This window comes from Rhinatrema bivittatum, chromosome 1, assembly GCF_901001135.1.
Source record: "Rhinatrema bivittatum chromosome 1, aRhiBiv1.1, whole genome shotgun sequence".
Classification (NCBI taxonomy): Eukaryota; Metazoa; Chordata; class Amphibia; order Gymnophiona; family Rhinatrematidae; genus Rhinatrema; species Rhinatrema bivittatum.
This window is the reverse complement of record NC_042615.1, coordinates 482525766-482597854: the sequence shown is the minus strand read 5'-3', so window position 1 is coordinate 482597854 and position 72089 is coordinate 482525766. Positions and strand designations below refer to the sequence as shown.

At 42.5% G+C, this 72089-nt stretch overlaps 2 protein-coding genes and 1 long non-coding RNA gene across 6 annotated transcripts in view; 2 read left to right on the top strand and 1 right to left on the bottom strand.

The window, feature by feature from the left end:
• The window catches only part of LOC115094322 (perilipin-2-like), a 9659-nt gene extending 6330 nt beyond the window's left edge, over positions 1-3329 (top strand). Inside the window, exons 6-7 of the mRNA XM_029607267.1 lie at positions 7-191; positions 2190-3329. Coding sequence (XP_029463127.1) covers positions 7-191; positions 2190-2555 — 551 coding nt within the window. The 3' untranslated portion in view covers positions 2556-3329. The remainder of the gene's footprint in view (positions 1-6; positions 192-2189) is intronic.
• Positions 3330-33217: 29888 nt separating this feature from the next.
• LOC115094318 lies at positions 33218-38204 on the bottom strand. Its single transcript, XR_003857525.1, has 2 exons — positions 37841-38204; positions 33218-34354 (listed from the first exon to the last, which is right to left on the bottom strand). It is a non-coding gene; the product is annotated as an uncharacterized LOC115094318 (long non-coding RNA).
• Positions 36808-64219, top strand: LOC115094299 (perilipin-2-like). 4 transcript variants are annotated; one of them, XM_029607227.1, is made up of 9 exons: positions 36808-36868; positions 44242-44283; positions 44376-44571; positions 49460-49542; positions 50176-50461; positions 52807-52991; positions 53586-53720; positions 55209-55499; positions 63737-64219. In XM_029607227.1, exons 2-9 carry the CDS (start codon positions 44254-44256, stop codon positions 63869-63871), a joined length of 1341 nt encoding a protein of 446 aa, XP_029463087.1. In that variant the 5' UTR covers positions 36808-36868; positions 44242-44253; the 3' UTR covers positions 63872-64219. The 4 variants fall into 4 exon arrangements, with proteins under 4 accessions (XP_029463087.1, XP_029463078.1, XP_029463106.1 ...); XM_029607218.1 differs by lacking the exon at positions 36808-36868 and adding an exon at positions 38332-38463; XM_029607246.1 differs by lacking the exon at positions 36808-36868 and adding an exon at positions 38332-38463 and having other exon boundaries at positions 63720-64219.
• The last annotated feature ends 7870 nt before the right edge of the window (positions 64220-72089 follow it).

The following is a 72089-nucleotide window of genomic DNA, read 5'->3' as shown; positions in this document are numbered from 1 at the left end:
GCTTAGCTAAAGAAGCTATTGGAGGTGAAGGACTTGCAGCTGGAACCCAGAAGCCAAATTATTATGTTAGACTGGGGTCTCTGTCTTCCAAGATTCGCAGGCAAGCTTATGAGCAGGCCTTGAGCAGGATGAAAGATGCTAAACATAGTAGCCAAGAAGCAATTTCTCATCTCTACCACACCATTGATCTGGTAAGAAATATTGCAATAAATAGCTCTCCAGAGCTGTCTGTACTGTTCTTGGACCATGCTAACTGGATGGCAGGAAGCCTGCATGGAACTCCAGCTGTACTGTCCATAGTCAGGGGGTAGTTTTGGCCTCTTTTTCCAAAGCAATGCTTGTTTGAATGCTCTTGACTTTGCATCAGATCATGGACTTAAAGTTCAGTGAGTAGGACTCATCAGTGGTTATACCTGCAGGCTTAACTAGTAAGGGGGTTAGACTCCAGCCCTTTCCTCCTACCAGCTGGAGGAGTCTGTTAAATATAGATACCAGGCAAGCATAAAGAATGTAATGCATATATCTATGCATGGCTTTCAACTACCAATACTAGCTTCTAATAGAACAGTAGCACCATTTCCTGCTTTCAGGTGCCTTATCTTCATAAAATGGCAGGATGCCCAGGGGAGGCTATATCAATCCTGGGTAGCATGGATGAGAAACACACAGGACAGCAGGATGAAAGGGACTAGTGGAGGTAACTTAGCTTCTGAATGGCTAGTGTTGCATCCAGAGTTGCCAGACTGAATGCCTGTTTCTTCTGACTTGCCTTGCTAACAGATTCTCAACCAGTTTGTTTCCTTTCTGTAGAGTGCTATACTTGTCAGTATCCAGTATAAAAGCCAGACAGTTGTAAGCTGTGAGGCTTTGACACTTCTGTAAAAGGCCAGGCTCCTGAATACAAGCATCTCTTGAATTTCCAACTTTTTGGCTTGGCTGGCTTTTGGCCCTGTAGCTTCATTCTGAACTACTTGGCTGTCATTGCCACAACTCCTTCAGAACCTGGCAAATGTGCTCCCCAGGTCTAACCACTAGGTATCTCTGGTGCTTAGTTGAGATCCTCACTGGCTGGCCCAAAGCATACGATCTGAGTCAGAAATGAAGCTGCAGAGCCACTTAGTCAGCCCCTCATCTAGCTTTCTGATCAGTTCAATATGGTGCCTAAATGTGTAGGCTTAGTATAACTTACCAATGAGCCTCAAAGATCAGGATTTTGATGGCTATTTAGCAAAGCAGAACTTCTTTGGGACAGTTTCTAGCAGCATTTCTCATTCCCCTTTTAGTATGCTAAGGCTTTCTCCAGTAAACTGACTTGCCCAGCAATCTAACATACTCCAGGGATCTTAGGGGGAAGGTGCATAAAGGCCCTTAGCTGAGGATAAACTACCTCCAAATTAGGACAACCTTAAACCTATGCTGGTTGTATTAAGTTTTACTGTGCTACTTGGCATTTGAAGGTATCAAATCACAATTTGATAAAACATCCACAAAACAAATCTAAAGTAGCCCAGAAAAGCAGTTGAGCAATCAGATACTTCTGACTCCCAAACACTATCGGGATAATGTTAGGAAAACCTCAACTCATGGAACTTAACCTGACTTTTCCCTACAATTTGACAGGCCAGTATCTCTGCACCAGAATGCATTTCACTTCAGTATCGGACCTGACTACTTGGCTGCTGCAACTCAAGCACAGCACTTCCACTGTTAAATTCCTGGAGCTTAGGCTACTTCAGAATACATCTTTCACTTTCCTACAAATCTGGCTGACCTTCCAAAAGAGCAAGAAAGCTGGGATGGAATGACTCAGCCTTTGTACTAGACTGTTTCAGTAGAACCCCCCCCACCAAATCTTTTTAGCTATATTAACTGGCCAAAGTGGGACAACTAGTAGGGAGTATCTGGGGGAAACCCATCCACTCAAGACATAGGCATGTAAGTAGGAAGACACCAAACTAGTAAGGGTGGTTTTGGGTTTTATTTTTTGGCACCCTTAAACTTACACTATTCCATGTGCATTTGGATAAGCAAGCTTTACTCAACCTGATCTTGGTGAGAACAAATAGAACATTTATGCCCACTCAAATGCATGCCTGTCTGCTAATCTTGGCTTTAATAGGTCATTACATAGTTTCTATTCACAGGATAAAAGCCATTTGGCAGGATTCTACATTTTTTTTCTTTTTTAGCATGCTGAATCACGTGCTCTAGCTATTGCTCAGGACCTGGCTCGCCAGCTTCAGACCAACTGCCTCACACTGGTATCAAGCATCCAAGACTTACCCCAGAACATCCAGAACAAAGTCCACCATATTAGCTGCCTGGCTGGAGACCTCTACCAGAACTTGCAATCTGTTGCCTCCTTCAGCGACCTGTCTGATCAGCTCCTTGTCACCAGCAAAGGACAGCTGAAGAAAATGAAGGAAACCTTGGATGAGGTGATGGATTACCTTGTTAACAACACACCTCTCAACAGGCTGCTGGGTCCTGTGTGCCCACAGCCAAAGCAGGAAGAGCAAGCCAGCCAGCAAGAGTCTGAACACAAAAGCAGCTAAATGTCACCTATCTAGCACTGACCTGCTACCTATGTCCTTGTCTAATAGCAATAATGTTAAGCTACAGAAGTGACCAATTGTCTTGCAATATTGCTAGATGTTTTTCAGCTTAAAGGGTTGCCCTTTTGGTGGGACACATTGTATGCTACTTTCTAACTCCTCCATTAGTGAGATGAGTTAGAACATTCCAGGTTTCTTTGTTTCAAAAAAACCTGCAGCCTACCATAGGTTCTACTTTAGGCTCAGACTTGAAATAAGTAGAGTGCCTTTTTTCCTTAAACTTAGTCCTGAGATTTATATAGCACTCTGGCAACCTGCTCCTAAGCTGGGGGAAATGAAACTTCTAGCTTGTAAAACTGACTAGATCTTAAGCTATTTGTAGACTGCTTTCCTAGCACAGCCCACTGAAGAAATTAAATTCTGTAAGCCAGTATGCCCTGTTTCATGAACACCACCCTATCAACTCTTTAAAGTGTTGATAGAGGGCTGTTCAGGGATGTGGCAGGTGGGTCTTGTAAAACAGAACTTGAGGACATAATGTAAGTGACTTTTTTGCTAAATTATTGTAAATGACAAATACACTTTTGTAATAGTTGGTTGTATAGTACTAGCAATAAATGTTTGGCAACTAAAGTTTGTGTTCACTAACTTGGGACAGTCACTTCAAGTGTTGGTAGAAATAGTTCTATTGAAACTCTAGTAGATGCCTAGAATGGGCAACTAGCAGAGGTGCTGGGAACTAAATTTTAAGCCTGCAGGGGGAGATTTGTATTACTCTATGGTTAATGGGAAAGTTAAAACTTGATGCATGTCATAGTATCTGATCTAGTAAACTACATACAGAACATCCCTCACCTATTACAAGGTCACATATTCTGATTCTAATAGAATAGGTATGTCCTAGCTTAAAACCTGCAGCTATCCATGCTGGAAGTCTTTTTTTTTTTTTTCTCCCTCCCCCCTTAAGTACAGTAACAGAACACTTCTGGAGCATTTCACAGCCTACTACTGCTAGGATAGTAAGTCTCTAGCCAGTCATAGCAAGTTGCAGTGAACTCTTGAGGGGGAGAATATAAAGGACCTGACTCCAACAGGAGGAATAACATTCCTGTACCACTGCTGGGGCTTTCCCTGCCTGGGGGGAGACATGGAGAGAAGCATGGGCTGTCCTTCAACTCTTAACCTTCAATCTTGCTAGGCTAAGTTATCCAGGACTTTGTCCTCATTTACTCAGGCCTCAAAACAAGTTTTAAAGTCTAATTAGGAAGAAATTCCTTTCACCAAGAAGGGTGGACTCTTGCTGCAGCTTTCTTTTATTACCCTGAAATTGCTACATTTTGAGTAGATTCCTGCTTTAATACAGTTTTTTAGTCTAGATATCCTCACGAATTTAAAAGATGGTGATTATACTACATTTAGTGGATAAGGTAGTATTTCCATTTTTCTTAAATGGCCTCTTGTTCAAGTTTAAATAGTAACTGATTTTTGTCCAGAAACTGGTTTCCTGAGTAGGATTTAACATGCTTCATCTGACCTGTACCCTTGTTAGTTCTGCAGGCAAAACAGCCATAGATGAGCTTGCAATCATGCAAAAATCAAATGGATCTCTTAACTAGTTGGGCAGTCTAAACATTTTAAAAGTAGCAGCTATATCTTTACCTGCATATCCTGCCTCAATCCTTAACTTTTTTTCCTTAAACTGCAATATGAAACTTCTGAATATCTTCCAATATTACTGTATCCAAGCTTCTCATATAGGCTTATTTGGTATTTGCCATCTCTGAATGGCAGTCTGAAACAGTTTAAAGGAAGTGCTTCATCTATCTAAAGCAGTGGTTCTCAACCCTGTCCTGGGGACCCCTCCCAGCCAGTTGGGTTTTCAGGATATGCATGAGAGAATTTGCATGTTATGAAGCAGTGCATGCAAACTCTCATGTATATTCATTGTGGGTATCCTGAACCTGGCTGGGGGGGGTCCCCAGGACAGGGTTAAGAACCACTGATCTAAAGGGTAGATGGCTGGAGGTTTTTTAGAATAGCCATACATTTTTTTTTTAATCCAGTTCATTAATCAGTTTTTGCCAGATGTACTAATCAGATAAGCAACCTTTTTTTTTTTTTAATATGAAGATGAGCCCATTAATATCTTGTGTCATTACCACTTAGTGGTCTGGTCCCTGTTCTGATTGATCTAATATCAAGCTCCCTTGTGTGTAAGGGTATAATTTAAATATCCACAAACCCTAACTTTGCCTCCTTATACCCCTATATTGAAGGAATACCATTCAAAATACTGTTTCTGCAGCCAGGTGTTCAGAAATACAGATTTGACTGTTTTGCAGCTACAATACATCTAAAAGCATGCCTAGTGCTTTTTCCATGTAAATCTCACAACAAATGTCATGTCACAATGCATAAGCTTTACTATCATAGATTGATTGTTAATAGAATACCACAGGGTGTATACAACTTTTTTCCCTCCAGAGGGAAACCACCATAGAAATATAGGTGCCTATGTTTGCAGCCCTGCAAGGAGTGGATGGCATGGTCATGCTAATACTACAGCTGACTGCTTACATAAGTGAACAAAGATGGAGACAACTAAAAGAGTAAAACAAGCAAATGCCCTGTCTTGGCACCTGTTAAGTAGAGCATAGCTAATAGGCATCATCATAAAATGTAGCCAAATCTCACTTTGATAAAGTAGTAAAAATATTTTAATGTAGTAATACAACTCTTTAACAAGTCAATATATAGGAGGATAGCACATGCTTAAATTTACCCACAAAAAATCCTAATGTACCATAACTTCATATCTAATGCTCTAGCTGCAGGATGAGTCTTAGAAGATAAGGCACTTTGACAAAGTGTGCCTCAGGATGCTATGGGGGGCTTGTTGCAATTTTGATCCCTCACTATGAAGACATCCAAAGTGAGGGCTGTAGAATATATACTTCTCCCTGGCAGGAACTCCAGTTCTCCTACACTTCACAATGAGGAACTAAGTTTTATCACTACCACTCACAGAACACTCCAAATAGGACCAGTCCTAACAGGCGACCCACCCTGACTTAAAGCACCTGTCCTCTGAAAGGCTGTAGGCACTGATCAACTTGTTTTCACTAGGGGATTTCTTAGTCAAAGGAATTCAGATAAGTACAATATAATTAAGACTAAAAATCAACCCAGGATTCAGATCTTTGTATTGAGGGGAGACATGGAAGTAGTGCTGCTCATGACATGATAAATGGTGTGCCTCTACTACTCCCTCCCTCCCCAAAACTCCTGCTGCCAACTCCAAGAAAGCAGTCTGCCCTGCTTTCCTGGTTCTTGGCCTCCCTCAGCCTTGATCATTCTCCCCAGAGGGCTGCAACTTTAACCTGGGAACAGTCTTCTACCTTCACTGGCTGGGATACCTGCTGACATGTCTCTATGCTGCATCCCATTGGCTGAAGTTGTCACATAGCTTCCTTAGCCAATCCCAGCTTGAGTCAGGGAAGGCTATGCTTCCTAATTCTGTAGTTTTTCTTTTGTTTTAAAAGTTCTCATAGTTGTGCAAGCCTGATCTAGGGATTTAAGCTATAATAGCCTTGCTTAGGTATTCTCCCACTGAAAGCAGAATGCTCTCTCCCTAGTATAGATTTCATAGCAGAGGCTCTAAGCTGCCACTGCTACAGGGAATCTCTTGGTAACTGTCCTGGGCTACAATGGACAACCCCATCACAAGGTAAGCTCCAGGGAACTGAGACCCTGCCACGCTTGTGAAATAGGTTCCTTGATGGCCTGAACACTAATTTTTATTCAGTGTAACCATTCTCTAGTTCCATTCTCTTGCCAGGTAGAAAAGTTGGATCCCCTTTGAAAAAGTAGATCAGGGCAAATCATTAAATAGGGTAGCCTTGTAGAACAGGCAGAATTCTTGTACAATTTTACAGATGGCTATCAGTCTTCTTAGGCTTGATGAATCTTAATTCTTATCTATGCAATGTACATTAAATAAAAATTCAAATAAATTTTAATGGACACTTGAGGTAAACTGCAAAATAGCAGAATATAGCATAATTTTTTACCATTCCCACACAATTCTAAAAGAAAACAACCAACAGAGAGTGGTATCAGATTAATGTATGGTGTTTCCAATCTCATGGGCTCTTGCCCTATACAGGGCTACAACCCCTCTCTTGATTCCAACACCGGTTGTAATCACCTCATTTACCAACTCTCTGACGGTAGATTTTGATTTTATTTTATTTATAAGTGCACCCGAATAAATCGGGCGATTTATTCGGGTGAAGTAGTACAAAGATAAGTACAAACACAGTACAGCTCAAGGAGCTAAGTATAATTATATAAAATATATTTTAAGGGTTTAAGGGTAAGATAAGGTGTATGGTTTTTAATAAAAAGAACACTGGTGATTGAAGGGAGGCTTTTTTGCACTTATAAATAAAATAAAATCAAAATCTACCGTCAGAGAGTTGGTAAATGAGGTGATTACAACCGGTGTTGGAATCAAGAGAGGGGTTGTAGCCCTGTATAGGGCAAGAGCCCATGAGATTGGAAACACCATACATTAATCTGATACCACTCTCTGTTGGTTGTTTTCTTTTAGAATTGTGTGGGAATGGTAAAAAATTATGCTATATTCTGCTATTTTGCAGTTTACCTCAAGTGTCCATTAAAATTTATTTGAGTTATAAATACCGGTATTGAGGTGGGGAGCCAGTATATAATATAATTGCATTAAATAAAAATACCATACATTAAAGCTAAAGGTGAGCAATTATAGATTTTATCTGAACTAGATAAAATAACTTAAAATGAAAATAAAATACTTTCTATACTTTACTATAGTTTAGTTACAATCTGTGTAAATATTTAAAACAGATTCCTGTAAAATTAGCAGTTCATCTTGGAAGGTCTTTGTGAAAAGTTTTAAGGGGCTTCCTATATTTAGCATAGTACTTTCCAAGGTGTTAACAGCAAAGGGAAGAGTTCCAAAGACTGGCCACAAGCTAAGAAAAGACTTCATGAGTGTATTCCAGCCTTTAGGTGAGGGGAGCACAAGAAGCTCTAGTTGTGAAAAACACAAAGAATGTGTTGGTAAATATGCAAGAAGATTGGACAAGGATGGAGGAGTACCTCAGCAAATGGCCTTGAAAGCTATACAGCCAATCTTGAATTAAATTCTATAAGACCCCAGAAGCCAATGGTGTGACATGATATAATTTCCTCTTACCAAAGATTATTTTAGCTGCTGTGTTCTGTATTCTTTGAAGTCTGAACTTGGTTGGAAGAGTCCATGTAGCATGGCATTGCAATAATCTAGTCTACTGAGTATGAGAATGCATGAGCATATTCAAAGCCTTAATTTCTAAAAATGGCTTCATTTCTAATGAACTGTAAGTAAAAATAGGATTGCTGACCTAGGGTAGAAACATGAAGAGAATTCGAGTGAAGAATCTAGGTGTACCTCTACAGTGACTGTATTTAGAGGTATTGGAGATCCAGCCATAATAGGAGGGGGTAAGTAGACCGTATCACTACTTTGTGTGAACAAAAAATCCTGAAAAAGGAGAGGCTACACTTAGGTACTTGGCTTCGGTCCTGCAATACAAAAGTTTACCAAGGACACAGAGGATAACATAGATAGTGTATTTCTTATGAATAATAGCCTTTATTTCTCATTTCTTATTTATTTCTTATGCATAAGGAAGTCAGCTCTCGTAGGCCTAAGAGCCTGACTTAATTTTGATTGAAACAGCCATTCTTAAATACTATTCTCCCCAATAATTAAAACACTCCTTTGATTTAGGGTCACGAGGTTACAGAGAAACATTTGTTTAAACATTTGCTACTTCTAACATTTCCCAGAGCCCTGAGAAACTAACTAACCTTGAAGAGATCTACATTTTATAACTCCCTTCATGGGAGCCTGTAACTTCAAAAGATACATCCTTTCTTCTACTTATCTAGAGAGAGACAGCAAAGCAGAATGCCTTAATTTACAAGCCAGCAGTGCCCCCTGGACTCCTTTTGGTGCATTTCTACTGAACAGATGGCTCCAATATATTTTATTATCACAGTCCTCTAAACTTATTTCAGAGGCAAATATTGAATTTTAGTGTTTTTTGTTTTTTTTTTTTTAATGGTAGCAAGAACCTGAACAGCATCTGTATAGATGTAGCTGTTGAAACCAAGACTTTGTATCAAAGGTGCAAGTGGAGAGAGAAATTGAAAAGAGTAGGAGAAAGAGCTGAGTTGTGGGGAAACCCACAAGTGAGTGAGTGAGTGAATAGATGGCATTGATGAATTCCAATGTATTTGGAATGTTCTTCACTCTAGGAAAGATTTGAACCAGAGAAAGGAAGAGTCCTGCATACTAGTGTTGAAGAAACTGATGGTCTAGTGTATTGAAGGCAGTGCTTATGTTGAGGAAAAAATGCAGACAGCAAGACCCTTGTCCATATTTAAGCTGATTTCCAAAATCAGTGCAGTAAGGGTTGTCATGTATTGTCTTGAAAAAGGCAATACATGTGAGTTTTGATTCATTCACCTATAGTCTCTTCTGCTACAAAAGTGGCCAATTAAATAAAGCTCTTTGAAAGGCCCCTTGGATGGATACCCATGGTCTAGAAACCAAACTCCCATAGCCTGTACTTGTTCTCGATTCACATTAATATACTGTTTCTACCTAAGAATATGCTTTTTAAAGGGGTAGCACTCTAGAAAATGGCTCTCAAAAAAAGCAATGTAAAAGTTCACAAATATTGGGGGGGCTGTGGAGGTCCCTATTACCATTCCTTCAATTTGTAAATATTGATTATAAATCAGGAAAAAATCCTTAGTCAAATATATGCAAGTTAATTTACATACAGGCCGCTACACTAAAGTGCACTCCGATGGAGCACACTGTTAGCCCGCATTTGGCTACTTGTTTTCGACGCACTATTTTTACCCCTTATACAGTAAGGGGCAATAGCACGTCGAAAATGCGCGGCCAACTCCCCTGAAACTAATAGCGCCTATAACATGCAAATGCATGTTGATGGGCTTATTAGTTATTCCCGCGTGATTCAGAAAGTAAAATATGCAGCCAAGTTGCACATTTTACTTTCAGAAATTAATGCCTGCCCCGGGAAAGTGTACAGAAAAGCGATATTAAGTTGGAGGCCCCAAAAATAAAAAAAAAATTAAAAAAAAAATTTTTTTTTAAATCAGCCTGCGGGTTGGAAGACAGCCGCTCAATTATGCCAGTGTCCGTTTTCCGAACCTGTGGCTGTCAGCCAGTTTGAAAACCGACGCCGGTAAAATTGAGTGTCGGCTGTCAAACAGGAGGCGCTAGGGATCTGCTAGTATACCTAGTGCCTCCTTTTACTGTGGGCCCTCATTTGCATAATTTTCTTTATCACTCGCCCGCTCTCACGTGAAGTTTTCTGTATTGGCCCGATAGAAACTTGGTACAGACGCATTGGTCTTGATGCTGCTATAGAGTTTCTCAAATCAACAGGGTTTTCTGCTGAGGACTATTTGTGTAGAGCAAAGTGACATCTGCAGTTACCAAAATAAGATCATCCAGAAGTGAATGCAAATGCTGTAGAAATTGCATAATATGTGATGAATCTATAACAAGACTTAAGTGGGACAAATGATCTCAGTCTACGAATAGTGATAGAGGTCTTAATGCAGAGCCTTTTTATGATACAAAGGGATGTCCCATAGGCTCTACCAAATTCTTACATATTTTTTGGTAACATGTAGATTACGGGAGTCACAGGATTCTGCACCAGCAGAAAATCCTCTCTTCAGATTGGTATGTGCTTCAGATGCTCTTTCAACTCTTTAATCTCACACATTATTTCAAAGGTGGGATCAGGATCTAATTGAGCATAAAAAGATGTCACCTATTTGTCTTTCCACTTCTTTGCTAAATTTCTCACTCTGATGATCACCCTCACCTTTATTGGCCAGCTTGATACTGAACTTTGGTTTGCGGAAGGCAGTCCATTCCTCTGATGAAAAAGTAGGAAAAAACTGACATGGCATGAATAATTGTGAAATACGTGTTGTAACCATCTTTTCAAATGCAGCAATTGATAACGATAGGGCTTTGTGGCTTCCAGTGGGACTTACTGTGAACCACCACTCTATCACTGAAAGAATTAGCAGCATCAGCATAAAAATAACTTCAGCTATAGCATTCTGTAGAACTTTGACAGCTCTGTTTGAGTTGAAACAAATCAGCCCCTTTCGATAGTACAAATAACAGACCGTTTTGTAAAATAGATCTGTTGTGAATCAAGCTCAGAAATATTTATAACTGACATGGGGGAAGTGATGTCATGCTGACAGATGGCAGCTTTAACCTGTCTGCTCCGAGCCCTGATTCAGATAATCCTTCCCATCTTACAGCCACCCCCGCCGTGTAACTTAAGTACCCCTCTACCTGCCTGCAACATCAGGATATCTGTTCGTAAAAAAAAAAATTGCCCGATTTCAAGCAATTTTCCTTTGAACCGACAGTGGTGACTCTAACAGAGGAGGCCAGCGTGGGAAACCTAGAAGAAAATGGCACCACCATGGTATGTCGAGTGAGAGGGGAAGAGGAAAGCAGCGGCCAACCACAGTGAACAGGGAGAGCGAGACCCCTCTCCAGGGAAGATCTTCGGCACTGGTTTGGAGAACTACGTGTAGATATGGGGCTTCTGAAAAGAATTGCACTAGATTGTTTCAGAGTTAAGTGACTGCATGGAGCTGGGGAATTGTTTGGAAGCAGTAGAGCAGAGGCAAGAAGATCAAGAAACAGCCTCGGAGAAGGTACAGCAAACCTTGCAAGCACTCCGGGAAGAAAATTCTAAATTACAGCACTGGGTCGAGGACTTGGAGAACCAATCTAGGAGAAATAACTTGAGATTCAGAGGCATACCAGAAGAGCAAGCTTATGTGGACTGCCAGAAGGTGATAAGACATTTGCAGATCTATACCAAATCCTGGAGAAGGTGAAGCAGAGCCAGTGTACTTTAATGCTGGCAAGAGCACATAGAGCCCTGGCCAAGACTCAAAATAATCTTCCACGGGACATTGTGGTATGCTCCCATGAGTTTGCAATTAAAGAAAAAGTGATGGTACTAGCAAGGCAGATGAGATATTCAATGGCATGAACACAAAATAGAAATTTTCCAAGATCTATCCCCTCTGACTATAAAGAAAAGGAGAGAATTTAAAGAAGTGGTCTAAATGAATACTGAGAGCTGGAGGGTAGGGATCTGCAGAAGGAAAAAATTTGTTTCGATTTGGTTTTCATTTCGCCGGGACCTGCATTCATTTCATAGGGGAGAAAACCAATTCGTTGATTAGTTTTATTCGTTTTCCGATTTCCCATTAAAGTCAATGGGGGAAGTATTTGCAGCCTATTTTTGGCTGCAGAATTGGCATTTTCTTATCAATTCTGATGAAACGTCTGGGGAGCAATCATCAGAATGAGAAAAGAGCTCCAAGGTACTTAGGCTGTGGCAAAATGGCACCAAAGTGTCATGAATTGCCTAAGGCACTTGAAAGGGGCAAATGAGTACCGGAGTGGCAAGAGTTTTAACAGAGGTGCAAAGCAGCAGCGAGAGTGTCAAAAGCACACCGCAGCTTCAACAGAGAGCACCAATAACAGATGCATGAACCTTCGAAGGCAGCACGACAGGCAAAGTGGCAAGACAAGTCGCATCAACATCCTACAGCACAATGAAGGGGGAACATAGCAAGCAGAAAGACTAGCACCAACACACTGAGGAACCATGATAGTGGCAAGAACACCACAAGGAGTTGAGTGAGTCATCTGATGTAGGGCAGCAAGGCAGAGTGGCAGAAAGCTGATAGGGATAAGACAGGCTGGCAGAGCTGAGATAGTCAGGTCCCTGTGGTTTTGATAGGGGCAAGACAGGCTGGCCCCAGGGAGAGGAAAGGGCTCTCTAGAATGGGTTCACCCCTAGAGTGGGGTGTTTCCATTGTCATCTAGTGAGCTCTCGCTGGTCTTTTAAAATCTGGTGGAGTTAGCAGATATACAACCGAGAATTTTCAAGACAGAGGAGATAGGCTGGCCGGCTACCCTGGGGTGAGTTCCCTTTCCTTTGAGCAGGAAAGGGCTCCACAGAATGGGTTGGCCCCTAGAGTGGAGCATGAGCCTTCAAAGCGTGTTTGTTTTAATTAAGGATCCATGCTGTGAAAGATTAGTATTTTGAATTGCCAGAGACTGAGGGTTCCCTTTGCAACAAGGGTTCAGCCGTTAGGACCAAAAGAAGCGCTGATGTCATCTCCTGCCCAAATCTACAATATCAACCTATGTTGACTTTGTAGTTTACACAGTACCTCTGTAAACTATGGGAAGACAGAGGATGAACTAGAGTGGAACTACCGCCAGTTTTCTATAGTACTAGAAACATTGGGGTAGATTTTCAAACAAGGCGCGTTGGCGTACTTTTGTTGGTGCTCCAGGCGCAAACAAAAGTACGCGGGATTTTAGTAGATATGCGCGGAGCCGCGTGTATCTGCTAAAATCCTGGATCGGCGCGCGCAAGGCTATCGATTATGTATAGCCGGCGCGCGCCGAGCCGCGCAGCCTACCCCCGTTCCCTCCAAGGACGCTCCGAAATCGGAGCGGCCTCGGAGGGAATCCTTTAACGCCCTCCCCTCCCCTCACCTTCCCCTCCCTTCCTCTACTTAACCCACCCCCCCGGCCCTGTCTAAACCCCCCCCTTACCTTTGTCGGGGGATTTACGCCTCCCGGAGGGAGACGTAAATCCCCGCGCGCCAGTGGGCCGCGGCCACGCCCCTGGACCGCCCCGGGCCGTAACCACGCCCCCGGACCCACCCCCAAAACGCTGCCGACACGCCCCCTAAACGCCGCGACGACCAGGCCTGCCCCCGACACGCCCCCCTCGGAGAACCCCGGGACTTATGCGAGTCCCGGGGTCTGCGCGCGCCGGTGAGCCTATGTAAAATAGGCTCACCGGCGCGCAGGGCCCTGCTCGCCTAAATCCGCCCGGATTTGGGCGGATTTAGGCGAGCAGGGCTCTTAAAATCCACCCCATTACTGTTGGCACCTAAAAAAGATTTAGGGAACATGGCCCATATTATGAAGGTCATGAAAACTATTGAGCATATGAATTATGCAAGCTCCAAACATCTTAAGACAGCTTTTTCTGTTCTTACATTCCAAATGTGGATGGACAGGCACAGCGTTAAAGGTCAAGCCCTTGTAGGGACATAAGGCCTGGATGGACAGGCACAGCATTAGAGGTCAAGCCCTCATAGGGACATAAGGCCTGAATGGACAGGCACAGTATAATAGGTCAAGCCCTCGAAGGGACATAAGGCCTGGACGGACAGGCACAGCATTAGAGGTCAAGCCCTTGTAAATACCCAGAAGCTATTAACTGTACTTATACACTTCTGCTGATGACAAAGGAACATGGAGAGCTCTCAGAAATAAGAAAACTGTTACTCAAGTCCAAATCTACAATATCAACCTATGTTGTCTTTGTAGTTTACACAGTGCCTCTGTAAACTATGGGAACATAGAGAATGAACTAGAGTGCAATTACAACCAGTTTTCTATAGTACTAGAAACGATAATGTTGGCACCTAAGAAAGATTTAGGGAAAATGGCCCATATTATAAAGGTCATGAAAACTATTGAGCATATGAACTATGCAAGCTCCAAACATCTGAAGTCAGCTTTTTATGTTCTTACATTCCAAATATTGCAAAACAGGAAAAGAATATTCTGGAAAGAAGTGATGCATAAATACATGAAACTGAAATTAGAAATACTAGAACTAAACTCAAACAGGCACAGCGTTTGAGGTCAGGCCCTTGTAGGGATGTACAGCCTGGACAGTGGACGGACAGGCACAGCGTTTCAGGTCAGGTACATGTGCTGATATTATCTGGAGCATATGAGGCAGTTGGAGCTGCTGCAAGGCTTTCAATTGCTTTTATTCATCTTGCCATTCACAGGGAAACTTTGTAAACCCAAGCAAAGGCAGGTTTATTTTCAAAAACACCAGCATTTCCATCAACTCTGGTGCCAGCCTTGAGTGGTGAGGGCTCATGATATCCCGTCATTGAAAATACAAGTTCACTGGGCACACTGGTTGGTGGACATGACAGATATCGCTGAGCCACTTTGGCTAGGTGTGGCCAGACAGTGGACTTGTGTGCCCAATATGCCAGAGGATCTGTCTGCATGTCCTCTGTGGGCTCTGAGAGATACCGTGTCACTGATGGTTGTGCTGGTGTCTCCTTTGCTTGGGTGGGCTGAGAGCCATTCATACCAGCTGCTTTCTCTCTAGCCCATAGCAGAACAGATGATTCTTTATGGGCAACATGCCTTTGGCGTACTGAAGTGGAGGAGGAGGAGGTAGTAGCTGTTGCTGACAGAGTGCTGCTCCTGTTTGGGCTAGCACAACTCTCTGAAATGCCCGTTGCTGTTTCCTCCTCTGTTTCATGTCTAATCTGTCTCTGCCTATGGTGCTCCTGATCACGGACTTTTGCTAACAGCAGTTCCTTCACAAATGAGAGACAATTGGACTGTAGGAGGAGTTTCCCTTTCACACGGGGATCACAGACTGTGGCTAGCATGTATGTGTGGTCTTCTGTTAAAGGCCTTAATCTCTCTTGTACCTGCTTCTGCAAAATGTCCAGACAATGCAGCACCTCAGCTGTCATTCTCTCTTCCTGTTTAAAGCCCTCCAAATTTTCCTACAGAAAATTAACTATAGGGATGATGTCAGCCAAGGTGGCACTTCTGGAACTCAGTTCCTCCGTGACATCCTTGAAGGGCTGCAGGATTTTTACCAGCTGATTCATGATAAACCAATCATGATGCACTAGGGGCATCATGATTGGTTTCCATTGAACCAGAAAGTTCATGAAGGGTTGTCTGCAGCTCCACTAACCTCTGCAACATCATAAAGGTGGAATTCCATCAGGTGGCAATGTCTTGAATGAGATGTTTGTGAGGCATCGCCAAATCAGGCTGCTTTTGTCGGAGAACCTGCCCCGCCTTCACACTTCTGTGGAAGTGCGCTGCTATGTTCCTGCACTTGTGTATTAACGTATGCAGGTATTCATTCTCTTGGTGATTGGACTCCAAACCCAGAGCTGACTTCACTACCAGGTGTAGAGTGTGTGCAAAACATCGGATGTTCTGAAAGCGCCCGTCGTGTATTGCCTTAACCATGTTTGCACCATTGTCTGTGACAAAGAACCCTGCCTGAGGATTGCTGTCTCGCTGGTGTAGCTGCCAGCCCACCAGCATCTGTCTGATGCATGCTAGAATATTGGCTGAAGTATGGGCCTCCTCCGTCAGGTGGGTGTGCAGTAAAGCCCACCTCCACCCTGATACTTGTTTACTAATAGAGCTGCTGCCTGCCCCAGCCAGGTCCCACTAGTGTGCTGTCAGGGAGAGGTAAGAGTGTGCAGCATTCATGGTGGTCCAGATATCACAGGTGAAATGCACACTCCTCTCTGCCTTAGCTAGCAGCGCTTGGATGTGTCTGTGACACTGGTTGTACAGGCTGGGGATGACCTTTCTGCTAAATGTGGTTCTGGAGAGGAGTTTGTAATTTGGAACTAAGACCTTCAGCAAATGCTTGAAACCCACATTCTCCACTATCTGCAAGGGCTGGTCATGAAGGGCAATCATTTCCCCAATGCTCCTGATTACAACTTTTGAGGCTGCCTGCGTCCTACCCCGGGATAGTGTTAACGCACAAAACCCCATTTCCTCCGTGGTGGGTTGTCACTTCTACCAAATGGCAGGGGGCTGCTGGCCTGCCACCTGACTGCTAGAAGGGGCTGAGGGCATGGGGTGACTGCTCCTTTTCGACCACTTTACGCTGCCTGGAAAAAGGGGTCCCCTGACTGGTACTGCCACCATCCCCAGATAGCAGTACTTTTGTTGTGTGTTGCCTCTTCAGATGATGTGTCATGCCAAAATTAGATAGATGTCCCATTTGCTTGCCTCTGCTAATAGCCCTGGCACAGGAATTACACTGAGCAAAACGCAGGTCCTCCATCACTGTAAAATGGCTCCAGATCGCAGATTTCTTTCATGATCCCTTCTCTATAGCCTTCGGGGTGGATGCAAGCAATGGAGCTGAAGTAGTGGGTGCACCCTGAGAAGCAATGCCAAGGGCATCAGTCACACTCTGTGCCTGTGCTGACTGCTCTTCCTCCTCCTCATCATCAGTTTCATCTCTCCCCTGCTGCACTGAAGTGGAAGCTAAGGAGGACTAACTAATCCTCCTAAACCTTCTTCACTTATTACTTCTTTCATTTCTGATGATGAGCATCCCACACAAGATGATTCTTCATCTGAATCAGAAGCAAATAGTGCCTGCACTACATTGTCAATGCTAAGTCGAGTCTGCTGTCGCGATTTTGTCTGGCATGACTCAGCCTCCCCTTCCCTCACCTCCAAAACTACAGGGTCAAAAACAGGTGGTGGTGATGCATCATCTTTAAATTTCATTTTTTTTCCGGATGGAACTGCCTGCCCCTCCAGAGATTTTAGATTGCAGCAGGTCCCTTTTTAACTTTAATGGGGGACTGGCACTGCCTTTTGAAGTGCCTCCTCTGCTAGTCCCAATCACTCGACCACTTCTAGCTTTCCCTGACATTATGGATTTAATGTCACTGCCTACTAGGGATTTCAATTAAAAGAATTATTTCCAAAAGAGGCCCACTGGGGATTTGGCTTCTGAGAGCACCACTGTCCCAATATATGTGAGTCTGCAAAAGTGCCCCAGCCCCATGAAGCTGTACCTGGATGTACACTAAAACTGGGACTGCTGTATGTGTGCACACACCAAGCTTTTAACTATAAAAGAGGCCCACTGGGGATTTGGCTTCAGAGAGCAATATATGTGAGTCTACAAATCTGCCCAGTGCCCACTGATGCCCGGTGAGGGCACTCACTGTCTTCTTGGCTTAAAAGAGCACAAAGAGAAAGCCTGAGTTCAATTTAAAAAACTGCAGTTAAATAAAAAACATGGCTTGCTTGGCACAGTAGCAAAAAGAAGGAATAGCTTTTTCAATGGAAAATTCTATCAAAGTAGCTAGCAATTGAATATATCTGCTACCCACAACACCCAAATCCTGCTTGCAACCTACCCCAGGGGGTAAAATATAAAAATAATCAGCAACATGCCACTGCTAACAGCTTCTCTCAGTGGCACAGATAGAGAGACCGTCTCAAATCAATAAAAAAAAAGTGCGGTCAAATAAAGCATGGCTAGCTGGCCGCACTGCAGCCAAATCGAAGAAATATCTTTTTCAATGAAATGAATACAGATTTCAGACACTCAGACTAGCTCTCAGTGCAACCACCTCCCCAGACCATCCCCACAAAGAAAGTGCATGGCATGCTGCGTGCTTAATGTATAAATAGTGCTGCATCATCAGGAATAGCGTCACAGAGCACTGAGTGAGAGCGGCGATTGGCCACATTAGAAAAATGCTTAGCTCTGATAGGTTGCATTCTGGTCTCCTTGTCAACCTGTCTGACCCACTCTATGACAGGGCTGTGAGGTCACTTATGACTCACAGGAAAGGGCTGGTTTTTGCTATCTCCTATTTCAAACGGCCGCTAAGAAATCACTGCGAGCCAAAAGAATGAAACTAATATGATATGTTGTATTCGTGGGGGATCGCGATGCGTTTCGCGAACCCATGAATACAACGAATAGGGACTTATGCATTGCGGATTGCCAATGCATTGAAAACGAATGCACATCCCTACCGGAGGGCACTGTTTATAAGTGGCTGTTTCCATTTGGCCTACAATTTACAATAAGTGGGGTTTCATCGAAGGTCCGCTTAGTGGAAGAAGCAATGACTATCCTTCAAGCGGCTGGTCTGCAGGCTGGTCCAAATCTTAGAGTACGTCATCAGGCAGTTACCCCTGGGAGAGATCCTAGCACTAAATGGCAACGTGTCCAGAATGGTGGAAAGAGACTGCAGTGGTATTTGGGAGGATCCATCCGCTTGCTGGACCCTGACACTTGAATATTGCCAGACTGGGAGTCTTCAAACTATGTTTATATAAATTCAGTGCTCACTGAGGCCCAGGAGAGCGTTAAAACTGTTTTATTTCAGCTCAAGTTTATACAGGTTGAAATTTTGTTTAAGAAGTTCTTTTTCACCTTTTGGTTAAAGAGAGGTTTATGTATTTCAGATCAGCATGGGGTTAGGGGAGGAATGGAACATTAGTGTGATATTATTCCTCAGCATGTGTGGTGGCGTAGGCCTGGAGGGGAAAAGTAGGGTGGAGGGAAAGGGAGGCCATGGTGGAGATCAATACTTAAGGATGGTGCAGGAGGGTTGTGTTAGGGAACATCACGTAAGATGGCTGTGTGTGTGGGCTTTTTTTTTTGTGCATCTACAGGGCAGGATGTCTATACATTGGGTGGGAACACATATGATTCAATGTGTAACAGTTTATTGAATACACAACAAACTTGCCTAACTAAACATAATAAAACCTAAACTAACACATTCATTCCATACTCACACCCATTTAAAAACATACATATTGCACAATTTTAATTAAATATGTTTACAAACACTTTTTATTATAAGTATGTATACTCTCATTAAATTAACCAAATTTATTGTCGTCCTTGTACATATCTTCTTAATCCATCCTTGTCCAACAAAAGGTACCTTCGTTTCGCCTATAACCATAGGCTTCCTCAGGGACTGATATTGAATAATTGGTGGTTATTCCCAAACACCTCTTTATCAATAAGATTTCATATATCAAAATCTTATTAGCTTCCAATACTTATATCAGAATCCAATTATTCATACTGATATATTTAAAACCACAAGGAAATCCATTCCAACAATGCACACGATTTCAACAAATTAACCGGTGACCGCCATATCAATTCAATCGATTTATCTGACGTAGGACGTCGCGTCGGATCATGTAAACTTTCAAGCACAACATATAAGAATCCGGTTGACCGAATAAACTGGTTGAAAATCCTTTACCTCCGTTTGAAAGTTTGGAGGTTTGTTGATTAACGTTGAATTGATATGGCGGTCACCGGTTAATTTGTTGAAATCGTGTGCATTGTTGGAATGGATTTCCTTGTGGTTTTAAATATATCGGTATGAATAATTGGATTCTGATATAAGTATTGGAAGCTAATAAGATTTTGATATATGAAATCTTATTGATAAAGAGGTGTTTGGGAATAACCACCAATTATTCAATATCAGTCCCTGAGGAAGCCTATGGTTATAGGTGAAACGAAGGTACCTTTTGTTGGACAAGGATGGATTAAGAAGATATGTACAAGGACGACAATAAATTTGGTTAATTTAATGAGAGTATACATACTTATAATAAAAAGTGTTTGTAAACATATTTAATTAAAATTGTGCAATATGTATGTTTTTAAATGGATGTGAGTATGGAATGAATGTGTTAGTTTAGGTTTTATTATGTTTAGTTAGGCAAGTTTGTTGTGTATTCAATAAACTGTTACACATTGAATCATATGTGTTCTCTCTATTTGTGATTTATTGTTAAATTGATAGAGAGCGTTAGGAATTTAGTACCCTCTGTGATATTTACCTTATACATTGGGTGGGGCAGTACCTAAGAGAGAGAAGGAGATACCTGTATTGATATCATGGGGGATTTAAAACTGCTTTCATGGAATGTGAAAGGTCTTAATTATGTTAAGAGAAAGTTATTACAAGATGCAGTCTGCATGAAAGTAGACATTCTGCTATGTCAGAAAACACACTTACGGAAGAGATATGAACGATTGTTAATCTTCAAACACTTCCCTTCCCAATTTTTTGCTTCGGATTGCACCATTTCCAAATACAGAAGAGTAGGTATTTTTCTTTCCACAAAATGTGGTGGTGGAGATTGTCTCGATACTGAGAGATGTAGAAGGGAGATATCTGATTGTAAAATTTAAGATGGGGAAATATATTTACACTATTGCTAATATTTATAGTCCCAATGTGGGTCAGGGGAAGCTTTGGAGAAAATCTCAAATATTTTAAAGCATTGGGCTTTATACTAATAGGAGGTGATGTCAACATAACAAAATACCCATTCTTAGATAATAGTGGAGGAGGCTCTACATCTAGCAGGGTCTGAAAATTTTAATGTCAGATTGGGATTTGATAGATGTTTGGAGGCTCTTTCACCCCTCCGAACATAATTACACCTTCTCCAAAGTACATAAAGTATATTCTAGAATAGATTTTCTTTTCCTGGTGGACAAAGCCCTAGTAAACAGGATAGGGGACTCAGGGATAAATCCTATTATGTGGTCAGATCATGCAGCAGTTTGGATTTCCATTAAAGGTTCGGGAGGGAATATAGGAAAAAAGAGCTGGAGACTTAATGAAGGACTATTATATGATAGGGATTTTTGTGAAAGGTTGAAGAAGGAAATGGGGGACTATTTAACGGATAATGATAATAGGGAGGCTTCTGCAGGTAACATATAGGAATGTTTTAAAGTTGTAGCCCTTGGGAAATTGATAGCCAGAGCTGCTTTCTTGAAGACCAAAGCAACCAAACGGTTGCAATTATTGGAGAATATTGCTAAATTGGAAGTTAAGCATGAGAGGTGAATAGATGCCCAGTGAGGGTGGAAACTTGATCTTTTAAGAGAGGAATCGAAGGCCCTAGATTTTGAGAAGATAGCATTCCAATTAGGGTAAAACAAGAATTTTTTGAGGGAGCTAATAAAGCTGGCAAACTAGTAGCTAGGAAACTCAAAGCCAAGACATTACAAAGCCAAATTCTTAAAATTAAAGATCATAATGGAATTATGGTATCAGTGTGAGGCGATAAGATCAAGGTTCTCCTAATTTTACCAAGAACTCTATGCGACTAGGCAGGATATACATACAAATGAGATCTCAGATGTTTTGAATGATCTTTGCCTAACCAGCTTAAATCATAGGCAGCAGGAAAGGTTGAATAAAGAAATACCCAAATTCGAGGTTACTCGGGTGATAAAAGATCTGAAGCCAGGCAAGGCTCCAGGGATGGATGGGTATTCAGCAGACTTCTATAAGTAACTTAGCTTGGTGATTACCCAGCCTCTAACTCGAGCCTTTAATAATTTATTACCAGCTGGGCAAATAGCTAATGATACTAATACAGCTGGAATCATCATAATCCCAAAGCCAGGCCGAGATGTGACTTTGTGCTGCTCTTATAGGCCTATTTCGCTTATAAATTTAGACTTAAAAATATTGGCCAAAATCTTAGACAATAGGTTATGAGAGGTGATAGGTGATTTAATTCATCCAGACCAAACTGGATTTATGCCAGGAAAGCTTGCAGTGGATAATATCCGTCGTGCCATCAACTTAATTTGGCAAGCACAGACCACTCAAGTTCCGATGGCAATTCTTACGATAGATGCTGAAAAGGTGTTTGACTTGGTACATTGGGACTACTTGTTCGCCCTTTTGGACAAAATGGGGCTGGGTGGAAATTTTTCCACCTGGATACGTAAATTATATAACAACCCCTCAGGATGCATAAAAGTCAATGGAAGCTACTCAGAGACTTTTCCAATAGGAAGGGGCACAAGGCAAGAATGCCCATTGTCACCATTGCTCTTTGCATTGTATCTTGAACCTTTGGCCTTTATAATTCGGGCCAATGCGGAAATTCAAGGCATAATTGAGTAAACAAGAATATAAATTACCCCTATTTGTGGATGATATTTTGTTTACGGTAGCTTACCCAGAAAAGTCTCTTTTTTTTTTTTATGAATGAGACCTCCGGTTTCAGTAGGATCTCAGGATGTCAATTAAATGCGGAGAAGTCCGAATTTTTTAAAGTATCTTTGCCTGAGGAAATGGTTCTGGCAATTAAAAGTAAATTCCCTTTTAAAATCCAAAAAAAGAAAGTAAAATACCTGGGAGTTGAAGTGGGTGCAAACCTAGATAAACTATATGATATGAACAATTTGGGTCTCTGGCGAAAAATCTCTGAAGATTTACTTAAATGGGAGAGGTTTGATTTCTCATGGCTAGGCAGAATTGCCGCCATAAAGATGAATGCACTTCCCAAGTTACTATATCTTTTTCAGTCTCTGCCTGATGAAATTTCTGACACCCAGTTATCTCTCTGGCAAAGGAAATTTCTTCATTTTATTTGGAAGAAACACCCTCCTAGGGTGAGCAGTTGAGTACTATATTTGCCTAAAGATAGGGGAGGGTTGGAAGTCCCATATTTGTTGTGGTACTATGCAGCTGCACAATTGAAAGTCATTCTGGACTGGCATGGAAAGAGTATGGGGCAATGTTCAGTTGGATTGGAAAGTGCCCTTTTGAACGAGATGCCACTAGACAATATGGTATGGCTATCTAGTAAAGCTCGGTACACTCAAGCATCATTCCCCCTGCTGGTTATCTTGACTTTGAAAATTGGGAATAAGTGGAAATCACACTTGGTGGGACTCCAGAAATATTTTTATAGATCCCTACTCTTTATGAATAGAGAGTTGATACTGGGTTGCTCAGTGAAGAGGGCGAACAGATGGGAAGATAAAGGGTGCAGCAGACTGGAGCATCTTTGGAATGGGACGCAAATTAGAGGCTTCCAGGAATTACAAGAAACATTCCAGTTTGATCGTTAGACTATTTTTATTTACAAGCTACTCACTACTTATCGCAAAACATGGTGAAGAGAAGTTTGAAGCAGGGGAAGACCCTTTTTGAAGGGTTTTGTGATAATGCAGGTTCTATTACTAAAGGGATTTCTAGAATATATCGCATATTTAATAAAGACCCTCTCTCTCCACCCACACATATAGAGAAGTGGGAAAAAGATCTTGGTTGTTTGTTAGTTGAAAAATGTTGGGATCAGTGTTTCATCATGATCAAAGGGTGTTCCATTTCAATTCCCATTGTAGAAAACAGTTATAAAATGCTATATCGTTGGTATCTAACTCCAGCCCGATTGCATATGTTTTACCCTTCTTTAGGTGATAGCTGTTGGAGAAATTGTGGTCAGAGTGGTACTTTTATACATATTTGGTGGACTTGTCCAATAATATCACATTTTTGGGATGGGATAATTGCTTTAGCAAGAGAAATAGTGGGGGTGAACATAAGCAAAAATCCTTGTTTTTTTCTGTTAAACATGATGGAGAAAGCTTACGCAGAGGTCACTTTGCCTTTGCAAGTGATAATAGCAGCACGAAGTGAAGTGGCCTGTTGTTGGAAGAACCCTCTAGTCCCATTCATGCATAGAGCCACCCAGAGATTAGCTCGAATTTATCATTTGAACAGGCTTACTGCTATTAAACGGAAACAATTGCCTAAGTTTGAGAAGTTGTGGCAGCCCTATATGACATGGCACCAAAAATCCACAACTGCTGGTATTTGACCCAGGGGTGATAAGTTATGATCAATATTAGGCCTCTTAGGTGTTGGAGGAGTAATGGTAGGGGAGGGGGGAACTGATTGAGTGAAGATCCTTCTGTTCTGAGATGGCAGATATATATGAAGATCCTTTCAGTGGACCGGGGGAGGAGGGTTTCAAGGGTAAGGGGTAAAAAAATTATATGACAAACATGCAAGTGAATCATACCTTTTTCCACATGTTATTTGCAAAATATTTTTTTATTGTATTCGACTACTTTGTGTTAATGTCATTCAAGTGAATGGAGTTACTGTTACTGCTTTGTTATACAGTCTTTTGTATACACTTTGATTGTCAAATAAACAAATTTACAAAAAATATATATATTTATAACTGAATATAGCTGGATGTTTACCATCACGTTGGGGGCTACTCTCTTTTCCCTTCATTCCTGGTTTAAACACCATTCCCTCAACCCCCTTCTACATGATTTCTGTTGTTGGTCTCCTAAAAATTTTTTTAATTTACTACTTCCATTATCGGCACGTGATGACTAATTAGAGCTGAAGGTAAATTAAATGTGCTTCTTTTGTACAGGGGTCACTCTTACATATCCTCTTTCTGATCATCAAATTCATCTCCCGTGAATTTAGTCAATTTGGAGCTCTTCACTTCGCACCAAAAGGCCTGCATTCATTTTAGATTGTATGTATGTGTTTGTTCCGAGATATCATAGTCATTAATCATAGACTAATTTCTCCATGTCAAGGAGCTGTCTAATTCTTCCTTGAAATGTTGTGCATGTGTTTTTGTTTGTTAATTAATCGGGGCCCATTGGGTCCAATGCGCATTTATTCAATATGTTATGTTTTGCGACAATCTGTTTCTTGTGAGAACAATTTAGGCTTTGGGGCAGTTTTTGGAGGCTTGTCATCCTTTTGGAGAAGGTATCTAGGTAATTAAGCTAAAGCCTGCGTCCATTTATTTCGATAAAGACTGACATTCGAAGAGATTGGATTTTTAACAATGAGGTCTTTGGTATTCTCCAAATAAGCTTGAATTTGAGTAGCCTGTATATAGAACATTGAAATATGGTTTTGGGTTTGTTTTTTTTCAAATGGAATATACAGTTTTTGAAAACTTAAGGTGCTTTGTTGAGGCAGGTGCTAATGGTCAGGGCATTCAGCTAAGTAAAAATAAAAAATAAAATTCTTAGGTGCCCATTTGATGCCTCTTATGAACATAATGTATTTGTTTAAAGGGTGACTTAAGTATCCTAAACATATTTAAATTGAGTATTTTCTGCATAAGTTAAGGTAGATTTTTTTCCTTCTCCTTTGAGGGTTTTTTCTCTTGTCTTCTTGAAAATCGCCCACCTTCTGACCTACATGCAGCAAATGTCTTCCAAGGGGAGGGGTAGCTTATTGGGTCAGAAGTACCTGGAGAAAGGCACAAATTTCTGCAGGTATTTTTTTTTTTCCCAAGAGCAACAGTCAAAGCAAAACCACTGTTTTACTTTTGATTATTGGTGCAATTGCCACTGCTGAAAACTGAGTTTGCACTAAGGCAGTCTGTTAGATTGTCTACACTTTTTGTAATATGCCTAAATACTGTATTTTAAATGTTAGATGTAGTACACCTTTTGAATTCAGCACTAAATTTAATGAATTTACACCAAATTAATGTAATGTTGGGTAAAGCATCAGCCGTGCAACTTTAATTCCTGAATTTTACTTGTACTCTGAAATTTAGAACTGGCATAGTATTTGCGCACTTCTTTTATAAGAATCCATACAAGCAAGCAGCATCTCTATAACATTTACAAAGTACCATTTTTCCTGTTAGTGATGGAATTTATTTTATTTAAATTCTGCCTTTTGACACTTCAAAATCGATTATGTGCAGGTACAGTAGCTATGTCTCTAGAGCCAGAAGATTTACAATTGAGGTTTTCACTTGAGGCAATGGCTTTGGAGGGTGAAGATCAGTGTTGGTGGGATTTGAACCCTGGGTTTCACTGGTTATCAGCCTGCTGCTTTATTAATCTACTCTACTCCACATCAGCCTGCCATCGTTTGAATAGTTAATCTATGCTGGAATCTAGAGCAAATAGATCAAAAACTCCAATGTAAGAGAAGTCGCAACTGTCCCATAGTAGGCCTTATTCTCAATAGGGTGAGGTCACAATAGAGTACAAACGATGAAGATTGCCAGCACTCCCAGTGGGAAGTGACAGTTGTGTTAACTTCTGTACTCTGATGGTTCAGGGTTCTTTGGATCACTTTGAGGAAGAGCCAAGAAGCTTTTTGGTTGTCACGAGGGGCGAAAACTACCTTTCTCTTATTCTGAGCAGTTGGTCAGGGCACCCAAGTCTTATTTATATATTTATTTTTATTTAAAAGGTCTTGTATACCGCAAAATGAGCAGAAATATGACCGTCTAAGCAGTTTACAGTAAAAACATACATAGTTAAAATAACAATAAAATCAATACATCATAAAAGTACATTGACTAGTGCCTAGATAAGTAAAATTCAATTTAGGAAAATGCTGCTGTCAGCAAATTGAATGCACTGCAGTAAGATTGGTTAACTGATTTTATATGCTACTGTAAAAAGATGTTTTTAATGCTTTTTAAAATTCTTTATTATTTGCTATTAAAGTTTAAAGCAATGGTGTTGTTGTGGTCCAAAGGGACTACAGACTTATTGAAGCAGAGGTGCTCTCAAGAAGAGGTAGTTCCCTCCTTAACTGTCCAAGGAGATTGCTGTAATTGAATAAAGAGCGGAGTTTCCTAGTTGGAGTGGTAAGGACCATCAAAGACAGCGGGAAAAGCTACCTTAAGAGGAGTTGTCTGAGGGAGCAACACGGGACACTTTGTATAACGCAGGGGTCCCCACATTCAGGCCAAGGGCTGCAATCTAGTTAGGTTTTCAGGCTTTCCTTAATAAATATGCAGGCAATTTGCATGTAAGGGACTCCATTGCATGTACATAGATCTCATGCATATCCATTGTGGAAATCTTGAATACCCAACTGAGATGCAGCCATCAAGACTCTGTAGGGACCGCAGTGATCATGTAACCCATCCATAGCCCCTTCTCAGCTTTACTCTTTCCTGCAAAGATTCTTTGTTTGTGCCCCGTGTTTACTGAGTACTGGCCCTGTCTGTCTCCATCCCCCAAGTAAGACTTTTATGTACATTGTACAATCTTCCCGTAAAGTAGGGTATCCATCTTGATCCTCAAGGGCTGCAACCCAGTCTGGATTTTGGGACATTCTTACTAAATATGCCTGAGAAATTGCATTGATACTGCTTCGGTTGTGTGTAAATATCATATCCCTCATCTTTCTGGTTATCATGATACTGACTGGTACTAGTTTGTGAGCGGTGGGTTTGGACATCCCTATAAGAACTTCTTTTGGTGTCTGTCTACCTGCAGTGACAGCGCTAGACCAAGGTGTTTGGGATGGTGACAGGGGCCGGCAAGCCAAAGTGCCATTTATACACATCACCCCCCACCATTAAATTGGCTATAAAAGATACAATAAGAACAAGTGCCAAGGTTGCTTCTGTACAATTTAATTAAAAAAAAACAAAAACCTGGCTCGTTTCAACCTTCTATTAAAGCCACCAGTAAAACTATTTGATAGCCTCATTCAATCAATTCTACTATATGAATGAGAGTGAAATCTAAAATCTGTACAAGAAGGGACATAATCTTAATATAAATCCTGCACATCCAGTTCTCTAACAATTTGCATCCACATGAAGTTCCCCACGAGACCAAGGATGTTGATCCTTGCAATTCACCATACAAAAAAAGAAAGTTCAAATTCTGCAGTCACTGCCAGACACTTTGGGGCGGATTTTAAGAGCCCTGCTCGCCTAAATCCGCCTAAATCCAGGCGGATTTAGGCGAGCAGGGCCCTGCGCGCCGGTGCGCCTATTTTACATAGGCCTACCGGCGCGCGCAGAGCCCCGGGACTCGCGTAAGTCCCGGGGTTTTCAGAGGGGGCGTGTCGGGGGCGTGTCAGGGGCGGGCCCGATCCGCGCGGCATTTTCGGGAGTGTCGGGAGCGTTTCGGGGGCAGGCCCGGGGGCGTGGTTACGGCCCGGGGCAGTCCGGGGGATGGCCGCGCCCTCCGGACCCGCCCCCAGGTTGCGTCCCGGCGCGCTAGCGGCCCGCTGGCGCGCGGGGATTTACGTCTCCCTCCGGGAGGCGTAAATCCCCCGACAAAGGTAAGGGGGGGGGTTTAGACAGAGCCGGGCGGGTGGGTTAGGTAGGGGAAGGTGAGGGGAGGGCAAAAGAAAGTTCCCTCCGAGGCCGCTCCGATTTCGGAGCGGCCTCGGAGGGAACGGAGGTAGGCTGCGCGGCTCGGCGCGCGCCAGCTATACGGAATCGATAGCCTTGCACGCGCCGATCCTGGATTTTAGCGGCTACGCGCGTATCTACTAAAATCCAGCGTACTTTTGTTTGCACCTGGAGCGCCAACAAAAGTACATGAACGCGCCGTTTTTGTAAATCTACCCCTTTATGAAGTAACACAAAGCTTCAACAAAAAGGAAATTGAGAATCTCTAGAGCAGTGGTTCCCAACCCTGTCCTGGGGACCCCTCAGCCAGTCAGGTTTTCAGGATATCCACAATGAATATGCATGAGAGAAAATTTGCATGCACTCCCTCCATAGCATGCACATTTTCCCTCATGCATATTCATTGTGGATATCCTGAAAACCTGACTCCCAGAACAGGGTTGGGAATCACTGCTCTAGAGCAAACCTATCATACCATACCAACAGTAGCTTCAAGGACTCAGAGTAACAACCCTATCTGTGAAGAGGCAGCACTGGAAATATTAGACCAGGCCCTAAAAACACCAATGCACCTGTTAGGAAAACAGAGCAAGTCTGACTGCTATAGATCCCTCTACAGAAAGTACATGCTAGCAGAATATCTCACACTTGCAGAACACAGATTAGATGCTCACCAATAAAATAAACAAATCATAAAGTATAGAAACATGCAGGCAAAAACTGAACTGGAAACTGCAACAAGTCAGACACCATATACAGTCATATACAGTGTAACAATGGAAAAATAGAAAAACATGCTAAACCTCTGACCAATAGAAACATCCAATAATTAAAATCTCATATTAAAATGTTTAAAAATGAACCAAACACAAATAAAATATTTCAAAACAGCTGACTTGTCAAATAACATCCAATAACTAAAAGTAGTGGGGATAAAAAAAAAATCCTCCACTCTTCCTACCTGAGAACTTTTGATTTCCAGTCAGCCTGAGATTGTCCTGGATTAGCGAGGGAGGGGCAGGGGGAAAGTGGACAAACTTTATCCACGCTCTCTCCCATACACACACACACACACACACACACATTAAAACGTGTCCATTCTCTCCCTCGCACACACAAATGCTCACTCACTAGCTCTCTCCCTCACGTACTACACATGCTTTCATTCTCAATGGCTATCTTCCCCCTCACACACAGGATCGCTCAAGCAGGCTCGCTTTCTCTCACTCACACACATGCACAGACAGAGCCGATGCTAGCTTTTTTGTTGCCCTGTGCAAACAATTACTGTGCTGCCCTGTTAATGAACGGGTCCACCAAAAAGAGTTCAGCTCCCTCCAGCGGTCTAAACTTTAAAAACTGAGACCCTCCCCCTGGCAGATCTACCCCCCCTCCCCACTCATGGCTGGTGCAAGAATATTAGGTGTCTTAAGCAAACTTTATAGCTCTGCACACACCTTGGCCCTCACCACACACACACACACACACACACACACACACACACAGAGTTAAGAATTATGCATTTATAATAGATTTTACATTAAAAAGAACATTCAAAGAACAGTCTTCTGTATCATTTTCATTATATTATATTTGCATGCACTACTTTGGTGCTAACCAGAAATCCCTGCAAAAGACACTTGGAACTGCCAGCACTCAAATAGCATCAACACTACCTATGAAAAGGTAACACACTGCAAATATTATACCAGCCCCTTAAACACCAATACACCTCCTATTAGGAACACACCTTATCTCAGTCACACATGTAGAACACAAACAGACCATCACTCAATAGAGAACAGAGCAGAGGTGGCCAGCTCCAGCTCTCCATAGCCTCAAACAGGCCTGGTTTTCAGGATAGCCACAATGAATGTGTGTGAGAGAGATTTGCATGTACTACCCCCATTGTATGCAAATCTTTCTCAAGCATATTCATTACAGATATCCAGAAAACCAGATCTGTTTGTGGCTCTTCAGGACCTGAATTGGCCACCCCTGGAATAGATTAACCATAAAACATAAATAGAAACATGCAGCCAAAAACTGAACTGGAAACCACAATAAGCCAATGTCTGTATGCAATGCAAGAGCGGGGAAACAGAACAAGCACCATTATTCAAACATCAGACCCTAAAATCATGAAATATAATAGATATAATAGTAAAAATATATTACTAAAATGAATATTAAAAAAGACTGATAAATAGAAGATTCAATAATTAAAAACTCATACAAGATTTTTAATTTCTCAAACACCAATAAAATATTTCAAACTAGCAGACATAAAAAATACCCCCAAATTAAAACTTAATAAGGATAAAAAATGAATAGTCTCCTGGTTTTTTTGGGAGTTTTTTTTGGCCCCTCTCAAGCAGCCTGCAGAGAACACCAGAGAGGCCGGTATCCTGAGACAGCTCCCCAGTCTCAGAAGCCATAGTGAGAAAGTGGCACTAGCAGAGACGGAGACCTTTTAAACTGCATCTGCTTTCCTCTGCCCTGCCCCAGTTCTGAGTAGTAGGCATGGCAAAGGCATCCTCTGCCCTCCAGTCCCCCAATCCTGCTCACCTGTAATTAAAAGTGCTTCATTTTCTCCAGCCCTGAGCTGCAGGCTTTTGATTGGTGTGTTTGAGCTGGGGGTGTCTGCACTAATAATCCTATGCCCATGTCCCTACGGACACTGAAGGGGTCTGAAGCCTTAAAGTCCAGTAAAAAAAAAAAAAAAAAAAGAAGCTCGAGCATCAAACTTAGCCAAATTTTGGCCAGCTAAGCTAAAATGAATTTCAGCGGACTCCAGTCAGCTAGATTTTTTTTGACTGAAAACTGTCATTCTCAGAGCAACCTTAGACACCAAGCTGGGAAGGGGGAAGCCTAACCTCTGCCAAGGTATGGGAATGGAAAGAAAGATGCAAGGGTGGGATGGTAAGAAGAAAGTTTTTATAAATCACAAGGATGACAGGGGCCATCAAGGAACCACAGTTTCTACTTTTTTGGGGGGGAGATGGGCAGATGGAAGGTGGGGCATGTCTGCAGCTTTTTTTTTTTTTTTTTGGGCCTCCTCTTTATTCCAGCTCCCTCAGAACCAGTGCTGGAATGCTGGTACCATGAGCCTCCACTGCAGCTGTCTGGGGATTTTTCCTCTATTTTTATAGACCCAGTCTCTCACTGGTCATTCCAATAATGGCGAAAAGGGAAGGGCCCCCCCCCCCGTGTGCCGCAGGACGTGCTCCATTCGTGGCGAAGATGAAGGCCCGGCGTGCTGTTCGTGGTACGAGGGGGCCTTCCCTTTTCGCCGCGAACGGTGCGCCGGGCCTTCATCTTCGCCGCGAACAGAGCGCGTCCCGCCGCATGCCGGTGAGAGAGAATGTGTGTCAGGGAGGGGAGGGTGTGAGAGAGAGCATGGGAGGTAAGAGAGGGTGGGTGGGGGGGGATGCTTGAGTGTGGGTTTCAGAGAGAGGGAGCCTCTATGAGGAGATTGTGAAGGAGTGTGTATGTGTGTGAGAGATTGGGAGCTCGTGTGTATGAGAAAGGGATCATGTGTATGTGAGAGTGCTAGCCTGTGTGAAGGGATTGTGTATGTGAGACAGAGCCTGTGTGAAGGGCTGCGTGAGAGAGAGACATAGGTAGCCTGTGTGAGGATGTATGTGTGAAAGAGAAAGGGAGCTTGTGTGGGTGTGTATGCAAGAGAGCGGGCCCTATACGAGGGGATGTGTGTGTGCGAGAGAGTGAGGGAGCCTGTATGAGGGTGTGTGTATGTGGAAGGGACACTCTTACAGTGAATTTCTAGGGAAATTCTGCTCAAAATATTTAAAATTCTGCAACTTTAAGTAATAACTTTTTTCTGTAATAATTTAAAATGTAATTACTTAAAGACTGTCATGTAAATTGTGTTATTTTGACCAATATAAAGTTTGCAGAATTTTCAGTTTTTGTGTGCAGAATTTTACATTTTTTTGCGCAGAATTCCTCCAGGAGTCCTCAGTTTTGGATTTGTTCCCTTCATGACATGAAAGGGATCTTTAAAATGGTTGGAAGCTGCGATTCAACCTTTGTGTTCACACAGTTAAGAAGTTAAGTAGTCAAGCAGAAGGAATGCACACACCACTTTAGTGGTAAGTTCCAAAACAGTTTTGTATTTGAGAAACAAAACATCTATGCAAACCAAAGCCTAATCTCAGCTGCTGAAAAGCTGATCAGAAGGTGAAACCTGAAAGCAGCAAACAGGGAGGAGAGAAACAAGCCATGGCTTACGACATCTGCTCAACCGCACTGTCCAATCACAAGCGGCAAGTGCTAGACAGAAAGAGGGAGAAACTCTTATAATTACACAACTGTGCATTAGTCTGACACACCCAAACATAAGAACCCTGCCTCACGCTGATGTTCCCCGCAGGACTACCCTTCTAGGTGGGCGGAGCACCTGGCAGTTGCACATGTAGGTATTCTCAGCTGCTCAACGTGACGGTGGAAGATTGACAATAAAAGAGGGGAGGAGCCAGGAAAACCTATCGCTGGGGAGTTCGGCGAGCGGCTTTAGTGTTGGAGCAAACGGGAAGCATCCTTTAGGAAGCTAGAGACGCTTGCCAGCGCTTGCACAAGGACCACTCTGCACACTACCTTCTGCAGGCAGGACCTAGACGGACAAGGGATAGGAGCCTCTAACAGGAATCCCATTAGAGATGCCCCCCACCACCTTTTTAGGATGGCAGGGAAGGGGACAACCAGGCCCATAGCCTACCTCCCAAAGAAAGCATGGGGCCATTGCCAGAATATGCATTAGGTGTGGCCCAGAGCACATTTTACACAGAAAAGCCCTGCAGATAGCTCCAAGTTCAAAGTGAGGGCCTGGGGGCATGATGCCTGGAGCCTAGAGAAATAAAAAAAAAGGTGGATGGAAGTCTAAAGCTGTCACCCCAAAAGCAGCACCCAGCTAGACAATGCAAAACATCGGAATACTTTTATTGATGCAGATAAAAAGGGTACATTCCTTAAGTCTTTTGATCTAAAAAATAATCCCAAAACAGGCCGCATAGTCAAAGCAATGAGTGACAAATCAACGCGCTAACAATGACTTCTTGCCTTTTAGGTGCTGGCCGAGACATCTCACCCTAGAATACATATCGTTAGAAGTAGCAATGCTGCAGAATACAGTAAAAGCAGCAGAAAGCCCTGATGTGAACAGTCCAGAGGCCTCAAACAGGCAGCATGCAAAGCCTCAGCAGTTTACAGTCCAGACATTTGTAATCCAGAGGCATTAAGGCAGGCAAGCACTATAACAGCAATAGCCTAGCAAACTGACATATTAGACATGTGGCAGACAGCACTGCAGGAAAATAAGGCAGGGTAAACCAACAGATGAACACTGACGAAAAGGCACTCAGGATGACAACTTCAGAACAGGTAAGGTAGGCAGTCTGCTACAGACTGATCCTACATCGACTTTTAGGGAAGGCTGTATGCTCTGAAGAAAAGTCATGGTGTCCAGCACCAGAAGCCTTCAGTCCCGGGACATTCAGCCTGAAATCCTCTTGAAGCTGGTGCTGACCGGCAGGACAGCTTTTCCTGATATCTTTGAGCAGCACAGAGCTGCATCTTCATTCTGATAGCTACCGTCCTCTTTGCTATTCTCCTGGCCACACTGACGTCGCACGCAAGGTCTTCATCCAGACCTCGCCTAGGCAGGGCAGCTTCTGCCGTTTAACACATGGCATCTTCCACAGCCCTCCTTTGGCTAGGGTTTGATACCCTCACAAGAACTTGTCTCCTTTTTGGTGGTCTCTTGCACATTGACTGGCTACTGCTCTGTGATTGTCCCCATAGTCGAGGGCTGTGTTTTGGGGCATTAGTAGTGGAAGTAGATGGGGTGATGCTGCTTGTAGACACCTGCTGCCAGGTGTGGATGGCCTGCAGGAGGGTAGCATTTAAGTCTGACTGCAGCTGTCAGGCTATTGAAGCCCTGCCTCATTGAGAGGGTCTCCTCCTGGATAATGGAAGTGTGGTGCAGGATAGCATGAAACAGGTGGACAAGCTCAATCCAAAAACCTACCCTCTGAGGCCTGTCTGCTAGGACCTAGAAAAGGAAAAATAGGAGCACATAAGTACCAATATAGCATAAGGATTTAACTACTTACCTTTCCAAATTTTCTCTACACTGCTTCAGATGCGCCTATTGTTGATGTGGGGAAGTGGTATTGAGAAAATTTAAAAAATGTGAGCTTGAGATGAGTTACAATCAGGAATAGTGGGTAGGTCCCAACCACATAGGGCTTACAATCCAAGGCCTGGATTTATCAAAATGCAGTAAGTAAGTAAGGGGTGTGTTTTATGCTAATATAGCATTTATTGCAATTTGCACTAATTATCTGTGCGAAGAGCTAAGTTAGCGCAAATTGTGATACCATTTTCAGAATCTGTGATAAGTGCCAGACCTGTTGTATTTCCTGCATTCAACCACTGGGGGACAATGGTAGAGAGAGAGAGAGAGAGAGAGAGAGAGAGAGAGAGAGAGAGAGAGAGAGAGAGAGAGAGAGAGAGACTGGCCATAATGTCATGGTCCATAGGTAGGTATTTGTATCCCTATGGTAGGCCCACCTAGTAACTCGAGGTGGGGTTTAGGTAACAGTGTAGGGGGTTAGGGACCACTTTGACATTCTACGTGACACCTACGAACAGAACAGTGGTCTCTTGTGAAGATTTGATGGCCTTCGGAGTGAGGAAACTCACTCCAAGATGAGATTTGGGCAATGTTCTCTCAAGCTAGCTTGATGTTACCTAGGTAGAGAATCCATCAAGCTAGGTTGAGAGAATGGGTGACTGAAGATATACGTCCAGCCGAATTCACGCTAAAAAATTTAGGTGCACAAAATTTAGGAGTCCCAAAGCTATGTGCGCAAAACTAAGCACACTGTCACCGTGCCAATCCTGGGCATACAACCAATTTGTTCCAGAATGTGTGCACAGGCAGCATGCCCAAAAGAAACTGGATGCACAATTTGGACGCTCTTACATGCACCGACAGTCCTACAGAGGGCAGCCGAATGAGCAAAGCATGCAAAAATGCCGCCCCGGGCTACCACCCAGCACACAGAAGTCTAACAGCGGAGCCTAGTCCACCTGGGCTACTCAACCCCCAGGCTGCCCAGGTTCCTTAACCCCCCCACGGAAGTGGGAACAAATGTCGGAACGGCACACCGAGCAAGGAGACTGGAGGAAGCCCTGCAACAATCCCTCTGCTCTGCCTCAGACTTTTTTTTTTTTTAAACTTACCTGAGCTCAGCCTTTCCCGGCTGAGTACAGAGATAGTCTCTGGCTGCGGGGGGAAAGGGCATATACTGCGCTTGGCTTCCTGCATCCTCTGCCTTTCAGCTGCTTAAATCAGATAAGTCCATGCTGGCTGAAGAACCAGCTACAGGACCAAGGCACTCATGTGAGGGACCACGGAAATCACCTCAGGAATTCTCAACTGGGCGAGGGACCATTAGGAGAGCGGGTCAACTCAAAGATCCTATTAATTCTTCTCTAAATTTTGAAGCAATCCCCAGTAGGGACATGCATGTCTACCATCTGCTGGAGACAGAGAATACTGGCAGGCTGATGTCACTGCAGGAGTATATATACTGTTACATCAGTTTGCTCTGTCTCCATCAACTGGTAGAGTTGCATAACCAACTGGTTCTGAATCCATCTGTCTGGGTGCTAGGAAACTAAAATTTGCTCTTTTTTTTTTATCAATGTCATTTTCCGTCCATGCAGTTTATTCCTTGTGAGCAGGATGAAGGGAATGGTGAAAGCTTATTTGATAACATACTGGAGTTGCATCCATATGAGGAACAACAGATGTACCACCAAGAGTTTGGTCATAGCATTGAGCATTTCAAATATTTTTAATAGATCAAGTGGTTATGGACTTAAAGTAGTAGTGGGGGAGAACGACGGACTTTTAAATTTGTATACACTAGAAGCTTGATATATGCAAATTTACTTTATGTATAATGGAAAGAAGGAAGAGCCTTAGAGCAGCAATCTAAGAACCAAGGTAGCCAGGATTCAAGTCCCAATTATGCTTCTTGTGAAAAACTCTGGAGGTTTATTAAAGGTTTTCTCCCAATTTGTGTCTATAGGAAAAAGGCTTAGTAAATAGCACTCCTAGATTGTAAGCAGGGACAGAGAAATACCTACCGTACCTCAATGTAACTCAACTTGAGCTACCACTGAAAAGGATTCAGCTAAATAAATAAAAATAAAGTACAATAATTCATTGTGGATCTCCTGAAAACCTGACTGGCTATGAGGTCTCTGGGACAGGTTGGGGAAACCCTTGACTAGTCATGCAAAGGTGTGTTCTCTACAGAGGAAACCAGAGAGAAGGGAAAGATAGCCTGAAACAGAAAATATTAAACTGTTTAGAGGGAAAAGCAGTATAGGAGGGCAGAAAGAGCTAGGCAGTCCATAATCCCAGGGAGGAGCAACAAGATGGAGGAAGTGGTAAATTACTAGACCCCACCCTTGTCTTTCCTAGAAAAGGTCACTGCCCAGCTAGGAAGTAGATCGGGAGGAGGTGTTATTTTTTTGGTATACTAGAAAGGTAGGTAACGCCAGCAGTTGTAATTCTCAGAAGAGACTTTTGTTGAATCAGAGTGAAACGTTTTGTTAGAATGTTCACTTTGGGGTGGAAGTCAACTCTTAGGAAAACATCATACGGTGTCTTTCCATGAGGGACTTGTAAAACAAAGCTTGCCCTACACCTGCTCTGCTGGTATAGGGAAGCAGCCATAATTCCTTTAGGGTCTTCATAGATCAGACATAAGCTGGTTTGCTCTGTTGGTAGGTTAAAAAAATAGAATCCCTGTAGTGCATAAACCCCTAACCGCTTACACTAACTAGTAGTGTCTGATTTGAACTGGAACACAATAAACGAGGGCTCTATTTTAGTCTTTGTATGTTAATTCAATTTCATGTATCATTAGCTTACGTTGCTCCTTCCTTCTCTTTCTTATCTGAAGGTGCATGGCGCTGTAGTCTTAGTACCTATCAGTGCATCACTTTCGCTAAATAGTTTCAATTACTCTCACAGTGACGTTTCATTATACCTGGCAAGGAGCCTCATTAACAATTAGCTATGCTTAAACTGGGGACGAGCTGCTCCTGTAGTTAGTGTATTAATTTAGACTTTACTTGCATGTATGTTGCCTCTGTTTATATAACTTTCTAATTGTATTTAAAATAGCTTAAGATCTGAATTGAGACTAAAGCTGGCAAACTTTTTTTTTCTAAGTTTAGTAGTTGCCAAACTACTCTGCCCTTCTGTCTAGGATGTGAGTAAAAGCCAGGGCTAGAGGTGCTTTATGAATGGTTTTTTTTTTTTTTTTTCCCCAAGGCACCTGATCGTATTCTTCCACTCCATTTCTGGGGCCTTCACACTCTCTCTCAAACCTCCCCTCCTGTGATCGCCTGCCCTACGGTATAATGCTGTCGTGTGGAACGTGCATTAAAGTTGAAGGAGGGGGTCTGGGGAGACGGTGACTGTAAAGGAGGGTGGGATCCTTGTCAGCCGTACCCTCGCTCGCGGCCTCAGAACGCCAGCTCGAGCTCCTCAACTCTGACGTCACCTTCCTGGCCACGCGCCTTTATTTCCAGGGAAAAGCCTGACCCAGACGAACTGTGGTGAGCCGCTCTCGCGAGAGAGCGTGGGACTCTGATAAAAGCGTAAGCGGGGAGCGGTGTCTTGCCAAATGTGTAATCGTTCTAGTTAATGACAACTGCATCCGTTTATGCCCCACCAATACAAAATTGTATAACACTTTCTTCTCCCTGACTCTCTAACGTTGTGTAGCCGGGGCGAGCAGCACTCTAGCGTTAACTTTATAACAACCTGGCTGGCTATTTCTCGGTCCTCCCCCCACTTCCTGGTCGCCAGCGGCCAATCGGCAGCGCTAACACTGAGGAGGGGAGGAGCAGAGACGGAGCTTGCTCTCCTAGTTCCGGGAGCGCAGCCAATCGGCTGAGCCTCGCCGCTCAGCAGTGTTAGGTGGGGCTGAGAGTGGATCCTGTTTTTTTCCCGGACTGTCTGCTCCTCCCTGCAGTCTATCAGCTGAGTGGCCTGCTTTAAGATACCTGGCTGGCTGTGCGGTGAGGAGAATCCTGCCTGAGTCTGGTTTCAGTGCCTTGTTGCTGCCTCAGGTACCGAAGAGGGGGACCCAGGGCTTTGTAGACAGAAAAGAAGTGTAACTGCGGAGGGCAGGGCTGGGGGTGAGTCTCTCTCTCTCCTTTCCATATCCAAATATATTCTTTACGCACTCAATCTGCTCTATGAGCACTGGTTAGGTGGGGGATGCAGGATCACTGAGGTAAGGAGAAGCTATATAGAGAATGGGACTCTCTAACCTCTCCTCCTCTTTGTGCTGGTGATTTAGATCCTCAACCTTTGCCCCCCCCCCCCCCATAAATTCCCTAGTGGTCCTTGTGGTCTCCCTCCATCCTAGTGCTCCTTAAGGATCACCAGGGTTAGTGAGTTAAGACTTAAGTCCCCCCCCCTCCGATTTTTAAAATCACACACTCCAGTAATGCCCCTATTTTTTCCTCCTTGGCCAGTAGCCCTCCTCTTCAAGCCAGAATCAGCTGACTTGCCACTGCTTTAGGGGGTAGGAACAGACTGGTGTGCACGGTCATCAGTCTCCTTGGACAGGGGTGTGGGGCCTGGAATTGAAAAGCATAGCTTGCTCTTTACCTACTTGTGGGTGGAACAAAGGAAACACTAAATACTCGCCTCACTAGCTCTTCAGTCTTTCTTTCCCCGCCCCAGTCAATTGAGACTGCACCCCTACTATGATCATTAGTCCCTTTGATACCTTCATTCACCACCCACCTTAATCCCCTAATTTTTTCCCCTTTACCCCATATAACCCAGTTTCTCTGATCCCTTAACTCATTTCTGCACCCCCTCAAATCTCTTCATTTGCTGTCTTGTCCTGCTTCACCCTCACCAATGTCACCAGCAGCAGAAGTGGCAGGGCCTGGAATGGTGTGATAAACATGAAGCCAACATACCAAGGAGTGGCAGAAACAGTGGGGCTGATAGGTATTCACACCATTCTTTTTTACCTTGGCTGTTGTATCTCAGTCTTCTAAATTGTACTGGGAAATTGCACAAAAATCAAAGCATGTGGTTGCTCTTGTCTTGGGGTAAGTAGCTCTAAAACTCTGTTCTTCTCTGCTTCAAGGGCTGGGGGCCATAAATAATCCATGCAACTGCTGGCTGTGTTCTGTTTCTTCTTGGATTCCAGAAAAAAAGGTGGCAGAATGTCATTATGGGTGGTTCTACTAGAAATTAAACTCTTAGTAATGGATACAAAAAGGGATTGAATTAGAAGTTTGAAAGTTGTGAGCGGTAAGGGTTGAAGCCTTGATCATTGGCAATACTGCTTAAAAGTTTCAAACTTGTACTAATTCAAGCCCTTTTTGGTGTGGTTTGTTTTTTTTTTTGTTTTTTTTTGCTTTGCAGCTTCAATATCTCCCCTTTCCTTGCAATACAAGAGAAGTGGGGGGTGAGGTGGGAGGCTGGATTAGAGAACAGGATGTATGTTCTCATCTGTCTGCACCAGGCTCACTCTTTCTCCTTCCCTGCTGGCTGGAGCAGAACACCCTGCTGCTCTCTAGCCTGAAAAGAATTATGGGAACTGGGTTCCTGGCCAGTCTCCCATAAATTAAGCGGATGCTGCTTGGTAGCCTAAGTCTCTGATGCTGCTGCTAAAAAATCAAGCCCAGATCAGTCATTTATGAAATATGGATTTCTGGTACACTTCATAAAGCATAACTGTTTATGTACCCCAGGATTACTTATTGAAATGTTCATTCCAGTACCCCTATGTGAGGATTGGTATTGGTTTTGTTTTTTTCAATTTTGGGAGCTTATAGACTACAGTTGTGTTTTTGGTCTGCAGTCACAATGGATCTAACATCTTGTAGAGCATTTGCAAGCACTAGGGAAGCTATACCAACTGATCATCTTGATTCCTTTTTAATTGGTTTATTTAAATTCTTTTAATATACCGATGCTCAAGACAAGTCTTATCGTACTGGTTTACAGTAGAATTAGGGGAAACCATTTAACTAAATGAGAGAAAGTTACAATGAACAGGGAGTACAATCTACACTAAACCATTTCTGTAGTGAGCACAATGGTTGCACTAGTTTGTTAATGGTGCACTTCTGTTAACGAGAGAGAAATGCCTGAGATGATAGCAGATAACATGAGGATTATGTTACTGTCTTGCAATTTAATTCAGGATTTGACAAAATGTAAAAATGTTGCTATCAAATAGTATTGTCATATGTTGTGCAGAGAAATAAACAAGATGGTTGTACTGAACTGGTGTGCCACACGTGGTGTTTGAAGCACAGATGCATGTGTAGTGGAACTAGTGAACACCCAGAGCCTACCCCCTCAGACTGCAGTTTTGGTGGAAGAGAGAGGGAGGAGTTAGGTTTATTCATATATCTTCCTGATACTCAATGTCTTAGGTAGACAAACCAAGAAGATAAAAGGTGAGGGTGCTGGGCAGCCCTAGACATCAACCCCTTCCTTTCACCTGGAGCAAGATGGTGCTCTAACTAGCAGGAGGCAGAGAAAGAGGGACAGGGAAGGGGATGCTTCTGTGTTAGAGCAGAGCCGGTGTTGCAACCTTACCTGGATTAAGGGCAGCAGTAGCCTAGTTCAGGGCTGAGGGGAGACATGCTGTTGCAGGTAGTCCCTGGAAGGAAGGGTTAATAGACATGGCTTTTTTTTTCTGTCTTAAGTTTAAGTGTGCATGGTAGCTTAAAAGTGCACTTCTGTGACGTTATTGGAGCTTTGGCTACCTGTCAGCACCAAGGAATAATATGAAGACATTCTTTTTGGCAAACATGCTTTTAAGTTGCCATGCAAGCCTACATCCTGTTTATGCCTTTTTCTGTCTCGTGCGCAGTAGACCAGTTGCTGCTTATTTGCAGCACGCAATTGTTTTTTAGTTCAGTTTTAACACCAGCAGCTGAACAATTCTGGGCACTGAAGGAAATGATATAATATGTGCCCCATAGTTCCTTTTTCCTGCAGTATGAGCATGTTCCGTGAATGATTCTGTACTTCATTTTGTCTGGTAGTAGGCACTTTGATTTAAGCTCCACTTTCTTGTTTGCTGGGCCTTTTAAGAGAGTGCTGCCTTAAGTGTGATGCACAAAGGATCTGGAAGTTGTGGCTGTTAAAGAAACAGGAAGTGAACAAAGAAAGACATGTCTGCTAACAATAGATTGTATGTAAATGTTTTTAATAGGCTGTTGTAACATCAGTCTGAAAATTTTGCATATTTTAATTTTAGCAAGTAACTTTTTTTTTCTTATGAAAGACTTAGTCATTGGGCTTTTATTAGTCTAACGGGCCGATACAGTAAAGTGTGCTCTGGAGCGCACTGTTAGCCCGGGTTTGGCCACGCGTTTTCGATTCGTTAGCTTTACCCCTTATACAGTAAGGGTTGAAAATGCACGGCCAACCCCCTGAAACTAATAGCGCCTGTAACATGCAAATGCATGTTGATGAGCTTATTAGTAATTCCCGTGCGATCCAGAAAGTAAAATATGCAGCCAAGCCGCACATTTTACTTTCAGAAATTAACGCCTGCCAAAGGCGTTTTGGCAGGCGTTTTTTTTTTTGGGGGGGGGCCTCTGACTTAATACCGCTATGATATTAAGTTGAAGGGAAGCTATAGGTATTAAGTCAGAGACCCCCCCCCCCCCCAAAAAAAAATTAAATCTTCCCACAGGTTGGAAGACGGGATGCTCAATTTTGCTGGCGTCTGACTTCCGAACCCGTGGCTGTCAGCGGGTTTGAGAATCAACGCTGGAAAAATTGAGCGGCTGTCAAACCTGACAGTTACCGCTTCTATCAAAAAAAAAAGAGGCTCTAGGGATGCGCCAGTGTCCCTAGCGCCTCCTTTTACCGTGGGCCCTCATTTAAATTTTTTTTTTTTTAACTGAATTGCGCGCCCAGGAGAGTGGGCGCTCACCAGCTCTCCAGCGGGTTTTTCTGTATCTGCCTGTAAGGTAGCTAGTCTCCAGATGTTAGAACCATCAAGTGCATTATGTTTCTGTTCCCACCTATAGCTTCCCTCCACACCTTGAGGATATCTTCATTCTATGCTTGTCTTGCACTAAGAGCAAGACATGTGTTTAAATTTAACCCTTGAAGATTAATTTGTCCTCCTTCCCCCCCCCCCCCCCCCCCCCCCCAACTTGATAGCAGGGGAACTGAACTACTAGTGTCTCAACTAAAGAATAGTAAAACGCAGGTGGCATCTGATGTTTTGCATAGGAAAATCTTTCTCTGGTATATGGGAGCAAGGGCTGACAAGCAAGTTGTGGTAACACTTCACTGGGCTGACTGATAGATGTGCCTCTTAAAATATTCCCTTCATTAGGTCTGTGCAAACTAAAATGATGGAAGTGTTTTATCTTAACTTAGCCCATTCAGATATAGAAATTTAACAGCATTCTGCTACATAGCAAAGGTGTTCCTGTCCCTATATGAGCTGAAATTGACCCCTTTCACCCCACCTGAAGGGTGAAGCCTTAATGACTGGAAAAATCTTTAACTGGCCCGTTATGCATCATAAGAAATTTTTAGGATTAATATTTATTTTATTTAAAAATTTTTCTATACCGTCAAGTTAAATACCATCAACGGTTTACAGAAGGGCTCGATAAAGAGAAATATGGGTGGTATAGATTATAAATTACTCATGTGCCATCATAGTACGGTAACAATTTAAAATAATAAACTAGGTGTGTAAGTTAAACCTGATTGTTAGGAACAAATTAGGCAGTTTGATACATTTAAAGGAATTTGTTTATCGCCTAACAGAATATATCTTCTGATTTGGGTCTGAGCTGCTAGTGCATGTCCTTCCGTTAACTTACCCTGTCAAATTTAACTTTAATATAAAGTTGGGGTTGATGCACTTGCATGAACCCAGAATAACATTTCAGAAGTTAATAAGCATGTCTACTAGCTGCACGTGGCCCATAAACAATTGTGATGGACAGTAGTCTGTTATGTAACTTGTTGTGCTAGAATAGCTAAATAGAAACACATTTGGTTCTGGTAATAGCAGCCCTGGATTAACCATTAAGCAAAATATACGTGCATAGGGATGCAGGGAAGTGGGGGCTCCAGAGTGAAAACTTGCATCTTTTTTTCTGTTGCTCCCTAATTTATAAGTAAATGTGCTTACTGCTATTCAATACCAATATTTAAAAAAAATATATATATTTAATATAGGTAGTAGGGATCTAGCCTGGAAGAAAACTGAATTTTTAATCTTATTTCACCTTCAGCACTTGAGTCTTATCAGTTAAGCAATGGGTAGGCTAAGGGGGTACCATTGTTGGCTGTGCTTAGGGCATCAGTTGGCCTTAAGCCAGCCCTGGGTATAGTGCAGAGCTGTTCCTTGTAGCTGGTGAACAAAATGGTACCAAATGTAAAGCTGCAGGGTTGTTGGGGGGGGTTACAACTAGCAGTCCAATGTGAATGAAGGCAAGATGAGATCTTTCTGACTTTGTTTTTTGGGAGTAGGTAGTCGGGTATCTCTTTAAGATCTGGCATCTGATGAGCCAGGGATGCTGTGGAGGGGGAGTTTCTGCCATATCACAGTGGTGATTACTATTGGTTAGACTTGGAGTGCCAGGTTTGAGGGACCTGTAGTCATTGACTAAAATACTCCAGGAAGGGGGAGAGGTAAATTGAGATGGGGGGTGGGCGGGAGTCTCAAGTCCATTGGAAACGAAGACTTGTGGTGCCATTGCCTTGATGGAAGTTAGTTAGGATTGAACTGGAAGCCTGAAGGAAACAGATTCTGCTGGATCAAAAATTCTGAAACTTGATTTAGAGACTGTTTGCTTAACCTGATATTTGTATCCTTCCTCTTTAAGGATTTAGAGGAAATGGCTTCAGTAGCAGTTGAACTGCAGCAGGTATGTATGAAATGGCTCATCTGAACTCTTCTTGTTTGCATGGGTTCTGATGCACATTGATTTTTAATGCTCTTTGATGTTTGTCTTTGCAGAGTGTGGTGATGAGGGTGGCTAACCTGCCCCTGGTGAGCTCTACCTGTGATATGGTGTCATCTGCTTACATCAGCACCAAAGAGAACCATCCATACCTGAAGTCTGTCTGTGAGGTGGCAGAGAAAGGGGTGAAGACAATCACAGCTGTGGCTTTCTCGAGCACAAAGCCCATTATCCAGAAACTGGAGCCACAAAGTGAGTGAAAGTGTCTAGCATGATTTAACTTATTAAATCTATTAATCACAAACTGCCCAAGCAATTGTACAAAATATACCGATCCATGTTTAACAATAACAAAAACAGAACATTGTTGCAGATTCTGAATTCAGTTGAGTTCCAGTGGGACAATTTTTTAAAGGAGATGTCATATAATCCCTGAGTTAGATGTTACCAAAAAAGATGGCTTAATGTAATACAAGCATTTTTTTTTCTTAAACATTTTTATAGGCAGCCCTCTGAATAACTTGACTGTCACATGCATGCATAGATTTTATAAGGAAGCCTTTTTGAAAGACCTCTAAATAACTCGTGACGACATAGTCTCAGGTCTATTGAAAGACTTCCACAGAAAAGGGGCTGCTACCAAGAAGGCACACTCCCTGGTCACAGCAAGACCAGCATCAAGAGGGCCTCTCTGAGCTGGTTGGTTTAATTTAAGAAGAGAATTGGCCCAGGAACAAAGCTTTGGAATTTACCAGTTTGAAAGTGATGAATTCCTACTCTTATATTCCATCCGCTGTCATACTGACAACCAATGTAAGCTCATGAGTGTTGGTGTATTGTGCTCATCGCGTGTAGCACCAGAGATCAGATCTGCAGCAGAATTCAAAAGGAGTTGTAAAAGTGGCATAAAAGAATCCAAGAGACCTAAATACAAAATGACAGTAAACCTGTTAGAGAGATTGGTGCTTGTACCACCATACAAAAGTCTGACTTGCACAAAATGTGCTTTCATCTGTTTAAAAAAAAAAAGCTTGTAAAACCAGATTTGATAAGTTGTAATGTGAGGATGAAATGAGAGAGTGGAATCTAACCAAATACCTAGACTCTTAATGCAGAGCTTTAATAGAAAATGAGTCTAGGCTGATCACTGAATGTTGGAATGTGGTCTATGGATTGAAAGATTCTGTTAGACATATTGAGAGCTTTTTATAGTAGAACCAGGTTTTGAGTAGATATACAGATCTGCAGATGCTCAAGGGTATCTTACCAATTAAAATGTACACAAATATATAAAATATTTTGCTGATGGCAGTGTGGGTTTTTTTGTCACTTAAGACTATCCAAAATTTTACAAATATGGGGGGGGGGGCAAATAGATGTTAAAGTGTAGAGCCCTGAAGTACACCCGTCTTAAAGACCATTGTGAACATTCATTCCTGACTGACCTTGATTTTTGAGTAGGAGGAAAACCAGTTTAGCACTGACCTGCAAACAATGCAGAATAGCGTGGTCTATAGTATCAAAAGCTGAAGATAAATTGAGAAACAAGAATGTATTGGTGGCCACTATCTAAATCCTGTCTAAGGGTGTCGGTCAAAGTAACAGGAGCTCTGCACTTGGTGTCAGAATCCAAGTTGGTAGTTCATTCTTCAACAAAATCTGTGAGTTGAAGTACAGCAGATTAAATGATTTTGAGAGAAGGTAATGATAACTGATAGGATCAGAACTATCAAGACTGGGTGGTTTGTTTGTGGGTTGGTTTTTTTTTTAGCAGGGTGTGCATTATGGCTTTCAAGAATATCAGGAAGGTGACCTTGATCTATAGTGATGGATGGCACAATGACCTCCTTAGCAGCTTTGAAAAGGGCAAATGCACAGTTACTAGATAAATCATTACTCACATGAATAATGTTAATTGTCTGTCTGACTTTGGTAGTTGCTATATTTTGAAAATGAAAGCCAGCAAGGATTCATTTCAACATGTGGCAGATGGGGGAACACTGGAAAATTCTAGACTAAAGTTTTTTTCTTTTTTTTTTCCTATCTTTCACATCAGATACTTAAGACTCAGATGTCAGTTACTGTAGCATTGGTAATCAAAGAACTAACTTCTTTGCCAGTGTAAACAGAGCTTTTGCATTATAGCCAATACTTCAGATTTGCTGAGAGCTTTCATTCTTCCTGAGTGAATATCAAATTTAATAGTAAGATCTGGAGACTGACGCTTGTGCCAGTAGTACTTGCATTTTCTCAATGACTGTCTGACTTAAGAGCTGGGGGTCATTCATGGCTGTGATTTAGTATGTTTGTGACCAATGGGTTTAAGAGGAGCTAAAGCATCAAGAACAGAGCAGTGACCTAACTGGACCCCATAGAATTAAGATTATCCATAAAATCAGTGAAGTCATGAGATTGCAAATTTTGTGCTATCAATATGTCCGGGGCAAAATGGGAGTCTGGCTTTGCATTACACTGTAAAAATGAGCTATGCTTATGATGATCTTTCCAGTGGCACCTAGGTATTGCCAGTTCAGGTTACTGAGGATGGATTTTTGGTCATCAGAAAGGGTGACCCCCCTCTGGTGCCTGGATTTAGAGCCCATGATGCAGGGTTCTGTGAAGTCCTGATGCTTGGCTGCCAGTCTCGATACTTCATTACAATGACCAAACTAACACTGGGAGGGTCTCTTTAAAATAAGAGATCCTAGAACTGGTTCCAGCTGAGCTGGGAAAGGAACTACAGGCCAAAGAATGTTTAGAGTTTCTTCTGGCCCATGAATTCAGGTTAAGATCACTTTTTTTTGTTAACTTACCCTCTTAAAACAGAAGGCATTTAGGAGTAAGCAGTAGCTGAGGAAGCCAGTACTCTTAATCTATTTAGTTTATAAGCAGAATGTTTCTTTTAAAACCTCTTGGTGCTGCTGCTCTGTTCACTAACCTTGTAGTAGCCATGTCACCCAGTCACAGCTTTATTTACTGTAGTATACGTGGAATTGGAGCCTGCTCAGACACCATTTATTTGTGGTAGACCATATGACTGCAGGTTTCACTGTAGTCTTAGAATCCCGACACTACTTTAGTTATGCTCAGCAGTAAAACTCAAAGCCATAGGAACAGCCCTGTCCCCCCTTCCTGTTGCAACATTGTGGCTCGTCTTTATCTCTAGTTTTACTCCTGCTTCCCCCTGCTGCTAAACATCTTTGTGTCCTATGCATTTTTTAAAAATAGACTTTGAAGCAATACTTAATCTGCATTGGGAAGCTATTGTACATACCCCCACTCTTTCCCAGAGTTTATCCTCCATCCTTAAGCTTTTTTTTTTTTTCCTCACACTAGCCAGAGATGTTAAGGCTTTTCCATTACTTGATTATTTCATTTTTGTGTTTTATGCACTACTCAGTGAGCTAACCTCTCTGCCCAACAGCAGTCTCTGATCTTCTACTAGTCTCTTACCCACTCAAATATTTTCCTCCTGTTTTTCCCTCTTCCTTTGAGCTCATGCTTCATCCTTGCTGTATTAAGATTCCTTTTTTTTTTTTTTCATTCAAAATCAACAATGTGCAGAGTGGGCTACAAACAGCTTTTATGCATAATACAAAAACACGAAATGACACTTTGTTAGTCTTTCAAAAATATATGAACCAGTACACAATGTCGGACAAAACCAGAGACCAGACTAACAATGACCTTTAGAAAATCATTCCAAGAACATAATTCCCCCACCAAATGCAGAATATCCCTATAGCCCGACTCTACTAGCTCTAGGACATCTGAAATGGAGCTGCCTACAGGGGCTGAGTATGCAGCTCCTTAAACCAGCTGGCCCTGCACCTCACTCCTCTTTTAAAGGTAAGCTGAATGGAATGGCTTCCTTTAGGTTACGAAGATCTGCTTATCTTAATATCCCTAATGCTTTGCAGTTTATGTACCTTAACTGGTGGCACCTCGAGCCAGGCAGAAACCTGTGCTTCTCCATGCAGGTATGGCTTTTCCCGCAAATAGACTGGACCCAAGTCATGGAAGGCCTTGAAGACTAGTGGCGCACTTTTCTTTAAATAGTGTGCAGAACAGGAGTCAGTCCAAAGCTTTTATTGAGTGAAGTGCTTCCTGTTGTGTAGCCTGCAACTAATCTGGCAGCACTGAATGATCTGCAGTCTATACTGTTCTTTTAGGTAGGGCCATATACAGTGCATTGCAATAGTCTATTTTTTTAAATCACAAGAGTTTGAACAAACTTTGCCCAGTGTCAGACTGGATGCATTTGAAACAGCCCTATACAGCAAGAGGTAGGCGCTTAGCCACACAGCCAATAAGCGAGCAGCATCCCAAATTGGGAGCATGGTCAAATCATGTGAACCATAGAATGGACAACTGACAGGGTAGGTCTTTAACTCATAGTATGGAGGGTCTTATTGTAGTTTGATTACCCTCATCCAATTTGCTGTGAGACTCTAGGAAGTGATTTTAAACTTTATCTAGTACCTTCTGCTGCCCTCTTCCCCTCCCCCAAAGGCTTCCAAGGGTATAGAAACCTGGATGCCATCCACATACATGAGAACAGTGATGCCCCAAATCCTTAGTAGATTGGTTAATGGATTCCTATAAATGCTGTCTCTGGCCCCTATTTATAATGACCACCTGCAGGACACCACAGAATAATTATGGGGCTGGGAGGACACCCTGATCATGCCTCTCGTTTTTCCAGGAATGATGTGAACCAGCTTAGGCAATGCCCTGAGATTCCTCAAGAGGTGGTCATCGATATCAAATGCAGTCTCTAAACCCTTGTGCAAATTCAAAAAACTGAGCAAGGCTACTAACGTGTTGGACCTGTTCTATGATTGATGCAGAACTCTGACTTTCCTCTCAAATTTGGCTCAATTGGATGAGAATCGCTTTTTCACATACTTTGGAGAGGCGTCTGTTTGATACCAGAATCAATGGATCAAGTGAAGGCTTTAATGGGGTTTTGTTGAGCTGAAAAAATCAGAGTAGAACTAAATGGCAGTAAACTTGTAACAGTTGCAACTTGAGCATAATTTAGAGACCATGAATTGAGTGCATCTAGGAGGTATACTACACCATCTTGACTGATTATTAATATACTGTTTGGGTGCCTTTTTTTTTTTTTTCCTTCCAGTTGCTCTTGCCAACAATTATGCTTGCATTGGCCTGGACAGAATTGAAGAGAGGCTGCCAATCCTCTACCAGCCCACTGATAAGGTGAGAGTCCATACTAGTGAACTAATAGAATTAAATTTACTAGCCTACTTTCTGAGACTGCTTTTAAAACTTAACCATTTATCCTGCTCAGAGCCTTAACTTTCTTAAATTAAATTCCCAAAGTTGTGGGGTTTTTTATTTGTAAGTTCTACAGAGAAGGGAGGGTCTTATTTGTGTACAGCACTATAGAAGTGGTAAACTGATTACAGCATCACTGTCCCAAGTCTTAGCAAGGTTTCTCATTGTGGTCAAGAGTAGAAAATGTATGTGGCACGAAACTTGACAGCCTGAGCTGAGTTTACAGTAAGCAAGCACTGCATGCAAAATGAGGCAGCTGCTCACCTACAAAATACTTCATAATCTCCTCCTATTCTTTAAATGTAAGTTTACAATCAAGATCTTGAAAGAAGGCCTCTGGAGAAGTGACACTATAAAAACACACACTTTTTTTTTCACAGCACTTTTATAGGAGTATTCTAGAAATGAGGCAGATTATTTTTAGCCTTTTGGGAAGTTGGCAGTCTGAGACATAGGATGATCATGGATCCAATCACACCATCTGTAAGGCGTATAGGGATTTTTTTAAATTTTGCTTGGTAACATCTAGCCCTTTTTTTTTCTTTCCCTCCATAGCTTGTTGCCAATGCCACTGACATGGTGGCTGGTGCAAAAGAAGCTGTAGCAGGGACTGTGACAGGTGCCAAGGACACTGTTGCCCATACAATCACTGGAGTGGTGGACAAGACCAAGGGAGCTGTGCAGGAGAGCATGGAAATGACCAAGGCTGTTGTGACTGGCAGCATTAATGCTGTTTTGGGAAGCCGCATGGTGCAGGTGGTAAGCACTGGGGTAGATGCTGCACTGACAAAGTCAGAAGTTCTTGTAGATCAGTATCTTCCACTGAGTGATGACGAATTAGGTAAGTAAAGACTAAATTGCAAGCCTGCAGGGAGACTTTTTATTTAAAATTATTTATTTAAAAATGTTTATATACCGCAAACAATAAGACATTTGCATGTCCGTCTAGGCGGTTTACAAATATACATAAGTTAAAAAGTCAAGCACAACAAATTTACCTACTTGCTACACTTGTAGCATTTAGCATTATTTTGTATCAGTACAACAAAGATTCCTTAAAGATCAACTTGGTCTCTGAACATCTGGTTCTTTTGTCCTATAACATGATTAAATATTGCTGTAAATTGTTTTTCATCTTGTGCTGTAATTGTGCTTAAGGGGTATAAGCTTTGAATTAGATCAATAGCAATTCTTTCCAAACACTGCTATGCCACTACTGTTAGTGTCTGACTTAAGATTACTCATTTCCAAGATGCACACAATCAGAGCTTGGTCTAATGTGAGGAAAGTAGAAGAGAGGTAAAGCAAAGTGACACATTTCAGAGAAAGACCCAAAGTGGTCTAGTGAAATTGAAAGGTGACAAGGAGCACTGCATGAAGAGAGATGCAGAAATGTTAAACAAATACTTCAGTTCAGTACTCACTAAAGACCCTGGAGAAGGAGTGCTGCTGGTTGGCAAGGCCATAGATGGGCTGGGTTAGACGAAACTCCCGTTTTAAAGAAGAGAATGCATGGGAAGAGCTAGGAAAACAAAGTTAAACAAGGCCATGGGGGTTTATCCCAGGACACTGAGGGAGCTCAGATGTGCTGGTGGGTTTGCTGACCAACCTGTTCAATAGATCTCTGGAAACAGGAGCGATGCCATGTGATTGGAGAAGAGTGGCCATACTCCTACTTCACAAGAGTGGTAGCAGAGGAGGCTCTAAACTACAGGTCAGCCTCACCTCTGGTGGAGAAAATTAGTGGAGACTGAAGGAAAGGATGGTGAACTACTTATAGTTGGGAGTGCTGGACCCGAGGGCGACTAAAGAATTGGATTGAGGAAGAGCACTGGATGTGAGCTACCTGGATTTCAGCAAAGCTTTGATACGGTCCTGCATAGGAGGCTTGGGAGAGAGCCAAGGTAGTGGCATGGATTACAAACTGCTTGATAGACAGTGTGATAATGGTAGAGGGAACAGTGTTGTGGAGTGCCACAGGGATCGGTGTTGAGGCTGATTCTGTTAAATATCTGAGTGACATTGCAGGAGAGAGAAAAGGTAAAGTTTGTCTCTGGGGATGATATTAAGAACTTCAACAGAGTGGCCATGCTGTAGGAGTAGAGAATATGAAATGTGATTTTAAGGAAGCTTGAAATGTGGCCGAAGATACAGCAGCTGGGATTCAATGCCAAGAAGTGCAGAGTCAGGCATCTGGGTGCGATAATACAAAAAAGCTGTATGTGATGGGGGGGGGGGGGGGGTTTGTGAAAGGCTGTTGTGCATGGAACAGAGACCTTAGGGCATTGCTTTGCTTTGCCATCTTCAGATCACTGGACACTATGACAAGGCGATAGCTAAAGGCAGAAGAATGCTGGGCTGCATAGAGAAATAACCAGTAAGAAAAAGGAGGTGATAATGCCCTTGTACTGGTCTTTGAGGGCTCACCTGGAGTATTATGATCTACAGAACACACCTCAAAAGGGATAAAGACAGGATGGAGGCAGTCCAGAGAGGGAGGGGGTTCCTCCATCAAATGATTTGAGTAGAGGCTGAAAGACTTAAATATGTATATCCTGGGAGAGGAGATGCAGACCTTCAGGTACCTGAAATGTTAACTTCTAACCTTTTTTGTTGGAAAGGAAACTGAACTAGGGGTCATGAAATGAAACTTCAGGGAGGACAACACAGAACCAGCATTAGGAAAAATTTCTTCATGGAGAGGGTGGTGGATGCCTGAAATGAGTGCATGGGGGTGACCCACTCGGTGCGACCAGTTACTACCCTTATCAGAAGCACAGGGATTACTGCCCTCAAGAAATAAGCCTTGCTACATCACTCTCCACTTTGATGGGGGTGGAGGGGGGGAATTGGATTCAGAAGGCAACCAACAAGGACCCAGACGTCTACAGTCAGGGAGTACTGATATGCAGAGAAGGAAATAAGCATAGGACTACTGCTACAGCCAAGTCCAAAAGCAAAACAAGTCGGTATTGGCAGGCTCCTTGCCCAGTAAACATTTCCTAGCAGTAACTTTTCATGGTTTTGACAGCAGCTTGGTTTTTGACTGTAGATATTACTACCCTTAAGAGAAACCTAGGTGTGATCAGCACGGCACTGTAGATATTACCATAAGAAGCTTGCTGGACAGACTGGATGGACCACTTGGTCCTTCTTCTACCATCATTACTATCTTTCTTTTCCTAGCCAAAGAAGCTACCAGAGTGGAAGGTTTTGAAGCTGACGTGCAAAAGCCAAGCTATTACATTAGACTGGGGTCTCTATCTTCCAAGGTTCATAAGCGAGCTTACGAACAGGCCTTGACCAGGGTCAAAGATGCTAAATGCAGGAGCCAGGAAGCCATCTCCAAGCTCCATCACACCATTGATCTGGTAAGAACAAATGTAAAGTGATCTGTTCTGTCCTAAATACACTCTTCATTGACATGCTAGCTGGGAGCCTGTATTAAAATGCTAGAGTATGTTGCACCAAAATAACAGGAATGGTCAGCATTTAACACGGTGTAGGAAAGGTTTGGCTAGAGTTGTAGCACATCAGAGGTGATGGGGGTTTGACTACTTGGGAACCAGCAGTGCTAACGGGTAGAGTTTCTCACTCCCTAGCTCTTAGCCAGCCTATGAAATTTGTAATACTGTGCAGGTGAGGGGGTGGGTAAAAAAAAACAAAACCTTCAGTGGTGTATGTTGCTCTACAAATGGTCTTCCATTGTCTGCCTGCAACATGGCATTAAGGGTCAACAGACAAAGCTGTAGGTGAAAACTCTCTCAAGCTTCTTAAATCTATTTAGTCCGAAAAAGTTGTCAGTCAACTTGTTTGACTTTAATTCCATATGGACTAACATGCAACCACAACTCTCCTCTGCAACAAATCTATGGTCAATTTGCTGAATCTCTCTTCCTTCTTTTCTGTAAGGAAATGGCTATCTAAGCTGCCAAACTTCCTCTGATTCAGAGTTCTTCTTTTAGTTAGATTATGCTCATAAGAACATGTCCAGTGCCAACCAGAAACTGCATGATGCCCAGGAGAGGCTCTATCAGTCTTGGGTGGACTGGAAGAGAAGCACAGGACAGCAGGATGGAGAGGAAGCGCCTAGCACAGAGGTAAGTAAATCTAGGACAGGTCTAGCATTAGCGGAGGTTATGCCCATGTTGTAGTAGGCCTAGAAGGTCCTGAAAAAAAGTACCACTAATCAGCTGCCAAGAAAGTGGTCTCCCACTCCCCAGTCTGACCCTTTTAGATTAGAAGCTTTTTTTAGTAGGCATCTGTTGTGAAACAGTATCGTGACTGCAAAGGCCATTCAGGACTGGGATTTGACAACTTTAGTGGGATTGCTACTTATGCAGCACAATAGCAATTGAGTAAATGTTCTTTTGTGGTGTTTTGCAGGGAATATTTAACTAGTAAAACTGAATACCCAAGTTAGTGAACAGACCAAACCTGAACTTTTTTCTGTTATTTTAGGGTAATAAAACCTAATCTCAGACTGACTGGATTTGGATGCTGAAAGACATGCTACAAAACAGTAGCAAGATGACCCATGCAGTGCCCTTACCCCACCCATATTGCAGGAAATCTGAGTTTGGGCTCCTTTTTTTTTTTTTTCTTGAAATAGTTTTATATAAATCCCTAACTTCTCTTTAACTACTGGATTTTGAACTTATTTCAGTCCCACTGGGTCATGTACAAAACTGTTCTAGCATCACTCCTGAATCATCTGAGCTGCTGCTTCCTCTCCTGCAGCTTGATTGGCTTAAGCTTTTTTTTTTTTTTTTTTTACTAGAGCCAATCAGCTACAGGAGTGGAAACGGCAGCTGCCCTGGAAGGGAGGGGGGCTTTTTGCTAGCCAGGACTGGATTTTGGAGTGGGCAAGCTGGGCAGTCACCTGGGGGGGTAGCATTGCACATCCTATGGCTGCAGTGGATCCCATTCTATCACAGCCAGAGAGAAGCTGTGGTCGGGAGGTACTTTTCACCCAGAGCACCATTTTCCCTAGAGCCAGCCCTGTATGGCAGCTGCATGTAATGTTGGTAGCTCCCCATGGCCAGTGCTAGCCTTTCTCTTCCCTCCTACCAATGAGCAGCTTTTTTTTTAGGCTTGTTTAGGTGCAACCACAAGAAGGCCTGGTGCAATAGCTTAAAGACCCACCCTGCTTTCAGCCCTTGCTGTGTGTGCGCGGTCTTGAGACCATTGTGGGAAAATCAAAAAACTAAGCAATGACCTAGTGGTGAGCAATCTTGCACTCCATAATGTCTAGGTAAATGCCCAACAGTGTGTTGGGACAGTGAAATCCATATGTTGAAGGTAAAAAGCTTTTTAAAGCAAAGAAAAAGTGGAAAATCAGCATCTGATCTAATTGATGTTGTACCTTTTATACACACCACTATTTAGCAGATCATTTAGACTGGTCTGTGGGTGACTGTTTCAATATTTCTTGTAGAACTGCATATCCTACAAATTATAAAACTTAAATTATATAAACTTTCATCTTGCAAATGTAATGACTGGTTAATACTAATAGCTGGGTGTATAGAAACTAGTTCTGCCTGCATTACCAGATCGGTCTAAAAATTAGCCTCTTCTATTTATAGCATATTGAGTCTCGCACCCTAACTATGGCTGAGAACTGGACGCGCCAGCTTCAGACCACCTGCCTCACTCTAGTATCCAGTATCCAGGGCTTACCCCAGCACATCCAGGACAAGGCCCACCACATTCACACTATGGCTGGAAATGTCTACCAGAACGTCCGCTCTGCCGCCTCCTTCAGAGATGTGTCTGACCAACTCCTAACCACCAGCAAAGGACAGCTGAAGAAAATGAGGGAGTCTCTGGATGATGTGATGGATTATCTTGTTAACAACACACCTCTCAACTGGCTGGTAGGGTCCCTCTTCATTATTTACTTATGTAAAGGGGAGGAGCGAGCAGGCCAACAAGACTAAACTTGAACTAGCACCAGCTAACCCGCCCATGTTCACAAACTGTCAAGTAGATAAGATTACGATCACTGTAAAAAAAAAAAAAAAAAAAAAAAAAAAAAAAAAGCCTCCCATTTTGAGGCTTATTTGAGAGAACAGACCAAATTGCATGTAAAGTCTCATAAGGTTTGACCTCCAATAATATGGAGAGAGGATGAATTATAGTAGATCAGGGCTTCCCAAACATGTCCTAGGGACCCTACAGTCAGTTGGGTTTTCAGGATATCCGCAATGAATATGCATAAGAAACCTGCATATACTGAGTCTCCAGTGGATATCCTGAAAGCCCAACTGGTCCACCTAAAGAATGGGCAGGACAGATCTGGGGAAACCCTGAACTAACCTATACTCTCTTCCTTTTGATTTTCTACTGCCCTGGATAGATCAGCATGTGAGTTTCCATATGCAAACACAATCTTCCCCATTGAAGGTCAAACCTTTTAAAGGTTTGACATAATTTGGTCTCTTCTTAGACAGCACCCCAATATAACTTCCCATTCTGAGGCTTAAGTATTGATCATAACCTTGTCTAGCATGTCAAACATGGGCAGTGTTAGCTAGTGCTATATTAAAGTACCTGCATCTCCATGGACAAAGATTTAAGGTTTGACTGAGCCTACATGCTAAGTAAATAGCAAGGAACAGCTGCTCTTCCCCCCCCCCCCCCCCCCCCCCCCAATCTAGCAGTCAAACGTAGTGGACTTCCTCATTAGTTCATACAACCTTGAAATTGCCCAAGAATATCCTAGTCACACAAGCTCACATAAATCTTGTCACTTTATGTGTTTAAAATCATGAGAGGTCTAGAATGGGTTAATATGAATCAGTTATTTACACTTTTTTTTTTTTTTTTTTTTTTTGGATAATAGGACTAGGGAACACTCAATGAAGTTGGCAAGTAGCACATTTAAGACTAATCAGAGAAAGTTCTTTTTCACTCAAAGCACAAACGCTGGAATTTGTTGCCAGAGGATGTGTTAGTGTAGCTGTGTTTAAAAAAAGGATTGGATATGTTCTTGGAGAGGTGAATTATCTGCTATTAAGTTGACTTAGAAAATAGCCACTGCTTTTACTAGCAACAGTAGCATGGAATAGACTTAGTTTTTGGGTTCTTGCCAGGTTCTTATGGCCTGGATTGGCCACTGCTGGAAACAGGATGCTGGGCTTGATGGACCTTTGGTCTGACCCAGTAAGGCATGTTCTTAGTTCGAGACAGGACTGTCTCCAAGGGGTGGTGCAATGCTTTGGGTGACTTGGCCTTAGCAGACCCCCACTCCCAAAATATGTATTTTAAAGAGGAGAGTGCAGCACAGTTGTCTGCACAGGTACCAGTTCAGTTTGCCCTACTAGTGCACCTAAGGAATGGGAGATGTGTAAAAAATCCTCTGGGGCAGGGCAACTGTATCAGTATGGGGGGAGAACCCCAGTGATGAGACCAGGCTTAAAGCAAAGTACATTTTACAATCCTAGGAGGAGGTTTAGGAAAACAGTGCTCATATCAGTTGCTCAGCAATGATTTTGCTTGCTGTTCAAATAGTAGAGCACCAGGAGCCCTCACACAAGCTAGCTAGGTCTCTCTCTCCCTCAACTTTCTATCTAGCCCAGTTATTGAAGCAACATGTCTATGGTTGGGGCCATGGTTCCTTTCAGGCTCCAGCATAAGTGCATTCTGGACTCTGACCAGTAGGTGCCACTCTGCTTGCTGTCTGGAACTTTTGCATTGTCCCAAAGCAGTCTGCCTCTTGTTTTCTAGTGGTGCTGGGAAAACACTGAAGTTCTAATGGTATCTGTTCACTCTCCTTTCAAACACAAACCTTGAATCTCAGGGAGCAAATGCTGCATGCAGTCATCCTGAATAAGTTCAGATTTGGATTTAGAGACCTTTACATTCTCTCATAGGAAGCCCTCTGACAGATCACATCTAAAGCTTTTGTGGGTTTTTTTTGTTTTACTCCTAGTAGCTCAACCTGGCAGGTGGATGGATGCCCTTCTGTCCCAGCCACTGGTGTCCATTATCAGTGAGGTGTGAAAAATAAGCATAGATCTCTGAATTTGTTTGTATGCATTGCTGGACATGAATGAAGGAGAGGATTTAATATCAATATGTATTCTCCTCACCCCCTCCCCCATGTCCTTGCACAACTCTAGCTTAATATTGTGGAGAATTTGAATTGCAATAAGTTTCTCATGGATTGCTGTTAAACTGGGAAGGAAAAGAAACACGTAAGATATTTGTTCTCTGTAGCCAGATGCAGCAGAACTCCTCCTTTTCTCCAAATGATCAGGGGGCTAGAAATGTGTTAAATGGCGTACTGATTTGGGAAGCCTGCAGCACAAGTGGCATTCCAATAGATGCAAGATATAACTGAGCAAAAACACATTCACCCGAATGCTGAGGTCACAAACTGTTTATAGAAATAAGTTCTAACCACCAGGTCATTCATGTGGGGAAAAAAAAAGTCATTTAACATCTTAGTCTAAATGCCTGAAAGGTGGATTTTTTTTTTCCTGGACCAACATGCAGGAATTGACATGGACTAAACTGTGTCTTTGTATGTGGAGTGCAAATTTCCACAGTGGGTATTGAACGTGAAAACATGACAGAACACATTACACCCTTATACCCTATCTAGCCTACCCATGTGGCCTTTAAGATTCCCATCACTCCCTCAGATCCCTTGCACTTATCCTATGCTTTCTTAAATTCAGATTTTTTTTTACCTCTAGTGGGAGGCAGTTCTGCACATTCACCACCCTCTCTGTAAAGAAATAGTTCCTAAGATTATTCCTGAGTCTAACCTCTCATCCTCATCGTATGACCCCCCCCCCCTCCTCCTTCTAGACCTCCCTTCTGCTGAAAGAGGCTCACCTCCTATGCATGGAAACCTTGGAGGTATTTAATGTCTCATATCTCCCCTATCTCGTACATCCTAGAGGCAAGGTGTGTTCAGATGTTTCTCTGTCCCCCAAATGCTTTAGTATGAAGACCACTGATGATTTTAGTAGTCTCCCTTTGGACCAACTCCAACCAGTTTATATCCTTTTGCAGGTACCCTGGTCTTGGATAACAGCTTCATGTTGACATTTTCCTTTTAGGGAATCTGAGTTCGAAGACTGAGCCTTTTTTTTATATTGAAGGCTATCATAGGCTGTTTGGGCTTCTATCAGTAAATGCCAGCACAGCCATAGTTACAACATAATTTTAGTCAGAAGCTTCTCCAAGAGGTATAGAGGAAAGCAACAAAATCCCTTACTGAACTTTACAGCAGCATAGGATAGCTGATCACTGTGCAGTTTGAAGTGCCATTTGTCCACCAGACCATAACAGGGGGTCTGCCGAAAGTGAGCAGAGATAGAGAGCCTGTACTGCAAAGGAGGCCCAACAGGCCACTGGCACACCCATCCCGCCAGCAGCTGAAGTCTGAAAGGCCATCGCTACCGCAGTATAAGAGGCGGCCTCGGGACTGTCCCCTCCCCAGCCTTGTGTAAATGAGGAGAGTGTCTAGAGCATGTGGAACCATGGGAGAGTGAATGTGAGCATGTTTGAGAGGGGGGGAGAGTGTGTGTGTGTGTGCGCGCCCTCCTAATTCACAGCAATCCCAGGGCAACTGGAAGCCAAATGTTCCTGGGTATCAGGGGTGGGGAAACTAGTTTAATCCTTAGTTTTAATTGTTAGCTGCTCTTTCCTATTTTGAAATTTTATTGGTGTTTGGGGAAATTTAAAACTTGAGTTTTTAGTTATTGGATGTTCTATATATCAGTTCTTAAATACTATTTTGTATTCCTTCACTGTATTAAGAATGTGGTGGACTTCCATGTAAAATTGCCATGCTGGGTCAGACCAAGGGTCCATCAAGTCCAGCATCCTGTTTCCAACAGAAGCCGAACTTGGCAATTACCCAAACTAAAGATCCATGCCACTGATAGGGAATAGCCACTGCTATTAATTGTAAGTAAATTCAATAGCTGTTAATGGACTTCTCCAAGAACTTATCCAAACCTTTTTTGAACCAGGTACACTAACTGCACTAACCACATCCTCTGGCAACAAATTCCAGAGCTTTATTGTGCATGGAGTGAGAATTTTCTCTGATTAGTCTTAAATGTGCTATTTGCTAACTTCATGGAATGCCCCCTAGTCCTTCTATTATTCGAAAGTGTAAATAACCAATTCACATCTACTCATTCAAGACCTCTCATGATCTTAGACCTTTATCATATCCCCTCTCAGCCGTCTCTTCTCCAAGCTGAACAGCCCTAACCTCTTTAGTCTTTCCTCATAGGGAAGCTGTTCCATTCCCCTTATCATTTTGGTCGCCCTTCTCTGTACCTTCTCCATCGCAACTATATCTTTTTTTTTGAGATGCGGCGACCAGAATTGTACACAGTATTCAAGGTGCGGTTACAGAAAACATACACTATTTAATACACATCAGGTATGACAAATTGAAAAAACAAGATGGTGTATCCTTGACAGGCCTAAATTTAAATTTAGGACATGCGACAGCATGAACATACCATGATAGGCTTTCTGACATAAGTGTGCGTTGAACGCCTCTTTGAAAAATGTGGGCTCTCTAATTGTTCTGACTTCAATAGGGAGAGTGCTCCAAAATAGTGCCAGCAGTTGAAAAGGCTCGTTCCGTGCTATTTTGGAGGCAGGAATATTGAGCAAGCTCTGGTTGGGGTATGTATTTTCAGAATGGCTGTAATCCAAGGTGATTTAATATTATACAGGAGTGATATCGATGGCTAACTTTTGTATTGGGTACGGTAGGTGATAGGTACCCAATGTAAGGATTCTAAGACAGGCGTTGTGTGATCAAGGGGGGGGGGAGGCCAGTGAAGTCTTGCTGCTGAATTTTGAATGACATGAAGTGCATAACCTGGGAGACCAAGGAAAAGTGAATTGCAGTAGTCAAGGCTGGAAAAGAGCAAGGGTTGTAAAACTGTGTATAGAAGTCATCCAGGTCAAGTAATGGCTTCAAAGAATATAATAGCTGGAGTTTAACAAAATGAAGATTGTGTCAGACTTAAAACCCTGGACAGTTTCATCTATCTAACCATCTATTTTTTTTTTTTTTTTTTTTACTTAGAACATTTTTCTGTCTAGAGATGCCTAGCACACTGTGTCAATGGTACAGTGCCTCTTGCTTTAGGAGTGGGGGGTCTCCTGTCTCTGCAGGTATGGAGAGAGCCATTGGACCCCCACCAAGATCGAAATAACAGTGGCTTTCCTGTCACACACGTTTTTCTTAATACCATATTTATTACATTCATAACTCTTCTATATATGGCAAATAATTGCAGATGAAAGTGAAGCGTGTGAGGATATGAATTGTAGGTTGAAAAGGAATCCATGCTCACAAAAGTTGGGAGCCCCTGACCTAGGAAGAATTTCTAGATCTACTAAGAGTGCTCCTTAGTACCTTACATCTACCCACATTAATCAAGTAATGCCTGCACATAGGTTTTTCTCCCCTCTAATATTTTGTGATGCCTACTTTGTGTCCACAGAGGGAGCATAACACCAGAGCATAATAGTGTGGGTTTTTTTTTTGTCTGCTCCTTTGAAACATTTTTGTCCTTTTTTTATACAAGTATTGTCTATAGAGTATGAAAATCTGTGTACTTCAGTGCAACCTGCAGACACAAAATTGATCACAGCGAATTGAGCTGGTAATTTGAAAAGGATAGGTGTTCTATGCCTTTTGGTGTAGGTTTTTTAATGTATTCTGGGGCCGATGCAATACAGTGCGCTCAGCTGATCACACGAACTCTGGGTTGGACGTGGGTTTTCGACGTATGTCCACAACCCCTTACTCTATAAGGGGATTAGCATGTTCAACCCCCTGAAAAACTAATAGCACTCATATGTAAATGCATGTTGATGAGGCTAAATATTCTCCCCAGATCAAAAAAGTGCACCCGACCCACATCTCTTTATGCTCAAATTAATGCCAGCACAGAACAGGTGTTAATTTCTGAGCAGCCCAAAAAAGTGTACAGAAAAGCAGAAAATACAGCTTTTATGTACATCCTCCAACATAATATGGCAATGTTAAGTCAGAGGAACCAAAAGGTGTTAAAAATTAAAAAAAAAATAAAAAATGCCAGCAGTCAGGTTAGGAAAAGGGACGTCTGTTTTCCTAACCCACAGACAGCCACTTCTCCTGGGCGCACATTTCTCCCTAGCTCCTCCTTGGCAGCATGACCTCTCATTTAAAATATTCGATTGCATGCCCAGGAGAGGTGCTGTGGGTGCTCAACACTGAGTGCCTGTTTTCCACACTGATTTATTGCATCGGCCCCTCTGTGTGGAAGTCAAAACAATCAAGGGAGATGTCCCCATCACATTATGCAATGGCATGTGTATGGGGGGAAAGGCAGACATGTACCACAGGGTCCTCTTTGGAGGAACAAGAGATTTGGATTAATGCTAATTCAAAGAACACACTTGGAACTTCTCTGTATTCTAAAAAGCAGTGCAGCTTGTACATGTCTATATGCCAGCTGCCAGGGAAACCCCCAAGATGCAGACCATATCTTCTTGGAGCTAGGGAGTTATTGAATGTTATGGGGGAGGGGTTGGAATGGGCTTTTTAAATTTTTTATATTTTTATTAAATTTAAGCTCTCCTCAATATAACAAACATGATAAACGTTCATGTTAGGTGAGTACAGACATAAGGTCTTCATTACATAAGCAGAAACATTGACACATCACCAAGATAACGAGCGTATCTGTATAACCCCCTTCCCTCCCTCCCCCCAGGGTGGATACAAGGTAAGAAAAAGTAATGGTACATGAAGCATTTGAGAATGAAGTCTGTTATGTGTAACACTCAATTAGCTACAGTCAGGTGAGAATGGTTTAACCAATATCAGAAACAGATAACATTAACCAGTTCTCAAGAGTGATGCTCTGCAACGGCTGGCTCAAGATGAATTAATGAATTAATGTCCTTTCTTCCAAATCTGGCAAGGAAATCAGTGACCACTTTTCATATTTCTCCCATGTTTTACTGAATTTAGTAGTGGTTTTGTTCTTTGTGCTGTAATTTTTCAGAGGGTGTGCATCATTTTAGCTTGTTTGCACATCTTGTAAGGTCGGGACCTTAGTGTCCTTCCAATTACGTGCGATGGCACACCTTGTGGCTGTGACGATGTATGTAACAAATTATCAAACTTGGAAATGTCTGGGATTTCTTCATTCAGCAAGGCTTGTGAAGGTTGGAGTATTATAGAGAATTCCAAAACCGTGGTCAGCCAGTTTGACACATCCTTCCATAGAGGTTGAATCTTGGTGCACGTCCACCATAGATGAAGAAAAGTGCCTGTAGCTTGGCATAGCTTCCAACAAAGTCCTGAAGCATTGGGGGAAATGTTTGATTTGAGCGGGCGTCACATACCACCTGTAGAATAGTTTATATCCATTTTCAGTATGGAGGGAGGATATTAAGCCTTTACCCAGGTGCAAGAATATTAGTTTCCAATCTTCAATCGACCAGTCACATTCCCAGGCCACTATGAGTTGCCGATAGACATGGTGCCAGCGAGTAACAAATTCTTGAAATGTTTACAAACCTTATCTGCCCCTCTGACTTCTTACACTCTCAACTGAGATTTCTCAGTAGGTCAGGTTCATATGCTCTCTGTCCAGTCTTGTCCCATCCAGTCTGGCAGTGAGTACATGTAACTTCTCTAAGTATTTCACTTAAATATTAGGTGATCAATGGTTTTTCATCTTCATGTAAGATCTTGGCTAACTAGAATCTTGATTTAGTTTTGACACATGTAGCACTTTTTTTTTTTTTCTAAATTGTGTATTGCATGCATATGGACTATTTTGCATTCACATTTATTCCTTATTTTTTTCCCTAAAGAAGTTTCTTTACTGTTAATTCAATGGAAGGTTGGTCATTGAATGCAACACACTACTTGATTTTCTCCCAGCATCCTACCAAATTAATTTTAGTATCTGAGCTGCCTCTGATTTTAATCTGGATTAAACTGGAATCTTGTCTTGCTGTCTGGCACATCAAGATTCCTGGTTCAGCATGATCTAACCTGAGACTTATATGGGTAAGAGTTTCCTCTTAAACTTGTAAATTAATGCCAGCTCTCTGCACTATACAGGCACCTGACTTCACAATCTCCGACCTGTCTTCAGAATCGGATGAGATCCAAGACATGGAGGATTTGGATGAAGAGTACCAGCAAGACTTTTCTCAAGCTAATGGCCCTGTGACCTCTGGGCAGAGAGCTGGCTAACTGGAAGAGTCCTGCTTCATCTGTTCATCAATGTTAACTTATTTGCTTTAATGAAACTGCTTTTCTGTTGGTGTTGCAACCTTAAATTCTGGATTGCTCCCCCAAAAAAACAGAATACATTTTTTATATTAACAAATTTCCTCTGCCACTAGGGAAGGAGCTTATTTCTTCCCTTTCTAGGGCAAGCTTTGCTAGTTGCATTGAATTTCTGCTCAAGTCATTAGGTCCTCTTATCTGTTTTATAGAATGTAAATGCTTTGTTTAGCACTTTGGTAATTGTGTTGTGGTTTGAAAACTAAATTTAAATCACTGGATTGCTTTGCAATAAAGATTTGAGTATTTAAAGTTCTGCATGCTATTTGTTTTTGTTTTGGGGAGGGGGCAGGGTTTAAGTGGTCACTAGCTGCATCAGACAGAAACCTAGCATGATATTACAAAAGACTTGCAGGTCTAAATCTGCCCAATTTCATTCCTGGGGTAATGCTTATTGACACCAATGGCCCTCTGACTAAGATAGTAACTAGGATTCCTCTGTCTAATTTCTAATCCATTAGAGCCCAACTTTCAAAACTGTCCACAGTACACCATATATACTCATAAGTGAGCCCACAGAAGTTTATGGTAATGCACTATACTATTTTGTAAAATGTGTTGCCAGCACACAGTATTTCTGCTCCAAATTACACACACTTCCAATGCTAGAAAATTACTTTAGAGCAAGTGATGTCATTGTCACCTAATAGGACACCTGCCTGTTTTTTGCTCCTTCACCTGAGAGAAGCCTAACCCTTTATTGCAGCAATTGATCTTCCTCTGCTCACTTTATAGTGGCTACAGGTTGCACTATTACCAAATATGACAGCTAAGAGGAAAACAATGGACACTGAACAGTTTTCTGATAAGGAAGCTGGCTCTGCTAGGCCACATTGTGCAAAATGAGGAATTGAGTCATCACTGATATTCCAACATGAGCAGAATTTTTTTTTTTTTCAAATGGTTTTGCAAACTGAGGGCTGCCCCTAAATCCAATAAACAAGAAGTGCTTCCTATGAGGGCTGAACTAATAAGTGGCTGACAGCACGGTGAAGAAATTATGTGCCTAGATGCCTGTACAAAGATACTAGATAACCTAGGTGGAAAATAGGAAGAGCTACAACTTGAGAATACTATGATCATGCAAACTTGGATAACTGCACAAGCCATTGTAATCTGTGCTTTCATGGGGTACCAGAGATCCTGGAATATGCCAACTGCAAAGAATAATAAAAACATGCAAAGACCTTTTGGGCTCTAAAGAACAATTCCAAAATAGCTCATTGCTCCCTGTGCCATCAAAATGGTAACAGGCCATGAGACATTATGGTCTGTCTTCAGTTTTCAGCATCCATACAAGTGCAAGAAAAGTTCCTGGTATAGATTATAATTTGTCACTTATAAAGATTTTTTATTACGGCTACTCCTTATTTAAGATAGTCTTTAGTTGAAAGTCCCCCAACACGGTCCCGTGTTTCGCCACCCGGCTGCCTCGGGGGGGAAATAATTTTAACAGCAATCTGAAAAGCACAGAAATACAAATTAACCAGGAACAATCTTTATAAGTGACAAATTATAATCTATACCAGGAACTTACTTATTTCTTGCACTTGTATGGATGGTGATTATTGAGAGTGCAAGCATTGCTTCGGTGTGTTGGACTGTCTTCAGTTTTGCCATAAAGGAACAGATCTTTGTGGTTGCAAGGAAAAGAGGCAATGGAACTGACACAACTTTTGATTGAATGCCTTCTACACTACAGACACAGCAGGAACTCTGAGAAATCTCTTCAACCCTACAAGGAGAAGGTATTTGTTATCACTAGAATTTCTTTTTTTGTCCTTTTTACTATCAATGGTTCCAGTCAAGTGACATCTGTAGTAGAAGTAGTCTGCTCTCAAAACAGCAGGCCTACAGTTTAAAAGTGCATCTTCCTCATCTTCTACAGTCACTTTCTGTAGTGAGAGATGATAGACTGTGGTGGGGGGGGGAAGGGAGGTCTGTGCCTTTTTGGTGCCACTGCAGAGGATCCGTGCAGTGACCTGAAAATCAGACCTGTCTTAAATTTTTCATGAAGATTCAGCACCTGAAGCTCCTTCAATCATTCGAAGGATATGCAGTCTAACATGTTACATACTGATGTGCTTTCTCTTGCACAGCCCAAATATTGGCTGTGATGCATGATAGTTTTATGTGATTTATAATGTGTCTGGGGGAGGGGATTGTGGGGTCTGTTTGTTCCTCTGTGGTTGAGGATCTGCGGTGTGAGCAGAGCAGATAACCAGGAGATAAGGGAACCAGAGGGAGGGGAGTTGGAGTTGGAAGAAGTATGGGGACTTGAAGTAGAGACATGCTAAGGGATAATATTCCTAAATGGTGGATAAACAAAATGGGGCAACTGTTTGATCTTTGGGTTTTGAGAGGGGGGTGGGGGGAGTATTTGCCAATATCAATGTTCCAGTTATATTTAATGTGAAAAGTTTGAAGTCACATTGGAATAAGATGTGTTTTGGGGTTTTTTGTCTAGAACACTCCTAATGTCTCCATAGCTCTTTAGGAAACTTATTTGAAGAGGTGCCATGAACATCTGATGGCTGCTGTTTCCAATAAGGGGAAATATAAGGGAGTGGCTATCTTATTTTCTAAGTATTTTTATATATGAGTTTAAAATATTTATGAAGATCTGCAGGGAGATTTCTGCTAATTCAAATAGAAGTGGGTGGTGAACTTTACAATTTTATTAAACTCTGTCCCCAATATTGATCAGGGTAACTTTTTTTTTTTTAATGAAAAAAGCATATCAAATTTTTTAACATGGGGAAAGGGTCACCTAACTTTCAGTGGAGACTTTAAAATCACTTGGTCACTACAACTAAGATACCACCTCCTGGAGGTAGCAATATTTCTAAACTACATAGATTGCATCTTAAAGATTTGGTGAGTAATTGGAATCTTAATAGTGGGAGATGGTGGTTTCCCTAAGTTAGAAACTACATATTTTTCTTTTCCAAACCTCATTTTTCTTATGCAAGAATAAATTGAATTTGGATAGAGAAATCTATTGTCAATCAAATAGGGGGGTTCTGATATTGGACTTATTGCCTGGTCAGATCATGAACCTATATCAACTGATCTTTCTCTCAATTAGACTTGGGGGAAACATTATTAGAGATTGAATGATTGTTCTGGATAAACTTCTGTGTTTGGAGAGAAAGTTTAACTGCCTGGATAGCAATCAGTCCTCAAGACAAAGATTCTTTAAGTTTGAAATTATTTATTGTACAGGTAAATTCTACTTACAATTGTTGCATTTCAAACATGAGCTCCTAGGCAAAGATCTTTGGTAACTGGAGATGAGGTGGGGGAAGGGAGTCTCTTGTGTTGCAGGAGTAGGTTTATGGTAGAGGTAGGAAGCATGAGGAATATGAGGCTGATCTAGACCTTAGAAGGCAGTAAGAGAGGTTAAACCCAATCATTTCACAGGGTATTACAGAGCACTGCTGGCTCAGAAAAACACATGGAGTAAAATTAAACTCTTGTCAAGAGCTGCTAAAGGAAACTCCTCCCCAAGCTGGGGGCAAGGTCAAATGGCAGCAAGCCTAAAAACTATGGGGCGGATTTAGGCGAGCAGGGCCCTGCGCGCCGGTGAGCCTATTTTACATAGGCCTACTGGCGCGCGCAGAGCCCCGGGACACGCGTAAGTCCTGGGGTTCTCTGAGGGGGCGTGTCGGGGGGCGGGCCCGGTCGTCGCAGTGTTTAGGGGGCGTGTCGGCAGCATTTTGGGGGTGGGTATAGGAGCGTGGCTACGGCCCGGGGCAGTCCGGGGGCGTGGCCACGCCCTCCGTACCCGCCCCCAGGTCACGTCCCGGCACGCAACAGGCCCGCTGGCGCGCGGGGATTTACTTCTCCCTCCGGGAGGCGTAAATCCCCGGAGAAAGGTAAGGGGGGGGGGGGGGGTTAGGTAGAGGAAGGGAGGGGAAGGTGAGGGGAGGGCGTTAGAGGATTCCCTCCAAGGCCGCTCCGATTTCGGAGCGGCCTTGGAGGGAACGGGGGTAGGCTGCGCGGCTCAGCGCGCGTCGGCTATACAGAATTCATAGCCTTGCGCGCGCCGATCCAGGATTTAAGTGGATACGCGCGGCTCCGCGCGTATCTACTAAAATCCAGCGTACTTTTGCTGGCGCCTGATGCACCAGCAAAAGTACGCCTATTCGCGTTTTTTGAAAATCTACCCCTATGTAACACAGGGGGAGCATGAAGGGCAGTTGCTTGAGCCTATAAAGCACCTAGGAAGACACAAGTTAGATTGAGGGGGATTCAAGCTCTTCTGAAGGTGAGAGAAAGTGGAGGGGGAGGGAGCTTATCTTAAAGGCAAAGGCTCACAGATTTTATCATGGGCTACAAAGGGTGTTTCAGTATTAAGAATCCTCAGAAGGGAGGACTGCACTAAACACAGTTAAACTACACTCCAGATACAAACATGTACCCACTGCTGGGGACAGAACAATATTTCTTCCTGCAACTGTGTACAATACTTGTCTGAAATATTTTTCCATTAATGATGTAGAGAATCTTGCCAAAAATCTTTTGAGCAAGTTTGTAACTCATGAGACACTGAGTGCTAGGGCCTTCTATAAGAAGGCAATGAAGATTAGGGAGTCTTTATTGAATAAGATAACATTGCTTGAGAACATCCACAAACATGATCTGACTACAAATATGTGGGAACAACTTTATTCACAGCTGGGGAAGAACTCTGATTTGGATTCAGAGATTACATATTGGTTAGAGCTGGATAAACAATCTCATTTCAAGGGAGGCAATAAGGCAGGTAAACATTTGGTAAGGAAATTGAAAACCCTAACTATACAATACCAAGTTGTTAAACTTTAGAGGGTAAGATTTCAATTTCCATTCTGGATATTAGGAAAAGACCTCAGTTTTATGGGGAATTATACAGTGCAGATCCCTTACAAATTTGGAAATTGATAAATACATGGATGGGACTGAACTATGACTGTTTTTCCTTAGAAGTGTTTGGGGGTATTTTGATTTTTATCTCATTTACTAGCACTGGCCTTACCATTTGAGAGAGATTGTGTATAGTAGGGGTGGGTTAAGTGTGGAAGGGAATGGGTTGGGGGGGGGGGGGGGAATTTGTTGTTTGTTAAACAGGCTTTATATCCTCATATGTATAATGGGCTTTTGTTCTGGAACAAAATTTAAATTGAAAATAATAAACCTTTTTCTACCTAGCTTGTAAACAGCTGTAGGTATATAGACATTTAGGCTTAATTGTGATTTAAATGTGAAGACAAGTTTTAAGTGTGCCAGTCTGAAACCACTTTTGTACAGAACTGGACTTGACCAGTTTGCAGCTACCTTGACCCTTCACCACATCATCCTGACTCCCACCACCCAGAAACTGCAGACAAAAGTTCATTATGCTTACATAAGTCCATTAAAGTGTAAAATGTCTAGTAAATGTGGACACCTATTGTTCTTAAAATAGCAACTTCTGAATATCCCTACACCTCCCCTTTTTTATTCTCCAGTAAAATGTATGTACCATAGTGTAAGTACACAATACTCAAGGTTTCTAAAGTAGCATGTAATTGCTATTTTCACATACACCACCCCTTTGGAAATTCAATCCTTGCTGTTCTTGTCTCCACTGCTTCTAGAAGGCCTTTCTATGCATCTATCCTTTCCAAGGAGCAATATCCAAAAATATTTCTTCAATGTCTACCCCTCTTAGCGTTTCATATCATTACCTCTGATTCTAGAGCAACCTTTCCTCTGAAAAAGGTTGGCTTCCTGTCTCTCTCATTTACACCTTTTTATTTTTTTAAAGTATTTTAAATGCTAGGGGAAAATATTGATTAGGACGCAGCAAATTTAGGAGTAAGTAACCTTTCCCCTCCCCCACCCTATATGTTGCTAAAATCACTGACACTGGGAAGAATCTGTCAGTAATGGGCTCTTTTTTTTCCTTGGGTGAATGTCTACTTTTGATTAGTCATGTCTTACTACATAATGTAATAACCTATCACACACATCTTACTACATGAAAGCAAATAAAGTATCTCCATCCATTTTGTCTGGTTGTGTGATTTAGTTCTGTGCACAATTATGTACTTGGTATTGGTAATGTCTTCTATCACTCAGAGAGAAATGTGAGTGATGGTGATGAAAGTACATGTTCCTGATATTATTCAGACTTTTCTTCCACAAGAGACAGCAGCACTGGCCTGACAAACTACTGGACCTTTTGTGAAGTTGAGTTGCAGCCAGATGCTTGGCTGTGGAGTCTTGTCACAGCCCTATAAACCTGCTGCCTTCTTTGAGACTTTCATGATAGTTGCAGTAGCTTGTAAAAACAAAAAATCTGGCTTCCCTCACAGCTGCAGCCAGCCATTTATCTATGATGGCATAATGTTCCCAATGCCCATCAGTCTGTCAACGGTTGTGTTCACTGTGGTAAATGCACACTAGATTGGTGTAGATTAAAGAACCTTTTAGCTTCCTCCAGTGTGAGGGAAGGAAGGCTCGTGGTGGCATGGATGCCAGCAATGGTTTGATTTAACTGGAAGAGAAAGGAGCAACTGCCAGCCAGGTCCCCCTCCCTCCCCAAAAAACTCAAGGGTGGATATAACAACCAAACTTGGCAGCCCTCAAGCAACAGTATATAGGAGAGCTGCCATCCACAGAATAAGATGTTATGCCCCTTCTCTTTCAAAGAAATTAAATCTGCTGAAAGTCTAGCAAAAGTCTTTCCTGCTTCACCCTCTTTAAGGGCCTTGAGAAAACTCTTTTGTGCTCCTGTAAGCAATGCAAAACTCTCACAGAGTTCCTACCTTATTGCTTGAAACACTTTTCCTTTGGGCAATTATTGTTTCTCTGTTACAGCAGGGGCTAGTGACTAGCATTCATGGCCAAGTGTGATTCTTTAATTTAAAAAAAAAATAAAATAAAATTGATACTTTGGACTATGGAGTTTAGTTGACACCTGGTAACAGTATGGGGTAGATTTTAAAAGGTTGCGCACACACATGTACACCTGATTTTTATAACATATGCGTGCGCATGTTATAAAATCCTGGGTCGGTGCACACAAGGGGGTGCACAATTGTGCACCTTGCATGCACTGCCTTCCCCTGTTCCCTTCCCCCTAACCTTCCCCCAGCCCTACTCTAACACCCTGACCTTTATTTTACCTTTTGCACCTGCCGGCTGACTGCCAGTGCACGATCCCCGGCACAGCGGCAAATATGGCCGCTGTGCCGGGAGCCTGACCCTGCCTCGGACTGCCCCGCCCACGCCCCTTTAGTAAAGCCCCGGGACTTACATGCGGCACTGGGCCTTTTGAAAATAGGCCCGGCACGCGTAACCTTTTTAAAATCCGGCCCTATGTGCTGCTGGCAGAAGTGAAAGTAGCTGAAGAGAATTTGGGGCCTGGATGTATATGTTTTGCCAAGTCTCCACAGCTATTCAAGAGGTTTTGCTCAATTACATCGAAATGCTACTGATCGTGTCACCTGTATGGGAGTGAGAGTGCATGTTTGTGTGTGAGAGAGGGAGCCTGTGTGAAAGGGTGTGCATGTGTGAGAGAGAGAAATGGAGGGAGGCTGTGTGCAGGGATGTGTGAAAGTGTGTGCAAGAGAGAGTGGGGAACCAGAGATCACTGGGGGGGGGGGGAAGAGGAGGGACAGAGAAGTAAAGCTGGTGGGTGCCAAAGGAATTATCCACCCCGGGTGCCAAATACTGTAAGTACGCCACTGTCCCAGACCATCTCTTTCTCTCTCCTCTCACATTCACTGAATTCGTGAGCCACAGGAAGACCAGGGTCCAATCCGAAGGGGAGGAGGCCCTAATCCTCTTGGACCCTCGGTGCTGCTGGTGTCGGTCTCACCCAGTCTGCCACTCACACCCTTCCACTCTCCAGAGAGAGCTGCACCAGTGAGAACAGTGGAACTTCACAGATGGGACTTTCACAAATTCTCAGGCACAGATAGGGGAGTGGTATTGAAAATTGAAGTTTAAAGTAAAGTATCCATGTGAGGCTTGCAACACTCATCATTATGAAAAACAAAATAATCACTCCCAAAATCACAGTCTCAGTGTCCTCCTGCCACTAAACAGTTCTTCAAAAAATGGCAACGCCCTAAACAATTCCTTTTGGGGCCAG

Excerpts from the sequence above, each read along its gene's own strand:
- LOC115094299 (XM_029607227.1), top strand. The coding sequence starts at position 44,254 with ATGGCTTCAGTAGCAGTTGAACTGCAGCAG. Across the intron at positions 50,462-52,806 it reads ACTGAGTGATGACGAATTAG|CCAAAGAAGCTACCAGAGTG; the intron begins GTAAGTAAAGAC and ends TTCTTTTCCTAG. Across the intron at positions 55,500-63,736 it reads ACACACCTCTCAACTGGCTG|GCACCTGACTTCACAATCTC; the intron begins GTAGGGTCCCTC and ends TGCACTATACAG.